This window comes from Gadus morhua, chromosome 9, assembly GCF_902167405.1.
Source record: "Gadus morhua chromosome 9, gadMor3.0, whole genome shotgun sequence".
In the NCBI taxonomy this organism is placed as follows: Eukaryota; Metazoa; Chordata; class Actinopteri; order Gadiformes; family Gadidae; genus Gadus; species Gadus morhua.
The window spans coordinates 18663390-18734872 of NC_044056.1; the positions used below are offsets into that span (position 1 = coordinate 18663390).

Below are 71483 nucleotides of genomic sequence, written 5' to 3' on the forward strand. Positions count from 1 at the left end.
GAACCGGCTGGGAAAATGCCCCTATGGGATTTTTAATGACAACAGAATGTCATTATAGAGTAAAAAATGTTTGCGATAAAGTTTTATAACAAAACATTGAAACTGATGAGCTTGACGACGTTGCATTCTCCAGTTTTCGGGCTGCAATGCCGATCGCATGAAGAAGGTTTATGGAAAGTTCTGCAGCCGCCACAACGAAGCGGTCAACCTCTACAAAGAACTCCACGCCAAAGACAAACGCTTTCAGGCCTTGATCAAGGTATGCACTCACTTGTAACACTGTGGCTGTTATTTAGCCATTGACTAGAACCATTTCACATCGCTGATCCATCCGGAGTTCACAGAGTCTAGTACATAAAATGAAGCCATGCTATTTTCACTAATTTGATCACGGTCACAAAGAAATGATCATTTTGAATACATGTACAGCCTGGAGCTCAATGGGCCTGTGTGTTTCTGACAGAGGCTGATGAGCAGCAGTATCGTGCGGAGGCTCAGCATCCCAGAGTGCGTTCTGCTGGTGACACAGAGGATAACCAAGTACCCCGTTCTGATCCAGAGGATACTGCAGCACACCAAAGGCAAGCTTGGCGGGAAACACTCACACTGACACAGTGATGGATCGATGAATTACTAAATATTTGTCATTGCAATTATGGGATATTTTCTTTTATGCTAAACAATATTGCGACCTCACAGAGGTCTCAATTAATGCACTGGGAAAAAAGGACATGAATGATCAAAACTTTAGTCTCACAAATCCGTCTGAAGACTTGAAATTTAAAGTCAAATGTCTCGAGCTCAAATCTCAGTGAATGGGGGATTTCACTCTTTTGCTCCTTATTTGGTTTGACCTATCGCCCTGCTACGCGCTAGTTTGTTATCTTCGGTTGAATGCTTAACCCACTCGGAAAAAAAACGTAACTTCGCCCCTTGAGGTTCTGGTTTTGCAGCCCACGCTTTCCGTCTCCCCCTAGAAGTTCTGCTTTATCATATCAGACATAATTCAATCAGATTATGCAAGATTAATATCACATAGCATCTCATCTCATCTCATCTCATCTTCGTCCGCTTATCCGGGGTCGGGTCGCGGGGGGAGCAGCTCAAGCAGGGGGCCCCAGACATCCCTTTCCCGGGCCACATTGACCAGCTCTGACGGGGGGATCCCGAGGCGTTCCCAGGCCAGTGTTGAGCTGTAATCTCTCCACCTAGTCCTGGGTCTTCCCCGAGGTCTCCTCCCCACAAATCAAATACCAAACGTCGACAAATCAGCTATTGCTTTACACAAAGTAGGCGCCATTGAACGTGAATTATGAACCATGAATCATGCGTGGCACAATAAATACATCTCATGACCTTGAAGCTCCCTTTCCACCCAATGTTTGAGGCATCTGGGCATTGGGAGCGCTGGGTCGACAAGCAGGCGTGAGGCTAATGCGACTGGGCGGCCCGTAACCTCCTCCACTCCCTCCCTCCCCACAGACACGGACGAGGACCACGCCTGCGTGTCCGAGGCGCTGCGCTGCGTGAAGGAGCTCATCGCCGCCGTGGACAGCAAGGTGAACGAGCAGGAGAAGAAGACGAGGCTGCGGGAGGTCTATAGGTGAGTGGCTGTGCACACGCAGGGGCTTCAGCAACCGCTGAAGCCAGATGCATCTGTGGCTCTTGTTTCACCTTTGGCACAGCAGTTCCCCTGGTTGCACAGGAACTGAAACTAGGGGTGTGAAAGTATTTCAGCATAGAAGAGGGAAGTAACAGTTTCAGTTTATAAATGTGGCTGTAGTTAAAAGCAAAATTAAACCATAACATACTGTTCAAGTTAGCTGTGCTTTGCTCGGAAAAGCAGTGCTTTGTGCTTGGAAGTCGATGAAGTGATGTTGGGTAAAATATATCTCAACGAGTGACAGCCGCGGCTATCGATGCATCAATGTTTTAATAATGTTTCCCCTCCTTGTGTGTGTGTTTACAGTCGCACCGACAGTAAATCCATTATGCGGATGAAAAGCGGTCAGATGTTTGCTAAGGAGGACCTCATCAGGGGGCGCCGACTGCTGCACGACGGCACTTTACAGCTGAAGAACGCTGCAGGGCGTCTCAAAGGTTGGCACTCCCTCTCCCTCAGCCTCACATTGTGGCTTTGTGTGGTTTGTTGGTTGCTTCCCTTTTCTTTATTTTATCAATTTCTATTTCTTCCTTGAATTTCTCTTTACTTTGATTCTCTTTTCTCCTTTTCTTCTTTCTTTCTCTACTGTGTGTGTGTGTGTGTGTGTGTGTGTGTGTGTGTGTGTGTGTGTGTGTGTGTGTGTGTGTGTGTGTGCGCGCGCGCATATGCCCTAGTTTGACTCTGTTCCCTGTGTGCAGATGTCCATGCCATGCTGCTATCAGACGTGCTGGTGTTCCTGCAGGAGAAGGACCAGAAGTATGTCTTCGCCTCCCTGGTGAGTTGGGAGGCAAACGGGCCCCCGCTCTCTGTTGATGACGCTACGTCAAGCCATCATACAGGGAATCTCTTAAGAGGAGGCTGGCCCACAGATTCAAACATGCATCCAGAAAGCGATGCTGTTTGATTTTTCACGTCAATGTGTTGGTTATTGTTCATTCTGTCATGCCTTGTGTCTCTCAGGACCAGCGTTCCACTGTCATCTCCATTCAGAAGCTTATCGTAAGGGAGGTGGCCAATGAAGAGAGAGGTCTGTACACACTGAATCTTTTGCTAGAACATCTTATAAATAAACCTAAATCTCTGATTAAATGATCACAGAATTTTTGTTTTTTTTGTAAATCTGTAGTGCGTGTAGCCTGAAATCCTTTCACATCTGCAACATATGTGGACCAGAGAGATGTGAATTCCTCCCAGATCTCTTGTGCGGGTGTACTGCCAGGAAACCCAACAGTGAGTGTCTCTTACAAAGCCGTGTCTGTGCCTCCCTCCAGGTCTGTTCCTGATCACGGCCGGCACCAATAACCCAGAGATGGTGAATGTGTTGGCCAGCAGCAAAGACGAACGCAACACCTGGATGAGCATCATACAGGACGCTATGCACTGCATGTAAGACGATACGACTGCTTGTAGTTTGTTTCTGTTGTTATTTTAGTTTTTTGCCGTTGGCTTCTAACTTTGTACATACTCACAATTCCTAACATTTGATAATGTGTCGATGTCAAGTGTCGATGATCATGAAAATGCTGCTTTGTCATGATCATCGCCCTATAAAAAAAAATCACCTATATTAAAAAATGTAAACATCACTAAAATACAACTACCGTATTTTCCGCACTATAAGGCGCACCGGAGTATAAGCCGCAGCAGCTAAATTGAATGATGTGTATATATATATAATCCGCGCTGGAGCCCGCCGCTTAAAGGTCGGGGGGCGCGGACCGGTCATAGAGCCCATAGAGTTAAAGTTGGTGGACGACAACCTGTAAAATCCATAGATTTAGGAGGTCCCCTAGTGGCCGTTAGCTGTAAAGATCCATCGATTAGCCGCACCGTTATACAAGCCACAGAATCGAAAAATGGGAAAAAAGGCGCGGCTTATAGTCCGAAAATTGCCCTGCATCACAAAAGCTATGAAGCCACCAAAACACCCACTGTGAAAAGTAGATCCATGCTATGCATTGTATGCATAGTTTAGTTCTAAAACTTCTCTCCCATCGTGTGTGTGTGTGTGTGTGTGTGTGTGTGTGTGTGTGTGTGTGTGTGCGTGTGCGTGTGTGTGTACGTTCTTGTTCTTGACCCTGTAAAACATTCAATGCATTGGTTCGTTGCAACCTAGTCCGCCTCAAGCTTCCATCAAAAGTTCAAAGTTCTACTGCTTCGGTCTAAGCCCAAACTCACTCCAAAGGCTGAGAACACCTCACTCACAACGTGAACCATGCCTCTGTTGACTGTGGCTTCATTTCCCCATCCCGACAAACAATTCACGTTTTTGACATTCGGACTCGCTCCTGCTCCAGGCCCTCCTCCAGTATTGGTAGTGCCTGTTCTGTCTCTTTTACCGCTTTGCTGGTGGCTTGGCTGATGCCTCGCTGTACTTCTGGGGCCATATCTGTTAAACCGCTGTACTCGACTGCTTGATCGTTTTGTATTTGTGTTCTTCTGCCCGCTTCAGAGCATTGTCCACTGTTTGCTATTTCTTATGCTTTCTCTCTTCTATTACCGTCATTGGAGGCTTCAAACAGTTGCATCGTACTTGGACGACGCTTTAAGATGATGGCCAGTGCCATCACTTCTTCTTTGTCTTCTTCGAGGCTGTCATCATCTTTAAGACTTTTATTTTTCCATTTGGGAAGGGGTGAAACTAGTATTGTCGGTTCTGAGGGATACGGGAATCCTTTTTCCATGCTTGCGCGTCCTCTCTGGAGTGGGTCAGGGCCGTCTGTACTGTTGAGGTGCGGGTGGGCCGGTTGTTTGGTAAGTCGTTCTTGGTGTAGTCCTGGATGTTCCTCTACCTCCATTTGGGGTCTGTGGTTTTTCATAGCATCCAGGCGTGGGTGCCTGGCAGCGGCTTTGCAGGGATGTGTTTTGGTAGATGGGTGGTGGTCACGTGTTGGGTCGATTCGTCTGCTTTGCTTGCTTTTGTCTCAACCTTTTTCCTACTCGTGCTTTCCCATTGTGGCACGCATCGGCGATGTGCAGCTGGTCCAAACTTGAATATTTTTTAAATATTCAATCTACCCTCAGGTGGAGGATAATTAAGGATACAAAACGCAAGATAGAAAACAACTGCGCTGAAACTTAACACCCATAGGACATAGGGTATAAATACAACTATGTAATAACCTCGGAAATGAAGGTTCTGATTAAATAATTAGTTTCTTTTTTTTTTAACAATATTATACCAACCAGGCTTATTTAAAACTCAGTTCGCTCTTCTGGCCAGACACAGGTTATGTGTCTGGCCAGAACACAAGTCATCTGGCTGTGTGGTCCGGCTTGCCAAATGATGAAGTTAAACTCTCTTGATGTAGCTCTCTTCATTAATCCTGAATTGCTTGCCAAATGAAGAGGATAGTTCAAAGAAGGGTTCAGTTCCATGGCTTTTGTTCCAAATAGACCATAGAGCCAAGATGTAATGATCAATACTTTATTCGCGGCCTCCTGCAGGATACCTACACAACCAATGCCATCCTGCTTCATGGTGGACTCTCTTCTTGTCACTCTCGTACTGTGTTGTCTCCCATTATGTGCTACTCTCTCATTATTTGTCATCTCCTTTTATCACGTCCTCTCCCATCGTTATTTTTAATTAATCACAAAACATAGTTTGTCAAAACACATGGGACAAGGGCTATTGCGTAGCCTCCAATCAGTACCTTTTTTCCAAGTTAAAGGTGTAAGCCTCTGATTCCTATTGGGTTACCATTATACAGAAAAGGCCAATCACAAACCCGCCTGGGTAAGATTGGCACCCTGAACTGTGGGTCTGTGGGGGATCTGTCGATGGACAGTTGCATGAATTCCTCGCTTCTTCTTCAGGTTGTTCATGTGTGCATGTTTGGGTGACGCAATCCTAACTCCCCCTGTTTGGTTGACTTGTGTCGGACAGAGAGAAGGAGGAGGACGAAGGGGTACCTAGCGAGACGGAGGAGGACCGCAGACAGCAGGAGACCAGAGCCAAGGAGAGCAGAGGTACACAATCCTCACATGGAGGAGGAATCTGTTTAATAACACCAATAATATTCTACTCGACGACTACGACGAGCAAAATAAAGAAACCGTGCAAAACAAACCCCTAACAAACACAGAGACTTAACTGTGTGTGTGTGTGTGTGTGTGTGTGCGCGTGTGCGTGTGTGTTCTTTCTAGAACTCCTGAGGCTCAAGGACCAACAGATCGTGCTACTGCTGAAGGAGAAGGTGAACATCTTCAAGGACCTGTGTGACCTCAGCCCCGCCCTCGACGAGGGCAGCCAGCCAATCGGGGAGCGCATGCTGTTCAGGGCCACGCCCGATGAGGTCACCAAGGGAGAGCCGATCATTAAGGACGCCCTGAAGGAAGGTGTGTGTGGGTGGAAAGAGCGGTTAAGATGTGTTAATTTAACTGAACACTGTGCCACTCAGCCACACATCTCCAGCGACATCTCCCAACAGTCCAAACTGTTAGAGCACTTTCATGGTCTTGAATCCAATTGAGCCAAAAATCTACTCCAATCTTGTGAGGTACTATCTGATTCAAAGCCAATTTAATCAATTATCTCTGTCCGCCGCTCTTGCCCTTTTCCTAACAATAGTGGAGTCTCTGCATACCTTGGTGAACAGCAGTGTGGGAGGAGCGGGAGGCAGTACCACCATCTGCCTAACAGGGGGCACTGTGGGACCGGTCTGCCTTCCCAGAAGGGCTGAGACATTCGGCGGCTTCGACAGTCATCAGATGAACAGCAGCAAGAGTAAGACCTTTTGGTGTACAGACACACAGACAGACAGACATTTAATACACTTAAGACCCTGGCACACGCAGGCACATAGAACAGCAACTAAAAGATAATCAGGCCTATATGTCGAGACCAGGTGAACCCTGATTCAAGTAACATTAGAGACACATTTGTGGCAATAGATTATCCTCTAAACATATATCTACATAATATTTTTGGGATATGTTACCATTAGCAATTTCCCATAGAAGTACATTTTAAATAAGAATACTTCTCTCGAAGAGAATATAGTATCCAGCAATTGGGTGAAAAGCAGTTGTGTAAAGCATACTTTACACAAAGTATGTCAGTAGCCTTAGTGAATCTAGATGGCTGCTCCAGTATCAAGGCCTTGTGTTAGTCTCTTGCAGGAAGACTGCAACAGGTGCATACTTGCTAACAGCTGGAGCCGCCACTAGCAGCTTTGATGGGGAATGACGCATTCTCTCTCTCTCTCTCTCTCTCTCTCTCTCTCTCTCTCTCTCTCTCTCTCTCTCTCTCTCTCTCTCTCTCTCTCTCTCTCTCTCTCTCTCTCTCTCTCTCTCTCTCTCTCTCTCTCTCTCTCTCCTTTCGCACCCAGGCGGAGAGAAAGAAGAAGGAGATGACGCACTTGACCTTCGCAGGACTGAGTCAGACAGCGTGCTGAAGAAGGTGTGTGTGTTTGTGTGTAATAATTGATACCACCGCCCGCCTGGTTGTAAAGTGGTCTTTAAAACGATGCAGCATCTTCTGTGTGTCGACCAGGATCTGAGATTGTTACAGTGCGGTGCCGGGTGTGTTGGTCATTAGCAGGCGCTACAGCTTGTTGATGTGTGTGTTTGCTTTGCTCCACAGGGAGCGAACACCAGCCTTCAGATGTTACTCAAGAGAAACAATGAGGTTAGTGTTTTGCGCCACGGCTAAGCTCTACTCCCATGGCTCCGGCTTAAGTCCACAGTGTTCAGATGCCATTGGAGTCCGTCTTTAGTGTTCATCTTCATTTAGGATGGGTATTAGTGGGACGGCTTCCCCCAGAGATAAACAAATAGATGATCAAGCCAGCAGCCTTACGGACAGCTTCGGTGAACCATTCTTTCTCGTTGTTATGAAAATGTGAGCTAACGCCATTTAATACCAGCAGGTCCAGCACAGTGTGGGGAACCTCTACAATCTGCTGACATCGCTGCAGGTAGGCACGGACACACACACACACACACACACACACACACAGACACACACACACACACACACACACTTTTTCCTCTTGGGTTATTCTCAGAGAGATAACTCAACTTTTATCACCTGTCTCTCCGTGCTTTTTCCCATGTTCAGCTTTGCATAAAAAAAACATGACCTGCCTCTTTTCCCATAAACGCCTATCTCCAACAGGCCTACACGATAAATTGCTATCTCCAACACAATACCCAGAATTCCTCGTCTCGCCTTTCTTTTTTTATCATGACTTCACTTAACCCCGCCCCTTCCCTCCTGGCCCCTCCCCCCTCAGGCTGTGGTGGTGCAGCAGGACAGCTTTGTGGAGGACCAGAGGCTGGCCCTCAGCGAGCGCCTGGCCGCCCAGCCTCCCTCCAGGAACTCCTCCTCCTCCTCCTCCTCCCTGTCCCAGACCTCGGGCTACTCCTCCTCGTCGCGGCCCTCCTCGCTGATCGAGCAGGAGAAGCAGAGGAGCCTGGAGAGGCAGAGGCAGGAGGCGGCCAGCCTGCAGGTACGCCGAGTCCCCCCGTCTGGCCTGGCCCCCCGCCCTTTATCTCGAGGGGGGGTCTCCTTTCGACCGGCCAGCGGTCTGTGATGTAGGCCCGTCCACCGTGTGCATGATTCAGAGCCCCGGTTTGAAAGGCTTCGAATGGGTTGTCCTAGACTCCTATCTAGCTAACTTCGGAGTGGGTTTTTAGGGTGGCCGGTAGCTGAATAGTCTTGAGTTAAAGAAAAAACGTATTATGATGATACTAATAATAATATGTACACCCAAACAACAGATCAATATTATATGCTGAAACTATTTGATTGCCTACCTGTCCGTCTGTTTTCCCATCTGGCCTGCTACGCGTAGGCCTGTCATGATGATTACATTATCGACCCATATGAATTGATCAATCACCTCGATAGCAGTCTGCACTGCAAGCCAATGTTTACTTGCACTGGGGGGCGTGAACATAGGTTGCTTTTAATAACATGACGTGGGCAGTTGTATCGCAACCGTTTGGTTTTGGATACCAACTTTATCCAATATGGTGATATGGTGGGGAACAACATCCAAAACATGGATTTATTAAGGACTGCACGCCCACTTATCATAATCCCCCTCGTCCACCAACTGCCACTTGATCAACAGCTTGTTTGCACTAGGCTGTGAGAGGTTTAGCTTTGACTCACTCAGATGAGAAATATCTTATAAAAATGTAAATTCCAATTATAATGAATATTTTTAAGAAATAAAAAAGCTAAATGCAATTTGAAAGGTTGTAATTGCATTATTATGCCATTGTCATTATATCAGTCGCTTAAAATGGTCTTAAAATTACAATAATATAATTTATCACAATTATTTCTGGGACAATATATCAGTTATCGTGAACTACCCACCTGTGGTCACTTTGCATTCATTGCTCATGACCGAGTCTTCCATGGGGCCAGGCAGACCTACGGCTAAAGCTAGCGAGCTAGTCGCGTGTTCTGGGGGCGTGGCCTGGGAGGGCGCTCTAAACGATGGGATTTTATGCTTTCAAAATGTAGCTCACTCTACCCCAACTTAAAAAGAAAAAGAAAAACAGTACCACAGTCAGCCAGGTAATCAGACTGGGTACCCCCAGCCCGCTCTGCCGGTGATTTGAATTCGCCCCGCAGCAGGGGCTAGAGAGCAGCATTGCTTTCCTTCCTGTTTCCGAGCCACTTTTACCGGAGCCAATCACCAAGCTGGCTTTTACCCCCCCCCTGGCGCGCTATTGGCTGGTTTAACACAATGACGAAAAAGGAAAGCGACGGCAAATCGCCAATTGCGTACGGAGTCATTTGAACCACGCCTGTTGAGCACGCCTCTTGTGCTGAAGAAAACGACAGCGGCCTGTCTATTTCCTGCTGTCATTTAAGCTCAATCGTAGATTGAGCTTAAATGACAGCAGGAAATAGACAGGCCGCTGTCGTTTTCTTCAGCACAAGAGGCGTGATCATTTGAAGCTCAATCTACGACTGAGCTTGCTGTGGCCCTAGCCAGGCTACCAGGCTAACACCAGCACCAGAGCACCCCCCCCCCGGTGGCTGACCCCAACCTCCGTCCCCTCCCGCCCCTCAGAAGCAGCAGGCGGCGCACCAGGAGGAGCGGCGGCGGCGGGAGCGGGAGTGGGAGGCGCGGGAGCAGGTGCTGGGCGAGCGGGAGGCCGGGCTGCGGGCCGAGGAGGAGGCCGCGGCGCGGGACCACGCCGCCCTGGGGGCGGAGCGGGAGGAGCTGCAGCGGCGGAAGGAGGACTACCAGCGGGACCTGGAGAGGCTGCGGGAGGCCCAGCGGCGGCTGGAGCGGGAGAGGGAGGCGCTGCGGCGGGAGACGGAGAGGCTGGAGGCCCTGAGGAGCGAGGAGGTGAGCGGGGGGTCGGGAGGAGGAGAGAGGAGGAGGCAGGAGGAGGAGGGAGGAGGAGGGAGGAGGAGGGACGCCGTGGGGGTTGTTGTCCGTTTCTTTTTTTATCAAACGTGGGATACATTGATAATGACTTCATGACAATGAGCTATCTAATAAATAACCCAAAGACACTCAAATGAATCAATAAAAACAGAGCCTTGGCTACGGCTCATTTACGTTACGTCTACATTGAGGGCATTTAGCAGACGCTTTTATCAAAAGCGACCTACAATAAGTACATTTGGCAGAAGAACAATCGCTAGGTTTACCAATTCCCTGTATGCAACAAAGGTAGCTAGGACAAGAGGCTACACAACACAATACGACATACAATGAGTCTATACATTAAGTGCCAGGACGTACAACGTACAATAAGTAGGAGGGCTGTGCAGTCTAGGCGAGCTCTGAACAGGTGAGTGTTGAGTCTTTAGTGGAAGCTGGTGAGCGTCTCTGAAGTCCTTTACATTGGCAGGGAGCAAAAGACTTAGGCACGATCCCATTTCTTCCCCTTACCCCTCTCCCTTGTTTTGAAGGGGTTAGGGGTAGAAATGGGATTGGGCCTTAGTTCTTACTCCGGCAGCACACATATGGTAGCCTGACGGAGAAGGAGAGCCAGCGAGGTTGATGCATTGAAAGAGACAGAAACTGGCCCCTCGGTAGATATCGTCACTGGTGCGCTGAGCACATAAGCGATACGTCTTGTGGTGCCCCGAGGTTTGATTCCCACCTGTGATCCTTTGCGACATTTCATTCCTCCCTCTTGTTTAATCTACTTTTCTGTCTCGCTTCACTGTCAGGTCTGTAAAGGCACAGAAAAGCCCAGGCAACTTTATATAGAAAAAAGAGAGGCTGCTGAAGCCTGACATTTCTTTTGGCCGTTTTCAACCATGGCCACCGGACAAAATGTTCCCAAAAGTGCCGGAGGCTAAGTGTTGAATAATTGTGTCCCAGAGCCACCATCCTTCCCCCTCCGGCCTCTACTTTAAAAAGCCCTTTCACTGCCCCCTCCCCCCCCCCTCCCCCTCCCCTCTCTACAGTCCGGTGGGCTACAGAAGTTCCAGCGCACGTCCTCCTCCACTTCGGAGGAATCCCTACGCTTCCACAGCTCCAGCTCCCTGGACCAGGAGTCCAGAGAGGCCCCAGAAGCTGCCAAAGAGGTACACCCCGGCAGCCCACTGCCCAGCTCGGCCTCACGCCGGGGAAGTCGGCCACAAAGCAGTTGTTTGCAGCCTTCCCGATATAGACCGGGAAATAAATTGATGTCTCCGGAAGCTTATGTCTCGGAATGCCGCTAAGGAATGGGGAGTTTGAGTTCATGGTGTCACGCAGTCTACCAGGATTTAGTGATTTTAATTTCCCTTTCCTTTGTTTAATGTATGAACACATTCCATGTTGCCACGGGAGGAAAAGGGAGTGTTCTGTGTGTCTCTTGTCTGGCTTTCAAAACGCAACGATGCCCCTTTTTTATAGGTGGAGCTCTCCTCCTCAGCACCGACCAAAGAGCCCTTCCTGCGCATAGGATCCAAGCGCATGGGCAAAAACTTCAACCCTTTCTCCTCCTCCTCCTCCTCCACCTCCTCGTCATCCAAGCCCCAGGGAGGGGACAAGGATGCCCAGCTCCCCAACCGACTGCTCCAGCTGGCCAAGACCAAGCCCAAGAAGGAGAAGAAGAAGAAGGGGAAAGGAGGAGAGCGGGAAGAGACAGGTACCACTTAAAACGTAAACAGAAAAACTCTTCCATTCAATCTGCCCTCCTTGTTTTAGTTCTGCTTGGTTTGGCCTCACGAGCCAGACCTTAGAGGAATCAGCTCAAATCTCCTGTGAACGAGGCCTCTCATTTTTTTTATGTCTCATGCTCGTTTAAACCAATCATGCTGCTGAATCTGTAAGCGGGAAATTGGCTATTAACGGGGAACCCATCCGTGGCCAGCACTGGTTAACTATTCAAAAAACGATTAAGGTTTAACATGTACAGTGGGTAGACTGGCCACTATAAAAATACACTCATTAAAACCCCTTCTCAAAGCTTTATCCTCGTGATGAGCTTCCCCTCTGTGGAATATAACAGGAACCGAGCCGTGTCTATGACCCTTTGAGCTTTTGGTTCCCCCCCCCCCCTTACTGCTGGTGCAACACACTAGGCCTGATGGATCCCAGATTACACTTAGAAACATCAGCCCTCAGGAGCTATCCCGGATCCCATGCAGCCTTTAGCAGGAGCGAGTGCGACGGTCAGATCCACCACACACGTCGTGACTGTAAACGCTCTTCTCTTGGTTCCTCCGTCTCTTGGAAGGCCAGGCCCTGGTGATGTCTGAACCCCACGACGACGGAGAGGTCATTTTCTGCTGATGGAGGGCCGGTGCGGCACGGACAGCCCAACCCCCCCCCCCCGCCCCCCTCTAGCATTGGAGACGTCAGTCCGTGGAGAGCCCCTTCCACTCTGCCCTCTCCGGGGAGGGGGTGCCAGGGAAGTCTGTTGAGCGAGGCACTTCTACTCTACAGCTCGTCCTCCTTCTCGACGGACCGTCGTAGCAACAGGTAGCACAAGGCCACACGCACTTTCTAGCCCCCCCCCCCCACACAGAGCGTCTCTTCTGGACCGCCCCTCCCCGGACCACTCTGCCCGTGTTGAAACGATGAGACCTTATGGAAGTTTAGTGTGTGTGTGTGTGTGTGTGTGTGTGTGTGCGTGTGTCTCAGGTCCCCAGACTTTTAAACAAAGTAAAACGAGTGGCTGGTCACAGGACCACAGACCTTTACAGTTCTGCAACTGGGATGAGGATGATGATGACTGGGAGAGTTGGAACGAGACCGTAAAAACATGCAGCATGTGCAACATGAAGTACAACAAGCAGATTTGATCCTTTTCTTGAACGGTGCTGATCCTCGAGTCTTCCAAAGGATTGAAAGAAAATGAACACAGCAACTGTCCAGCTTTAGGAAGAAGCAATAATAACCTAACCACCACTTTTCTTGTCTCTGTTGTTAATGCCAAACGTGAGGTTTCCCCTCTGCATTACCACAATAAGTACTAGCATGTTTTCTTTTGTATATTCTGATTGGTTGCCAGGGTTGCAATAGTTAGGAGAGAGCTCGCCGTGAGATATGGATTCTATGTTCAAAAGTCTTCTTTCTTTTTAGAAAGACTGAAGTGTTCTTTTTTTTTTCACCCACTTTGTAGTTAAATGGTGTGTGCGTGTGTGTGTGTGTGTGTGTGGTCAGAGGTTGAAAGGTCAGAGAAGGTTAGCTAAAATATAAGTGATGGGGGACAGAGAAATGACTTCAATCAATGACCTCGGGATAAAGGGATGTGTTCAATGAGGGATCATATCTTTGACTGGCATTGAAGAAGAGAGCCAGAGATGGACATCTGGCCAAAGACTCTTCTGGACCCTGATCCATTTACCCATGTTCCTTTTTTCCCCCTTCTACATTTTCCTCTGGAAGAGCTTTTATCCACATTAAAACTCACTTTCCCATGATGCTCTATTCTGGATGATCGCCTTATCTAGTTCCCAAGCAGTGGCCATGCATTAATTAAACAGCTACCAAGCGTGTGATGGACCGTGTTAGAGGGAAAGCATTAGGAGAACTCAATGAACCACTCAAACCTAACTGCCTTCAGCCACTGCTTGGCTGCTAGTCCCAAGTATACACCAGCAAGTGTTAATTACAATACATGTCCCATCTTGTCAAGTCAGTCCCCAAATGAATGAACTCTCGGCACCTCAATCTAGCATGCCAGGGAAGGAATTTGCCGCCTTCTGTTGGTCTCCCTGTCTCCCATGGAAGGATCTTTTTATAACGACGGAGCTATTGACCACGTCTTCTCTCTCTCTCTCTCTCTCTCTCTCTCTCTCTCTCTCTCTCTCTCTCTCTCTCTCTCTCTCTCTCTCTCTCTCTCTCTCTCTCCCTCTCCCTCTCCCTCTCCCTCCCTCCCCCCCCACACTGATGATCACAGTCTGAGCAAATAGATCTACCAGCCGGTATAGGACTCAGAAATCAATGTTGGCATTGTGTTTAATACAAAGTGGTACATCTGGTGCCATTAGATTTAAAAACAAAGTGGTGGCGGCCTGGGTTGCTGCTCTGGCCTCACCGACATCACCACGTGTGAAAATGTGCAATGCAGCAGGATACTCTCTTCCCTCTCTGTCTCCCACCCCCCAGCTTTTGTTTTGTCACTGCATGCAATACGATCAAGATGAGGGCTACCAAAAAAGGTCTATTTTAAGCACTTTAGATTGAAGTACACTTACATTTTCCAATGTTGCATCAAAGCCCCAGTGTGTTCTCGGTGCCTTAATGCAAGACAATCGATTAGTTTACTCTTTTTTTTTTAATGTACGTATTCAGATAGACTTCTTTGAATCTGGAGGGGGAAAAATGTTGATGGTGTTGGGTTTGTGTACTGCAATACTCAATTTTATTGTTTTTTATAAATGTTTGGACCCGCCTGCTCATGTTATAGTTTTTATCTTTGTTCTTTGGTCCTAATCCGGTTTATTTAAATTAAACAATGTGTCAAGTCAAGACAGTTAAGAGTGCATTGTCAAAGGAAACACTGATGGAAGTTACTTCTAAACAACCTTGAGTCAAATGGATTTTACGGAGCTAGCAAAGCCAAAAGCAAAATCCTCCCCCCTCACCCTCCAACCCCACCCAGGAACCCTCCACAGCCTGTTCTTGTGATGTTTCTGCAAGTGCACAACACACACACACACACACACACACACACACACACACACACACACACACACACACACACACACACACACACACTAGGGAGTTGGGCTGGTCTCTGCTAAAGTCTGTGGGAGACTGCAACCGGGAGCTGTATATTTGCACCGCATTGATCTCTCTCCTCTTCATGTATCCGTGGCAGGGTGAGTGATGTTGGACATTTTAGCCCCTGCAGTCTAAAGATACGAATATGTTCCCTAGCCACCTCTCATCCAAAGATATCTCTGCTGAAAGGAGCAGATTTTTGTAAAACTAAGAGCCTAGCACACAGCCTTTATCCTAGGCCCTTGTGTGATACATACAAATTGAACCACAAAATGGAAACACTGGCTCTGGTGGGGATGATGTCAGGGATTTTAAATGACAACAAGGGTTATTAGACCAGTGTTGAGATCCTGAAAATAAGCCTGCGTTTTATTTTCATACATTCAAGTTACATTACTAAACACATTTATTGTGTTAGATGTGTTAATTTGGGGGTGTTTTCATTCTGCTGATGAAATGTCTTTGGTGATCGACTTCAGAGACAATGTATCACTGTGAATGAGAGACTGCCAGAGTTCTGAGCAGTGAACCTGTCTTCTCAATCTGACCGACAGATGGCACTATAGAGGAGAACATAGCCTTCTGAGCGGTTGTGTAACTAATATTGAGCTCGGAGAATATCGTCGGGCCCCTAAAAATGTCAAACAGCTATCTTAATTTGTATTAATGGCCTGAAATGCAAGCTCCTGTGTGAGTCGAATTTCTTATTTATTTGAAAGTGTGTTTGAAATATGGATCAAGTAATCTTTCTTCCATACATTTTTAATTGGCATCTTATCTTTCTTTTCTGTGGCCAGTCATTACCCATCTGATAATCAATACACAACCATCTCACAATGCTTTGGAAAATCCAGACAGTCCACCTTTGTTTTTACTCTTTCATACGTTTTTCAAGAGCAGGTCGGAGGGTTACTTGTTACAGTTTTGTAAAGATGAGTGTAAATAATTCTAATGCCGATTTGGGCAAAAAAAATATTAAAAAGCAGTTTTTATGTGTGGGATTTCGAGGAGGCATGGGTGCTAATCGCTGTGACACAAGGGACTTCAAGATTGTATAAACCATCATGCAAACCTGCACAACTCACAGTTTTCTCCCACAGTCAAAGTGTAGCAGCAGTTTAGAGCTCAATTCAGAACTGCACTTTCCGTTATCTGTATCAATACATGTATATGCGCACGCAAGGCCTTGCAAAGCAACCGATGAACTCCCTTATAACCGGAGAGAGGATTCAAACCAAACGACTATAATTAAATCTCAATTTGTCAACAATAATGTTCCCAATGAAAATGCACTAGAATGTCAAGAAATGGTTTCAAATCTCATTAGACCTTACAGTTTTGCACTGTATGCCAAAGCTTTTTAACAATGTTGTTTGTACTAAATACAAGAAGGTACAATAATAGTTTCCTTTTGATTTCATCTGTAAAGCAAAAAAAGGCAGAACAAAAAAAATTGTAAATATGTTTTATGTACAAATTTGAACTTTTGAAGTATTGACTGTGGATTTTTTCTTTTGTTAGATGATTTTTTTTAATAAATATTAAGGCTTTATTTATCTGTACTCGTAATGTTTGGAGGCATAAACATATAAAAAATGTACAGTAATTTTCCCCTTTTCAATAAATCACGTTTGTCAATTGTGCTTGAGTCTGCTTATATTACCCCCCCCCAAAAAAAGATAGTGCTGTCTTTTCTCCCAGAGATAAACAGGGAAGTGGGAGACAGAAGGTCCAGCATGCCACTGGAACCAATAGCATCACAGGTCCTTCATGGCATAATAGGATGACTCAATACCGGACCCTATCTCTAGCCCTTCGCTAGATCCTCACCACTGTAACGAAGTGATTGCCCATGTGATGAAGTGAATGCCCAAATCCAATTCACTGCATGCTGATCATATGCGTCATTCATTTCATAATTTCATTGAGCTGACCTCATTTTAGCAGCCATCTCCTGCCGGTAGTTAATCCACTGGGGGAACTAAATGTACATTCCAGAGCTATGTGGCGTGTGTTAGTATTGGCTGGCATAAGAAAGTGTTCTTCTAATTGATCCGTTTTAGGTCATCAACACTGACGGTGTATGGATGTATAATAATACCCATACAGTATCTTCCTTTGGAATGTTCTCCAAGCATTCTGTCGGTCGGTCATCAGAGATGGGCTAGTGCTGGGACTGCAGAAGGGCGTGTTGAATCTAATATGTTGTGTGAGTCAGGAGGCCGGTGTAGCATGACTCATGATGGCAGCCATGCCTTTCCTCCATCAGCTGGGCAGAGTCCAGTGCAATCCCTCGATGACGCCAGCCAATACCAGCTCTGGTTTCTAGCATCCAGTATAAATACTTTTTTTTTTATGCAGTCTTTATACAGTTTTATTTGACATCTCTTTTAATCAATTTGTTCTATAAAATGGTCCAATAGAGCCACACTCTACACGCATTTGGTTTGAAGAGTGAAGCCTGGGGAGGAGACAGCGATGATGATGGTAAAGTATAGCATGAATCATATCTGTTTACACACTAGACACTGGCAAAAATCTGTGTGCGTGTGTGTGTGACGAAGTCCGACAGGCTCTGTATTAAACACACTGCTGCAGCTATCATGTGTCCTGGTGACTCCTTGATTTCAACATCGTTACCTCACACTGGAATCAAGCCACCATGCTCATGAATGCATATTGCGTTGTGTGGGTAATGGCTCTTACATAGGCTCAGGAAAATGTGTGATATGACCTAGTTTCTGCTGACTCCGCCTCTTTCTCACCTGCTTTTAGCTTGTGTGTCTGTCTGTGGAATCAAAAAAACGCTGAATGAGAAGGTGTTGCCCCTGTTTAACCACAGTGTTCCATAATACACATACACAAAGTAACACACTTTCTCTGTCTTTCTGTCTCGCGCTGTCGCCGCCACAACCACCAACACCTCAATCTGGCCTGCCTGTGTCACACTCCACCCTGACCACTGCCTGCAGACCGACCCACAGAGTGTGCATAACTGTGATGCACTCTTGGGGACACAAAACAGATCGACGCATTTCTGCAGCAATCAAACTAAGTCTTATGAAGGCCGTTAATCTATATTGTATTAGGATTTCCCACATCAGCCCAATAATTCACATGCACTCTCTCCCCCCTCTATATCTCTCTCTATATTGTAATTGATTTTGAGGAGTGCTGATTAGGCTGCCTTTCACAGTGGTGCACATTAGAGGTTGAATTATGACTGTAGGCATAATGAAGGTGCACTTACCTTCTGACATAGAGCACATTACCCTGGGTGATGTTTGTCTGAGGACATCTGGCCCTGGGCTTGCTGGTTGATCTTCAGGTCCGCAGCGTTTCTTCATGTCATATTGTCTGTGTAACAATTGTAAGATTGTGATTCATTGAAATGGAGTGTATTGTATTTTAACCCATTTGACCCACATTCCTGGCTTTCATACTGATCGAAAAGGCTTGTATGCTAAAACTTCAAGTTCAAAGGAAACCACTTTGAGAGCGTCAGGGAGGGAGCGAGGGAGGAAAGGAGGGCTTGTATTTCAAAACAGTGCTTCAAAACATCAAGGACCAGTGAGGTTAAGAGAAGTCATGATACGGGCTGTCTTTTATCAACTTGTTTTCCTACAGGGCGAAGCTTAATCAATTTAAATACATCCTGACTATCCCTCTCGCTCCGTCCTCCCCTTCCTCTTACCCTATTTTCCAACTCTCTCTCTCTCAGTATGGAAATTGTTCTTCTTTATGTGCAGTGCGCTTGCAGACCATGACGGCATCACAAGGGTGAGTCCCCGCTGAGCTGGCATCGTGTCCTGTGTGTTCTGCCAGAGGAGTGCAGATCACACAGCCTACGACATGGCTTATAGCATAACTCTCATTGTTCAGTGATACAGCCTCAGAATCAGGGGCCTTCTCACAAAGCTGGATATATCAATAAACAACTTTATATGGTTATCTGCAAAACGATCGTATCATCTACGTCACCCTACCCTGTTTCATGTTTCCTATTATACCATAACAAAATTGACCTAATGTTCGACTTGTCTGAATGTAAGTTATATGCGATTTCTTTGTACACCCTCGCCAAAGGTGAGTTAATAAAGGTGTGTCATAATGGCTGGTCCCTTTGTCGGACACTGCACCCTGGGCCGGGTGCCCGGGTCGTGTCCCTCTTCATATGGGTTTGGCTCTTGTTTTCAAAAGTCAAACCAGTGCAGGACGGACGCTCTTCTAAAATCAGCCTCTTCTAAAATGTATGTGAAGAAGTGAGGGAAGGCTGTCATCAAGGGGTGAACGATCTGGGAATTGTACGCTGTAGAATGGTGTATTGGAAAGAAAAGAACGCTACCTTCGGATGAGGTATTTGCTCTATTTGTATATATCCAAATAAAATACCAAAACGTGTGTATTAGTTGTATTCCCCCCCCCCACTGGATCTTGATCCCTCCGGTGCCACCTCAATAAAAAAAAGAAAAATCCTGGTTGCCCCTGCTGTCACCAGAGGGCTTTGTTCCCTGTCGATCACACTGCGCCAGCCTGGGTCAAGTGCAGGTTAACCTGTCACCGTCTTTGCTGCCTGCTACGCTGCACCCAAGGCGGAGAATCGTGAGGCACCACAAAGGCACGAGCTGTGCACATTTAAGGAGAATATGATGCAAACTACCAGAAAGGAAATGAAATGCAGCTACAACAAAGACTGGGAAACTACTCAGGACTGGGTGAGGAAATGTGGGAGTGTCGTGTGCATTTTGTATACCACCCCTCAACATTGGAACCATGTCCCACATTGTCCCACACAGATGGACTCATTGTCCTACTTTCAGTTTGGATCTGGTCACTCTACCGTTGGATCGCATTTTCAACAGATGATGTGAATGTGACTGTGAGCTGCTGGACCCAAGAGCAGAACACAGAGACAGGACAGGAGTTGGAGTGAAGGTGAACAGGTTCATTTTGTGTAACCAGGAGTCAGGCAGGGGGCAGGTTGGAGAGTGGGGCACATCAGGCTGGAGGTGTAGCTCCACAAAACTATAGGCAAAAGAGAACAAAGGTGAGGCACGGGATTTCAGCAGGAGAAACGACCAGAAAGTGTATATACTGGAGCCAGGTACGAGTAACTACCACGGTATCTCGAAGTACGATCTGGCGATGACTGCAGGGGAAACCAGGTGTATTTGAAGGGGAGTTGATGAGCTGGGGCAGGCCAGGTGTGAGCAGTTGAGAGCGGCAGGCAAAGCACAGAGACAGACAGGGGGTGTGGCCGACGCAGGGGGAGAACACACAGCACCACAACTGTGGCCGTGACAGTGACGGTCGATAGATGGAGGTGCTGTTCATGTTCAACCTTGACACTGAGTGTGAACCCGTTCCTCGAGATTTAAATCGGCTGTTGTGAAACCTAACATCTCAACACTCCGGGGAAACGCTCGCTGGAGTCTGAGTTCTGGTTTAAGCTTAAACATATCCTACCCTGACACTTAAAATAGTACCCGGGGTTCCTGATTCGTTATTGTTAGTGTATTTGTTATTGTACCAGCAGCTATGCCAGAGTCTTCTGGGCTTTATAATGTCTAATTATAATGCTAGATACAGTACAATGCTACTATCTAGGCCATGGCCTTCTTTCACTTTGTCTTCATGGAGAAAGAAAAACATTGATGTCAAGTTTGACAGTTGGGGAGTGTGGTCTATCTCAAACAAAAAACAAAAAAAAATCTTCTGTGCCACTCCAGTTTCCTATTAAACCTATGTTTTCTAATGTCTACCTCATGTGTTTTGAAGATGTCCAGAGGCAACTGTAAACATGTGACTTGAATGTGTTTATGAATGCAACAATGAGAGGTCAGACTAAAACAAGGAAGACTCATGAACAGACTGTATATACTTTGCCTCTTAATATTTTCCCTCTGACAGGATACTGTCATAAAACATTGGAAGTATAGCCTGAAAAGGATTTTATGGCCACAGTGCAACATTGTGTGTGACAGCAAACATAAACTCTGCCTGCTGTAACCTATAAACTGTATCTATAATAGGCTGTCTGTGTATGGAAGATTTCCTATACACTACAGAATTTCATTGAGTTTAATTATGTTGCCTAAATGAAAAAGAACACAAACATTTGATTATGGATTCAGGCCAGCCAAAGATGACTCCAACCTTTATACATCGACTACTACTAAGTGCATTTACTGTATCTCCTTTATCTTGAAGTTTGGTGGGCATGGCAACCTTGGAACTATTCCTCTCCTGGTAATGTAGATTGTCATGGAGACTGATGCAGTGTCTGATTCAAGGAGATGTCTGTCCAATAATGATCCAAATAAACATCTGCCTTCTCCGTAAGGGGTTCTCTCTCTCTCTCTCTCTCTCTCTCTCTCTCTCTCTCTCTCTCTCTCTCTCTCTCTCTCTCTCTCTCTTTCTCACACACACACACACACACACACACACACACACACACACACACACACACACACACACACACACACACACACACACACACACACACACACACACACAGTTTCAACAACAAATGATCCAACTTATACTGCTGTCCGTCATGTGCCGTTTTGCAGTGTCGATTGTGTGTGTGTGTGTGTGTGTGTGGTATTGGATAGTGTAGTGATTGAACATGGGTTGCCAGAAATGAGTCCTGTTTCATCACACTGATAGACACAGAGTGAAACTTCTGGACTTCTGGTATCCTACAGGAGAATGAGGCTACATTATCATACTGCATCCTGGCTCATCCACAATCATGCACTGACAGGAGCAACGTTGAATAATGCAAAAACTGTGTGCGTGTGTGCAAAACATGCCAAATGATATCACTCAGAACTAATTTGAGCCGATTAGAAGCATCAATGACATTAAGTTCAGTCAAGGGAGTCTGAGTAGAGAGATTTTCTACACAGTGCCCTTGCCTCTTCCCCTGTGCTGTGAGGTGTATAATGTTCAAGGTTATTCTCTCACACACCATGAGCAAGCTTATGGCACACAACATGCCCTGTGGTGATAGGACATACCCTGGTTTTATAATGCTTGACAGCAAACCCAACAAACACACAAACACTCATGCCTTTGACCTTCTCTGGCCACAGCAAATAAACTGCATTTCACCAAAGAGAGCTGTAGAACGGTCTTCTTGGCAAGTAAATTAAAACAGGAGGAGGATTGAGATGAATCAGTGGAAAATGATGATTATGCAGTGCTGCACATTAATTAAGAACCCACGTCTTGCAGCTGCACATCCCCTGGCAGATGTGACTGAGCAAGGTCACCCAAGGACTTGGGGGGGGGGGGGGGGGGGGGGGGGGGGGGGGAACTCCTGGAGTGACTTGATGCTCAGGCCAGCTGGGAGGACATCTGAACAGGGTCAGAAAGGGGTTGAGGCATTAGTGGCTATGGAGGAGTAACTAATGGTCTGACCTGGCCAGGTCGATGCTGCAGAATAATAGCGCCTGCTATAGCTTTGTTGCGGTAGACGGTGAAAGTGTGCTCCTTACTGACAACAGCGGTCAGTGAGGAGAACAGGGCTTTGATTCGGACAGCAGACCATAAAGACAGAGACCACACGCTGGGCTCACAGCCCTGCTGGATATAGACATGCAGGTTCTATAGCTTAATTTATGACTATATCTGCGTGTGTACTCTGTACTACGAGAGACTGAATATAAATAGATTATGGATAGGTGATGAGTGACTTCATCATTCAAAGACATTTCATGGTAAATAATTGGAGCACTTTGAATTTCAAGGGCAATAAATCCCAAAATGATAATGTATTTAATGATAAACAATATTTCATGATACAGTTATAATTAAATCGTAATTGTTTCTATGGTAAGCGGGTGCTATGCAGGCCGCCAATGTGTCCAGATAATACGCCAGGTCAGTGGATTTCAACCACAGGGTCAACGATGTTTCCAGAAGATTCCAGGAAATGGTATGACCACACACACACACACACACACACACACACACACACACACACACACACACACACACACACACACACACACACACACACACACACACACACACACACACACACACACACACACACACGCCATGCTTTGTTTAGCTTTATGGAAGCAGGTATTTTTAACACGTTAACTTCAAGTCCTCTCATCCATATGCCTCCTATATGACTCCCTTATACTGTATGTGCCGCTCCAGTCAGCTAGGACTGCCTATTGTGTTTAGTTTGGGTGGCAAATCGTGTTAAGGTTCTCACTGAAACCTGTACCAGGTTCTTGTTTCTGCTCTTGTCTGCTCGTGTGTGTGTGTGTCTGTGTGTCTGTGTGTGTGTGCGTGCGTGTGTGTGTGTTGTTGCAGAATAAGGGGGAATGACGGGCAGAATTAACAAGGCAGATTGGAAAAATACCTGTATGCAGAAGTGAGCAGTGTGTTTCAACATGTCCTCCTCGTTCTCCTCTCCTTGTCTCCTCTTCTGCAGTCTCTCTCTCTCTCTCGGCTCTCTCATCTCCACTGCTCCACTCTCTCCTCTTCTCTCCTTTCCACTGCTTTCTCCCCTCTCCCGGGACTCCTAACGGGTTTAAACCTCTCTTTGGCCTTTAAAAATGAATGAGAGTTAGTGCGCGTACGCGTGCACCAACACATTTGCGTTAGTGTAATTGTGAGTGAGTCCCACTGCCAGGAATAGGAGGAGTGCAGCAATAATTACCCACCTGCCCCTATCCCTTCACACACACACACACACACACACACACACACACACACACACACACACACACACACACACACACACACACACACACACACACACACACACACACACACACACACACACGTACACACTAAGCCCTAAGCATACACCACTAAGCATACACTAACCATTAGGCAAACACACACACACACACCTACATATACACACACTTATCCCTGAAAACACACCACTAAGCAAACAGACACACACGCACACTAAGCACAAAGTAAAGCACTAAGAAAATACTAAGCAAAAACACACAAGCACACGCACACACGTGCATAAACTAAGCACAACATACACACTTGGCACTCAGCAAACACTTTGCACTAAAAAGTAGCCACACACTTAGCACTAGGCGCACGCTAAGCACAGAGCACTACTCATTAAACATGGCTCTGTACACACACACACACACAGACACACACACATTCTTAAGGCTATCCTGCCCAGCAAGCTTAACTTACATAACTGCCGCCCTAACCATGTCAACCTCCATAAATGAAACGCACGCACGCACGCACGCACGCACGCACGCACGCACGCACGCACACACACCCTAAGCACTCAACACTAAACCCTACACATTATTCAATAAACATGGCTTTGTGCACATATAAAAGCACAGAGGCACACCCTAAGCGCATTGCATATTTGCACACACACACACACACACACACACACACACACACACACACACACACACACACACACACACACACACACACACACACACACACACACACACACACACTCTATCCTGCCCAGTAACCTTAAGGTACATTACTAAAACCATGTGAACATCTGTAAATTGCCACACGCACTTCGACCAATAGGACTACATTCATGTAAACAGGACTACTGTCAATGATTAACTTAGTCACAAATTAGGTGACTGCAGTAATTGAATAACAATGGCATAACAAAAATGACATAGATATTTAACATTTCACTGTTTGAGTGGGACAGGGAAACTTCAATTATTATTCAATGAATATTCTTCATTGCTTATAGCTTGCTCATACCTCAAACCGAGGCTCTGGATTTATGATGACCATATCATGCCTGACAAAACTAGATTGCCATGGCAATACCTCCTGTTTGATTGCTGCTGTCCCTTGTCATGCATCCATTCATTTTTTAATGCTCAACTTTGTCAATTTAAATGCATACTTCAACATACGTCACACAGCATCCATCTTCTGGAATGCCAGGCATGAATTCGCGTGCCAACAGTTGAATCATGTCGGTACGCTGGGACAGTAGACCTGTCCCAGCTTGTAGAAATGACCTCATGGTGAAGGCTGCACTTCATTTCTCTGTGTTTTCTCCTTTTCCTCCTGTCACGTGATAGCAACCAACAACATTCTTGTGTCTTCGCGCAGGAATTCAAGGGATGTTATGTGGAGCGTTTATAGACTGCTGACGTTTTGCGGTTGTGCCCTTAACAGTGTGTGGTGAATGGATTTTACAGAACTGTCCCTCAAATACGGTGACATGTTAATGGGGCTAACAATCAACTGGTCTCCCTGTTTATTGTAAGAGTCGCTGACAGACAATTACAATGAAAAAATGCAGTATGAACATAAACAGTTTGAATTGGTATGTTCTGAGATGATCGACTACGATGCTAGAACTACAGAAAACATGGATCCTTAGAAAAGGAGGTTGGATGTGGATGTAGGCAGAACCTTCAGCGTCTATAATCTTCAGGATGGGATTTTGCCTAATATAGCCTAACTGTATGTCCCTCAGTGATTGACCCACCTATTTATTTATATTTGACCGACATATGAGGGAAACTGTGCGCAACATAGGCATACAACAGGCCCAGTAGAGACATGGATGTCCTTCCTGCATCAACCCAAGAGTATTACATCAACCACAGAAATCCAGTTTTGGCCGAACTATTAAGTCTATTTTTATCTATGTAACAACATTTTGCCTGCATAAGGTGTAGCTTTCCTGAACCCAGTTCCCCTTTCATGTATACAGCGATGGTGCACTGATGTGCTGCAGGAATACTTGCTACAAATAAAGCTGTTGGATATTATTTTATTTGAACTAGAAGTCTTGAGCATCAGATTCGGCTGCTAGTGACCTTAGAATCCACACCCTTGGGAAGTTGGAAATAAAAAGGTATGGATTAAAGATAAAAAAATATAGGCATACTAAAGCCTGTTATATTATTCTGACATACCAGCTCCTTGCAGTCAACTAGTCAACATTGCTTCGCTGATCATAGATTTGTTTGGAGTGCAGTGGCGTGTGTATACTTTTGCATTACCTAGGGTCGACGAGCTGACAGACATGACCCTGGCCTGCATCACCATGTGACCCTCCCACATCCACCTGACTGTTTTCAAATGTCTCCGATTATAGGTTAAGTGTGAAGAAGGAAAGTAAGACCAATCACAACGATAAGGTATTGGAAGGTACTTTACACAATTTGTCAACGACTTGTTTGTTATACATAAATCTACAAGCCCACTGAGTTCAAGGGCATCATGTGAAACCCTGTATTGGCGTTAGGCCTACTTCTGGTCAGGTCCTTTGGTACAGCCCTTTGTCAAGTGGTATCTGTGCGAACAGTGCTAAACAATTAAAAAATGGTGACATCCCCAAAGTTAAGGCCACCTTGATCCATCCGTTCCTTACCACACTAGACCTATGGAAGTCTTTCAGAGATGAAAGACTGACTAGAAGAGTCAACGGGCATGTAGGGGTTGGCTCTGTGTTTTACTGGTTGGTTTAGGCATGTTAGAATGTTGGCACGCTAGAATCTGATTATTCTTTTGTGATGGAGTAGATGCTGTTCTTGAACACACTACTAGCAACACTCCCATTTCATATGTACTTCCAATACATACAAAGCAGCTGTTTACTGCTGCTTGAGGTTGACTACGGTCAATGCTTTCCAGCGCTTTCGTTGGGTGCAATGCGTTTTCATTCTGTGCTTTAAGAGATTAGCCTCTGGCAGCGTCCTTTGTACAGGTTACCATAAACTAACAGTGTTGTCTGCTTTGTGGGACTTTTCTTGTTAGACTAGTTTGTTCCCCTGCAAGGATTTTCTTTCAGTTTTGTAGACGGTTTGTTCCAATGATTGACTGACAACACATGCTTGTGTTTTCAGAATAAAGATTGGCATCCCTTATCTTCATTGGCAAATTCAGCTGCTTCAGTGTGACCAAATTCTGACTAATTACTAAATTGCTATGTTAATAATTTGCATTTTTTTTTTTTTTTAAAAAGGACAAGTAAAGTTGACCAAGTTGAATTGTAACTGCTTGTATATTGATCATGTTCTAAAGTGTATTGTGTTTTTTCCTCAGGGGCAGTTCAATTCAGACTCAGGTTGTACCTCCCCCAAAGTTCATAGGTGAGTATTTCAGTTTGTTTAATTTGTTTATTAAATCAATGATTAATGTTCTTCCAGTAAAGAATAAAGTGCTGCCATTATGAGGCTTTATTTTCCCCACATTTGTTCTTCCATTTTATAGTCATGAAAGAAAAAAATAAATATTTAAAGAGCAGGTGTGTGAATGCTAAAACTTTGCAAAACGGCAGTGGAGTTTGTGTGAGACTCTGTTGGACTCCCGGATGTACCTGCAGTGTCCTGCCCTGCGTGTGTCCTTGGCTTGTCTTTGGCCGGGATCCCTGGGGAGTCCTTGGCTCTTGGCCAGGAGGAGCAGAGTCAGAGGGAATGACAATGGAAAACCGTGAGGTGGAGGGGCTGTGGGGATGGAGGGGTGAAAGGGGACAGTGGGCAGTGACCCCTATCTCCCATCTCCCCTCTTGTCTTTCTGAGCGCAGAACCATCAACCACCGCAGCATTGGTGCAGATTTTCGTTGGTGAGGTGAATTGGCAGATCTTTCTGTACGCATATGGTTCGTGGTGTTGCGTAACACACCTCAAGTACACGGTAACATTACCAAAGTCAAAATGAATACTGGAAGTAATTGCCACACTATCTAAATTCCATTTTGACGTGACATGTATTCATGTTCAAAGTCCTTCTTCTAATGGCTCTGTGGCAGATGGATATGAGAAGTGTTTACAGAACATGTCTCGCCATCAGATGCCCTTGGGAACTGAAGTTCCACTTCAAATGGTACAACTCATAAATAACAATTGACTTTGTTCTAACATTTCCAGGTTTCTACGTGGCTGATGGATACACCCCATACCATGTGACTCACACCAGGACTAGAAATGACTCCCCTTCAACCATCACAGGTTAGTAGGCTGGTTTGAACATGTTGTCTGCTATACACATACGCAAACGCATATATAGAAAAAAAGATTTGTGTGATCATTTTATTTATTTATTCCATCAGTAAAAACATCCAAATCTCATCTCTTGCAAAAAGAAGTCCTTCACATATTCAACTCCCACCATAATCAGATTTAATTTAAAAAATCCTCATTGTCCAGTAAAAAGTTTGTTCAAAAATGCAGAAAAAACGATCTCCTCTTCTCCCTTCATTTTCCAATTCATACAAAAGTTGTGTGCCATTGCTTTCTGACATGTAACTGTCAGAGTTGAAGAAAATCCATGGGTAATGATAGTGGATGCTTTTCTCCCCCTCATTTAAGTGTCATTTTTGTCAGACAGAAATTGCACATCACTACATGGGTGATACTGCATCAAGTATCCAAATCTGCAATGTGTGAAAACCTTGTTTCTCCGACTTGACTGGAATATGCCCTTAATGAGCCATTAAAATATCCAAAAATGGTATGATTTTTTTTCTTAAAGAAACAAAGAGCACATTCATTCCTTAGTTTCATTGGTTGGTTGTCATTGCCATGTTATTCCTTTTCAAGACTCATCAAGATTGTGGATCAGCCCATTTGCAGTAGAATGGCAGAAAAAGGCTTAATATTCAAACAATGTTTGGTTTGAACTGAATATCCTTGCCCTGTTAGCATGGGTTTGGACAAGCTGAACTAGAATACACATGAGCCAACAGATGTTTAGTTATTTTATAGTATACATAAACCAAAATAGTAGCAATGACAGAAGCTAGAATTTTGACTGACTGCTACATAGGGCTGAGCGATAATTCCATTATCTTTCAGTAGCATGTTCTTAATCATAATTCATTATAATGTGTAGTGTTGTAGTCTCTTGATTTTGTCATAAGACTTCCATCTAGCAACAAAACAAGGTTTGATAGCGCTTTGAGTGCGAGAAAAGCGCTATATAAATTGAATTTATTATTATTATTATAATATATTAAATTGAATTGCACTTATATAGTGTCAGTACTCATGTGTAACATGAGTAACATGTGCCGTGCTCATTGTACATACCGTTATACCTGCAATTAATGGCTGTCCACAGAATAACGCTGTTTGGATGCAAAACTGCGTAACATTGTACTTGTAATTACAATACATTTCATCCAAAAATGTATGAATATTGATCTGATATACCTGAAATTACAACATATTTTCAATGGCAACGTTTGTAATGCAAATTAAAAACAATTGCACATATCTTTTGAATATTTTGTTAAGTCTTAAAAGTCCTAGTGTTAATACCGCCCAGCCGTAGATCTAGAGCACTTCATAAGGCATGGCTGAAAGACAACAGGGGGAAAAGTTGGCTGTGTCAGATGCCAAAAATTCACTTAGTAAAGTGGCCCCAAATGATAAGCTAATACATCTGTAAGAACCAATACATCTGTAAGTAACTGAACACTGAAACAGCTTTAAGTACTTCATCCGAATAGGAGGGAATCCTTTTCAGACCAGGATTCACAAGAACGATGCCACTTGCATCAGTGAGATCCTGCAGTGCTTTAAAACCATATGCTATAACAAGATGCCCGGGAAGGGAGTTTATGTAACTGTAGCGAGATACTGGACTTTTTAACTATTCATGACATAGCTACAGAAATATCTGCCTGTCCATCCCTTAGTTTGGAAAAACAATGGGAATGAAGAGTAAGACGTGCAAAGCATGCTATGTACTTGAGACTGTTCAATTCTGTTTGATTGCTACTGGTTGGCAACATTGTGGCAGAAACCAACATAGTACAACAAGATAAGATATATCAAGATATATCATCTTGAATCATTTACCGTGTTTAAGAGCCTTAGCTTTTGGTTTCAAATGAGGAATGCTTGTGTACTCTTATCACAAATGCTAAACACAAACTTCTGAAGACATCCAGCAAAGAAACTATGAGAATTAAATAACAGAAATTACCCCATCAGTGGTTGTGCAACCAACCATGAGTTGGTTTGTCAGTTGGGTTCATCTTGTTGCAGTTCCTCTGTTGATTTTTAAAAGACTATGAGTTCTAACAAACTATCACATCGTTCAGGAAGCCTTGCATGCCGGCGAACATCTCCTCTCCTTCTAGTTTGAGCTTTTGGAGACCGGCTTGTCCGCGATTGGTCCCTCCACGTGGAGTCCGTATTTTCTGAGGTGATGATTTGCTGTGAGCCATCTTCTTTTTTACACGCTTGTAGATGGTGCAGCAGCCCGGGGCGGGACGGCGGGGAGGTAACGGCGTTGCCAGCCAGCGGTGTAGGCCCCTATGGTGGGTCCTCTCCTTGAGAATGGACAGCACAGCAACACCTAGAGGTGTGAAGGGAGGAACAGTAGAGGAGTTCAACAGACCATAAGACAGCCTGTTAATGTTAGAGATATATGATGAACGACAGAAATGGGATATATATTATGTGCCAAAGTGTAAGTGAACCCCCTGCTTCAGCTCGAATACAAACACTGAGACTGTCAAAAGTGTGTTTTGGGTAAGGGCTCTAGCAAGGAGAGTTAGCGTGTAATCCCCCTGTGGTTTCGAACTTGGACAACTTTTTAGTACCGTCCTTGTGCAGGAGCTTTATAATGCGCAAGGTCGGATATGAAACACCGCACACACCAAGTGTCGGAGAAGCTTACCCATCTCTCGAAATGAACGGCTGCCTAGACAGAACTCCACACGTACACACACGCATCTACAGACCACCGCCGGTGCTCGGAGTAGAGTAGGGCGTTCACAAACTGGTGACTAGAGACTCATTCTTTCTCTAAACTCATATTTTCCCTGAATCACAGTCTTATTTTAGTAGCATTGACCAATTGGCATAGATGAGTGTGTTGACAATCATAAGAAATAAATGACCACATCTACGTAAACAAAATTGTTTTGGTTTCACTTGCGCTTTAATGTTTCATGTGTTTTCACACATGCACCAAAAGTCGTACAATCTCCGGGGTAATACCCGGCCCGGCTCCCATTGTAGAGTCTCGGAGAGCCGGAGGATTCACAACGAGCGAGTGGGCGTGTTGCTGAAGAGCTGATGTATTTTGTGTTTCCAACTTATTTTTGCTTTCCACTCTTTTGCTTTCCATTGCGGATATGTTTAATTAAATGCGGTATCGATATTAAAGAGGGTGATCACAAGGAATCCGCATTACGGAGTTGGTAGCCTCACCCGCCATCTTAGATAGTTTTTATTTTGCGAAGCGCCCCCTCCTACTCGCTCTACCCAGGCGCCACCCCTTGCTTTAAGTATCCAGAGTATCTCCAGTATGTGTGAACACGTCTGATGTGTGTCGCATGTGTGAAAGGGCGACTCCGGATCATGTCCAGGCCTGATTCTCCAGAGATGATCTGGAGTGCATGTTGTTTTTGTTGTGACTAAATGAAAGGGGTAAAAAAAAAAATGTTTGTGTGTGTGCACTTCAACACATGGAATATAACGCCCCACGATGGCAGCAAATGGAGAACTGTCATTTACACATCCGCTCTAGTTTTTTGTCTTTTGGGGAAAGAAAAACAACAACATTTCCTGCTCTTGTAGATTCCGCGCACACACACACTCACACACACCAGGACCCATCGGCACCAATGTGTGGAGCTTCTAGAATGCAAATGAGGATACAGCTCAAGTAACCTAAATGTGTTGGAAAAAAACCCACTCTCGAAGCTAATGGGCAAACAATGGAAAACCAACTACAACTACTTGGTTTAATAGATGGGAGAAATTACGTAAGTTGAATACAGGACATTCATTGAAGCAATTTGAGGTCTGCTGTATGAATAAGTGAAGGATGTCTTCCTGCTAGTAAATATGTAGTAATGTTATCAGCCAACATTTTGGATGGCTCATAATTGACAATAGAGTTCACCGGCGTCTAACCCTGGGCAGTACTGGCTGGAAAATGTTTGGCTAGGACGGAGTGACAGGCGGTTCAGGCTTTAACCATGGGTGGTGTGCAGCCAGGTAAATGTTACTCCCATCTTGGCCAATTTTGTTTGCACAGTTGCTAGGCGACAGTGGCGCTGCTGAGGAACCGTCTGCTTGTGTGTCTCCCCTCACCTGTCCTGCTGTCTACCCTCTTCTCTCTAGGTTTGCTCCCGGTTGTCCTCGACAGTCTCCCCCTCTCTACTCCATTACCCTGTTACCCATCTGTTACACCCCCGCCTCCCTCTCTTTCTGTTTTCATCCTCTTAATTGTCAAACAACTAATCCTCTTTACCATCTTCCCTTTTGAATTCATCGTCCGTCACCACACTCACTTTCCCTTCCGCCATGTGTGTTGCGGTGCCTGATCAATATTTCCCCTGTGCCCCTACGGTGATATCGGGTGTCCCGACTAGTCTAAGGAGGGCTGCTGGCTTGCTGGTAACATGTAGGGGTCGTGTCGGCTCCAGCAACACAAGCAGATGGGCTAGTGTGGCGGCACTGGCAGGGATCTCCACCTGCTCCCAGACTCCCGGCTGCTCCCTCCCAGCACTACCTCTCCTTATGCTCCCGCCGCCCCCTTCACTCCCCCCCCCCCCCCCCCCTCCCTCTCAGCCCTTCTTTCACCTAACTGCAGTGCTCCATTTACAGGTCCCCTCTTCCCCTCCCTTACTTATCAGCTTTTCCACAGCCCCTAACCCTCTTCAATAGCCAGCTCTACAACTCTGGATCCGCACGCACAAGCCAGAAAATGAACGCGCGCATGCATGCGGCATTGAGGCACACACAAATACCCCCAGCCTTTGATCATCCAGACACATCTAATCTGGTGCCCTGCTGAAAACGGGCGGCAAAGATGATTGTGTCATTTAGAGACTCAAATCTGAAGCAAAGCTGGCAAACTAGCACTTTATATATACACACACACACACACACACACACACACACACACACACACACACACACACACACACACACACACACACACACACACACACACACACACACACACACACACACACACACACACACACACACACACACAGCCCCGCTCGGGGGGCTAAGTGGCTGTCAGATATTGACATAAGCTCGTATGTCTCTAAGAACATTATAAAATGGGTTCAGTTGTGTCAAACATTGCGCTGCCGAGCTAGAAAAGCCGCCTTGGGAGATGAAGCCGTGAAGGTTATGTTGTGAAAGGCGGGGAAGAGGAAACTCTAGATTCCCGCTGTATGTGTGTTGCTGTGAAGATCAAAGAGAATTTCAAAAGAAGATCATGTTCACACATTTTACTTTGTGTGAGTTGGAAGACACAAAGTGTTTGAAATTAGCAATGAGCTTCTTATCCCTAGGGGGCTTTTAGTTTGAATGTGGAGAATATATCGATTTTTTATTTATATATTTTGAAGTCACCTTAAGAGATTGGTGAGGCCACCTGCTTGTATTATGGTTTTGCTTTGTATTGCATGGCAATACAACGATAAAGTATTTGATCAATAAAGGGTTTGATTAATTACCCACTCAACCCCTAGTTTCTAATTTGTTTCTCTTTAGTGCCACCAAATGAAGCAGAATATTAGATCATCTAGCTGCAGGATCCACATCACTCATCCCTCCTAAGCCCTCTCCCATACAGAAACAGGATCTGAATTAACTTTTCACTCTTTGGTGTCCTAAAAAGATCGCCTCCCACCACCGTAGAACTCCTTTAAGCATCATAACAAGGCTTTGTACAGCGGCATCAAGCCCATTCTCCATGGCTCGCAGTCTTAGGCCGGTGATCAGATTTGGTGGACCCTCCACTGTCTGATGCAGAGATGCCACCTGTCTGACCCCGCCTCACACAGCTACTTTGATTAATGGCATGTGCTGCTTAAAGATTCCAACGACGATGCCAGGATTCAGCTTTCTTATCGAGTTATTTGTGAAACATAGCTTGTAGTGCTGATTATAATCACTCTTCTATTTTTTGTCCCAATCACAATTATGTTAATTTGAGTTTTAGGTTATTGGAAAGAGAATAAATAGAAGTGTGTTTGTCTTGTTATTGGAGCGGCAGCCTGACTGCAGCCCAAGCAGGACGTTAGCCTTATCTAACTGCCATTGGCTCTATTGGCACTATTAGTCCTGGGAATATTAGCAGGACCACATGATGGGTCAGACGGGTCTGTGCAGAGGTTGCAGTACTGGACTAGTGCGTGGGGCACTGGAATGCAGCTGGCTTTGGAAGTTTTGCGTGTGCTTAGCACTGGAATACAGCTGGCTTTGAGGGTTTTGTGTGTCATTGGCACCGAGTCCAGCTGCTTTGGTAGTGTAGTGTGAGGATGGCCCAGGATTCCATTTAGTCCAGTCGGTAGATTAGCTACCGCCCAAGCTGTTGATTCTGTGCTCCCTCTGGGCTAAGACTAGCTGGGTGTGAATGTGCTAAGCTTAGTATAGGTACAACCTTTCTCTGAGAGAGATAGAATATTTATATTATTTTTAAAGCAATTGTTTGAGGTGTGTGTGTGTGTGTGTGTGTGTGTGTGTGTGTGTGTGTGTGTGTGTGTGTGTGTGTGTGTGTGTTTACAAGAGTGACTAACTAAGGTTCCAAATACAATATTTATGAGGTTCATGTATACATGTATTTCGGTTTCATTATCAATTACTATCCACCCTTTTTTTTAACTCCATTTTGTCTCCTATTACATTGTTGCAGCAAACGCTATTGGGGGATTTTGTAAACATGCACTGCAAGCTTTTCATTCCTCATACACATCATGCATAAAAGATGACTGTCTAGCATCCACCAACGGACTGAGCTCAGCAGCTGGCTTGTGTTCTGATTGTTTGGGAAAATGGCTGACTCTACCTATAGTGTGATATTTAATATGTGTTGTGGAGAGTGTGATGGAAGTGGTGAGCCTCAATCATCGCGCGTGTGTGTGTGTGTGTGTGTGTGTGTGTGTGTGTGTGTGTGTGTGTGTGTGTGTGTGTGTGTGTGTGTGTGTGTGTGTGTGTGTGTGTGTGTGTGTGTGTGTGTGTGTGTGCGTGTGTGTGTGTGCGCTTTCTCCTTTGCACATCTTCCCTCCACATGCTCGCCGAGCATTTTACAAGCAACTGCAATAATCCAACCACATCCGGGTGCTATGAAAACTAAAAGCATGTTTTTGAATAAGTGACTTTTTGTGTGCACACATAAATAATATGAAAGCCTGAATGTGTTTCAATAGCTCTTCATTTTGGCATTAGATTCTGTTTTGAAGATGAATAAAATATGACTGCCATAAAAATGTGGTCCTATATAGGTCCCGTCCTGTTATGAGCCGTTGTTTGAGTGAATTAGTGTTCATATCGGGCCTAATGGGGTAATGCTAGTTGTTAAAATAGCACTTTGTGCTTTTAACTCAGTAAGGATTCATTTTATGTAACAAAACAGGCAATTACACTCCAGCATGATTTGCTTGTGCTGTCTAGCAAGAGTCTCATACCTGTTGGCTATTAAATTAACTTCCTGTAGCCTGATGGTTTCCATCCAGACACACATCCTTTCTCCAGTGCAAAAGCAACATTGTTAACCATCAGGCAGAACATTAACCGTGGATCAATACTCATTAGGCCTTATACTCATGCTCTGCTCCAGATCAATTCAATGAATGAATACAACTGGTAATATGTACGGTTCTACTGACAATCCTTTTCTTTTGAGAACTATTTTTGCTTACTTTGAATGTGAAGGTGAACTTGGCTGCGGCCTGAGGAATAATATTTCAGAAAGACTTTAAAGTTCAAAAGCATCCGGCCTGACATATTTTCTGCCACCTTGGTCCTTACTTCAAAGGGAAGCACACACGCACATCTGCTTAGCACCGCTGGCTTAGCAAGGTGCCGCCAGAGCCCTTCCTATTCAACAGCCAGTGAGACGTCTTCTTGAAATATTAAAAAGGGAGAGGCAGGGTAATGGTCATGGTTGCCGTGTCTAAGTTTAACTTATTTCAGTAAGGAAGAGATAAAAGCTCCTCTTGCAGGGATTGCAAATGAGAAACCGTTGCGTATGCATTCACATCCTTTTTTCTCGTGAGTTTGCATATTTTATTCAGAATTCAGACCTCTTCAGGGAATTGAAAAAGGTGCCGTGTAAAAAAAAAAAACCCGATCCCATGAATTAAACATCTAATTAGACTAGACCTAAGGTACGGATGCCTTTCTGGTCGAAGATCCTTCAACACATCCCTGGTGTTGCCGTCCGTTCCCTGGTTGTTCAGAACACGCAGTGACAACGTACTTCACTTCTGTGGAGGACTGCTCTATTTATCCCCCTGCAGGGAATAGGACATTTACACACTGGGCCTGGGACGCAAGAAGGACGGCTTGAGATCTTCCTCTTCCTCTGTCGGACTGGGACAGATGTGAACGGCTCGGTGTGTGATAACAATTCATATGAACCACCAAATACATCTTTGTACAGAATGTGCTGAATCAAGCTGTTCAGGGGATCCCTATACATCGTCTTTCTACCATGGAACCTGAACGCACAAGCCTTCATTCCATCTTGTTAGAGTCTGGAGAGCATCCAGCTGTTTGGACAGTGTTGACGTGCCAGGGACGCATCACTATAAATACACGTCCAACCCTCAGCCAGGACTCAGACCTATGGGGATGCAAACACACACTCGGAAAGTGGACCGAAATAAGTCTGTGTGTGGAAGCGGGCCAATCGAGGAGCGAGAGAACTCACACGCCAGTGTGAGTGACAGTAGAGATGGTGCCAGTAAAATTAGGTGCAAGCGACAGGAGTAGGAAGAAGTAGAAAAATTATAGAAACCGATTTATGATGAACAGGGCAGAGTCTAAACTGTCTCTCAGCACTGTTTCATCATGATCAAATGTTGATCATTAATTATTATGGTTTCTTTACTCATGAAAATCATGCATTGCTCAGCAATCACTAGTAATTCAATTCCTAGTGACTTTATTGACCCAACAGGAGGCTTTAGGAGGCCATTGAGCAAAATACATTTACATTTTTATTAGCGGTCTGAAAGTGGGATTGGAAAACTCCCAAGGGCCTTGGGACACCATACGAATCCATCCCCCTCATAGCATCAAATAATATTATACTACTGTAGTAGAGGCCCATTAATAGTTGGTGCTGACACATGCATCTTCCCTACACCTCAGCTGTGGAGAAGAGCAGTTAAAGAACCATGAACAGGTTCTGGACCGCCTTGGGCAAAAATGAGGCTGGTCTAGGATAGGATGTGCACTTGGCTTCGCTGTTCAACCTGTAAGAATATTCTTGACTAATTTGGCACTATATTCCTCCTCCAGCTCCATCAGACCTCCTCTATTCCAGTGTTTTTTTATTGAATGGTTAAGTAATTCTTAGCAGATAGCTAGTGGTTCTTCACCCTTTTTACTTGCCATGCATAAAACAAATGCAGCAATTATTAGCTACTGTATTGTCCAGTTTCCCCAAATCTCCCGCCTTGCTTTGTCTCAGAAAGCACTCAACACCGAGCAGTGGCAGATGATTGTGAATGATCGTTTTATGTGTGTCTTAAATTGTTCGTACGTCTGCTCCAGCTGCCTCTGTCTCCCTCCCTGTAAAACCATTAACATGTCTCGAGCATTACTTAAGTAGCATACTGCTATAATTATATCGAAGCGCTGTTAAACTGCAGCTTTTATCACTGCAGGTTCCCCTCTCTTCGTCTCATTCCCAGAAACCCCTCGACCAACTCCCTGTTTCTCTGTCTTCACCTACCCTTACATGCTTCCATCTGATCAATAGGCGAGTGGCTTTATTGCTGCTCAGGCCTCTGGACAAGTGTGTTGCTAATGATACAACTGGGTGTTCACTCACAGGCCTTTCCTTTGGCCCAAACAGGTAGCCTCCGCCCGCATGCATACACGCCCAAACACACAGTGTGTGCTACTGGGTCGTAGCACACACTGGAGTGATTGAAAACAAAATGAGGCAAGCTTGTCATTGGATCTCCAAGTCATCATGACATTCATTAATCCATCTTCACAATCGCCCTAGAAGGACTCCCATCGGCTCAAAGGCGGAGACTCAGAGAGTCATCTAACCATTCCCTTCCACAGTTGAGCCATTCCACAGCTAGCTAACAGTCAATATATCCATCCCCATTCATTCATCAAACAAGGCAGCAAGGCTCCGGTTGTCTGATTATCCCCCCCACCATTCTTGACCAGCGCTTAATCAATTTAGAGTGATCCGCCCTCCAATAAATCGGCCCTATGCATTTGTCCACCCAGTCAGTAACACTCATTTAGCGATCGTGTCAGTGTATCACCTCCCCAGCCCAGGTACCTACCGGTGTCAGCTCTTCCATGTCCCGCCTTCCCCACTGGAAGAGGTGGGTCAGGGGTAGCAGTTAGGCGGGCAGGTGCTTCCAGGTGCTGACGAAGGCGGTGGGGATGAGGGAGTAAGGCACGGTGGTGATGGAGCTCCAGCTGTCCCCCGTGGGGTCGTAGCAGTCCAGGGTCTTGCAGCGCTGCGTGCCGAAGTAGCCGCCCACCACGTACAGCTTGTTGCCCGACGCCACGGCGTGGCAGCTCATGCGCTTGGAGGTCATGTCCCCCACGCGCGACCACTGGTTGGTGTCACAGTCGAAGCGGTAGGCCGAGGCGGCGGTGAACTCCGTGTCGCCGCCCATGATGAAGATCTGGCTGCCCAGCACGGCCGCCGCTGTGTAGCGCCACGGCTGCGGGCATTCCGCCGCGATGCTCCAGCGGTTGCCAACGGGGTCGTAGCACTGGACCTGCGGGCGGGTTGGGAAGGGGTGATTATGACCGAGACACAGTTCGCCCTTTGGCTTCGCTCCCTTCGTATTAGGCGATTTAGTTGAGATAAAGAATATAAGTTACAATATTAGGAATGAGGTTAGCTTTAGAGTGCTTATGGTTAGGGTCAGTACTAACATCCCACAGAGGGGGCAGTGTTGAGGTGCTCATTAGGTAAGTAGCAACAGCTGAGGCGGCAGGTGAGTCTCAGGAAGTGAGACTGGGTAGAGGGTGAAGGCTGCAGCCTTGCTAGAACACTTCCTTGCTAGTCACGTCCTATGGAGATGAGGAATTCTCAAAAATAAAGGACGTGAGAAGGGCGCGAATTTCCGAGTGTTCTCCATATTGGAAAAGTGCTTGTCATCGTTAAAAGGACTCCCATCGTTGAGCTACTTCTTTCACTTTGGGTTATAGCTAGTCTTTGGAGGTGGCTCTCTGCAGGTGAGACTCCGAGTTTGTTGGATTAAAACAGAGGACGCACGGTTTTGTTGTAGACAATAACTGGACGACGGGAATCATAGCGGGGGTTGGTCACCTGGAGACAAGGTGCAGTCGTGTCACAGAGAGAGCTGTTCTCCTACGGTGGCTGTGGACCTGTGGTGAGTACCTCGCACCTAACCCCATAGATGGGTAAGATTGCACTCACCCGGGGAAAGTTTAGCGACATACAAGTTCAATGCACCACGTGGGGACTGACAATAGGTTACAGGCCGTCTACCCAGATAAATCACGAGTGCGGTGCAGTGGGGAGGAACAATTTCAAGCCTTGTTGGAGATAACTGCGATTGAGGCGACGTTTACCTTTTGCAAAATGATCTTTTTGAGTGTTTTAAGAGGACGAGGCTCACCTTAGAGGCCTTGTCTCGGTGGATAGTGGTGCCTCCAAACACAAACAGTTTGAGCTTGGCGCTGACCACAGCTGCGTTGCTGACTCCGTCCCTGAGGGGAGCCATCATGGTCCACTTGTTGGTGAGGGGATCGTACCGCTCCACCTGCAGACATTGGTGTACCAGCCTTTTTTAAATTCTTTGCTATTGTCCATTATTTTAATAGCATTCACGTATCACAATTTCACACCCACACTAGAATATCAGCAACACCAAGAGGGAAAACATCAGCAACACCAAGTTTCTACTTCAGTGTATGATGCTAGGTATAACGTATTCTTAGGCCCGATCCCATTCCTACCCCTTACCCCTTCCCCCTCCCCCTTGTTTTGAAGGGGTAAGGGGAAGGGGTAAGGGGAAGGGGTTAGGGGTAGAAATGGGATTGGGCCTTAATACCTGCTTTAGGGAGACGGAGGGCGAGGCAGGGAACACCCCCGCTATAGCCGTGTGTCCTCCTACAACATATAAACTGTTTTCCAGCTCTGCGGAGCCATGGCCGAACCTGTACAGTCAAGAGATGCAAACAGGCCCTGTTAAACAGGAGCATAAACAGAAACCGATGCAGCTACTCGTGCACACAGACGTTCCTACACACAGCACAAGCATTTCTGTCTGCAAAATTTGACGCGTTTAACAATGTTTTTTTGCTGACATTTCTGAAGGCATTCAGCAAACTATAGGGTATTTAAAACGTGTAGACGTTCTATTGTATAGTGTCAGACATGAAAATCAAGCAAAATAATAAGTAATGAAGTGAGAGCATACAGTAAGAGCAGAATTGTGTCACCTGGCTATGAGCATGGGCGCCCCCTTGGACCACTCCTCGTGGACGGTGTCGTAGATCCACACGTCTTTGGACACGCCGTTCTCAGAGCCCCGCCCCCCCGTGACGTACACCTTGCAGCCGATGGCGCAGGCGCTGAACTCCTTCCTGGGGCTGGGCAGGTCGGCCTTGGGGATGATCTCCTTTGCTTTGTGGTCCACCTGAAAGCGTTCCCTCAGGTTAGCATACCTGTCCAAAACCTGCATTGCATCTGATTTACGGTGGCTGTGGCTATTCATTGTGTTTGTGTATGTACAGAATCCTTTGTTATGTTTCGGACTAGCTCTAGGCTGTGCAGTTCGGACATGTAATCATGCACATGAATGTAACTTGTAACATGTAACTTAAGACCCCTAGAAGAGGATACAATCGGCACAGTTGTGGAATTTTATGCAATATTTTTCCGACCTGCTCAAATAATATATAAACAATAACGTGAACATTCCCAGGAGGCTTCTTTTCAGTGTGCCTCCGTGTTTAAAGTGCCAGAGACGCTCTTCTCGGGTGACGGCGTGTTTGCCGCCTGACCTTGTCGGCTAAATGACTTGGGCGTATCTGCCTCATTAGGTTGGAATTGAGGAGAAAATTCACAGCAGGGGAACAGAAGGAACGAGAGCAAGACGGTGTCTTCAAGGTTAGAAGCCAGCTTTGAATATATAACTATGCAAATAAACCCTATTCATTGGTCTCCACGCCAACCCCTCCCATGTTTTTCCTCTTGACGGTGTTTTCATTTAGCAGACAGTTTTATCTCAAGGGACTTAGGCAGTGCTGAGGCATCCTGTTCAAGGATGACTAGGGTTTATTGAGGATACTGGGGATCAAACCCAGTGCCTTTCATCTCTCTGTGCGTGCGTGCGTGTACCTGGTATATCTTGTCACACATGAAGGTCTGGCCCCCCAATATGAGCAGCGTGTGTCCCGCCTTGCGTGGTCTGGCACACGGGCTGGTCACCATGCCATCGTTCTGCAGGATCCTCTTCTTGCACTGCATTGCCTCCTCCACTATCAACCTGCCCCCCAAGAGGATATGAGTGTGAGCGAGAGACGGAGAGACGGGTTAATTAATTATCACACTTTCTGTTCTTTGGCGAGTATACCCGCAACTGAGACAACAAATCTGAATAGACAATCAGTCTGTGTATATCTGCAAGGAGGACAGCATAATGTATGTGTTCTCAAGAACTTGTTTTGATCCATCTGGCTGTCTACCCTTAATTAAATGAATGCCAATCCATAGAACACATGCCTGTCAGCTGACCTACCTCTGTATAAAACAGCCACTCCTTGATTTACATGTCCCACCTCCTCTCTCTTCAAGGCTGCTTCAATAACTCAAAATGACCATTAAAAAATATTTGTCACAATGACACCCACACCACATCATGTTGATGCTTTTATACATGATGAGGTGTCCAAAGTTTTGCCTGGCGGCCTGCTGTTGCTTAGCAATATGTCGTTTCCAGACGTGTGAGCCGTGCCAATTTTTCAGAAAAATTGTCTGGCAATTTGTTTGATCACACATCTTTTCATTAAACTGACCCATTAATCATCACCTAGTGATAATGCACTCATTCAATACCAATCACTAACAAAATAAAACATTGACTGAGGAAGAGGTAAGAGTTTATACAAGAGGTGCGCACGCACACGCACACACACGTCACCTGCTCCTCTTGTCCGCCATGACCAGCTCCTCACAGGCCACGGCCTCCAGCAGGCACTCAGAGGGCAGCAGGGCCAGCCGGACGCCCCTTAGCAGCTCAGGCAGGTGGTGCCGTCGGCCTTCCAGGTCAAAGCGCACCCACCGCAACGCTGAGTTAAACACCACCTGTGTGCACCACAGGGACACGATCAAAAAGATCCAGTGTGATTACCAAAGGCAAAACCTGACACGTATCATTGAGGTGGTGATTCTGACCCTCTTATGATCTCTTCTGAATTACTTCTTGAATTGTTTAACAAAATAGGTTTTGTTCAAGCCTTGCAAAAAGTCCAATCTGGGTCTGTTAGTCCCACTCTCAGCCGTCTCAAGGAGATAAAGACTTGGACACACCACTAAAGACAAGTAACCAGACAACAGGTTACCGTCCAATCCCATACCTAGAATCCACATTGACACATTAAACATCCACATCGCGCGCTTCCTGTTTAATTCAACAAACCGCTAGGCACAACCAGCTCATTCAAAACCAAAAAAACCTGCTTGGGAGTAGTTATCATCTCAGAATTCTTATCTTCCCACTGTGGTCTCCCTCCTAAATTTCCCAGCATCTTTAATCTAGTTCATTACAAACAACACACAACGAAAAGGCTTTGCTTTCCTTTTGCAACACTGGCTCATAAACTCAGTGTCGGCTACAAAATCCCCCTGATCATTCATGGACATGTTCTCCTCTATTTTGAGACATTAATCCCCCATCAAGCCCCAGTCATCTGCAACACCTGATCCAATGAACGTCTGCTCGCCCCCTGCTGAAGCGCTCTGCACAGTAGGTGGTCTGCTCAGTTGCAGAGCCACTGTGGAGAAATATCCCAGACATGCCTGACTCTAAGTTTCTTTAGCGCTTTGTTATTGAATGCCTCCAAGTCGTTGACAGGGTAGCATTGTCGCTGAATTAATGAGCAATTTCAAGCTAGCTGATTACTTTGGAGAAAACCAGATGGTTTAATTACAGCAAAAACAGACTACCCAGAGATAACAGTATATTTCAAGAAGGAAAGGAAGTGATAGGTTTGAATAAGACAGAAGCAGAAAGAAAAGGAAAAAATAAAGGTTACTTGGTGACCTCTTCGTCTTCAATCTCGAGTTCATCGCTTAGGATCAGCTCCAGTAGTTTTTCTTTAGACAGGCTGTAGAATTCCTCGGATTCCAGGACCTGAAAGGAAAATGTACTTGTCAAAGATATAGCTTGTTAATGCTATGCTGCAGCTATGCCTTCAACCCATTAGGCTCATGATATAGTATTTGTAGGATCTATGTACCTTATTGCCAGTGCAACAATCGTAGGGCTGAACATGAGCATGAACATGAGCCGCACTAAACTGAGCAACAATGTCTTATAATTGTAAAGCTGTATGTACTAAATACTTAAACTGGCAAATTGTATAACACTCTTCATGTGCCTCTGCTTGTGTGGATTAATATATAAAGAACTATGCAACAGATGCAATACATTTAAAACAATTTAATTTTGTTGGCAGGCAGGAAAAAGCAAAGCTAAGCAGCAGCATCAATCCAATCACCCTTATTAATATAAAGTTGGAACGGTCGATGGGGATTTGGAAACGGAACAGTAAATTCTCCCTCATAATATTTCATTCCCTGATTAAGTTCTGCAGCTTTTTCGATTGGCACCAACAACAGCGTATTCTCTACATTAGAAAAAACAAGCAAAAATCCCCAGAGCCAATCCAGCCACGTCTCAAAACAAGGAGCGTTTTCAAAGAACAGGGCAAGGCTATTACATTTTCGAGATTTGACAGACGGGAAGTCGCTTTGAGGCCCTGCCAGCGTGACGTGTCTCCATTACCGTTTCGTAGTGCACCAGACACATCCGCCACGACAGCTCGTACAGCCTCTTGCACTGGTGTGCGTCCGACAGCAGCATCATGCCCAGGCAGTTGGACGAGTGCAGGTTCTTCTCCAGGAACTCTGCGGCTGCGTCGCGGATGTCGTGGAACTGCAGCATGTCCCCGGCCTCCAGCAGGGACTCTGCGTTCTCCTCGTTGATGATGATCCTCGAGGAATACGCAAAGTCCAGCAGAAGCTCCAGCACCTGAGCCGGGAGAGGGAGGGGTGGGCGGGGGGGACGACGACAGTTGGATGAGCCCTCCCATTTAGCAGCAGTAGTCCAAAATATCCAAAGCGCAAAGGGGGACAGGGGTGTGAGCTCTCAGCAGATGGTGATTACACTTTGCAAGTTTCGTGCAAAGTAGTTCACACACCGCTTCACAGGATCACAACAGACAGCGGTGGTGTTGATGTTGATCATAGTACCTCTGGATGTACGCTGTTCCGGAAGTTGACGTCACTGTCCAGACTCTCTCGCAATCCACCACTGAACATGGCCTCAAAGTAGCGGCTGCAAGCGGCCAGGACGGCCCTACGTAGAAACCAACCAGGAGAGTTCATTACGAGGAGTGCTGCATTGCTTATGATAAAATTGTCATAGGTCAGCATTGGCTGGACACTGCGTCAGTGTCCAAACCATGACATACTACTACAGTTAAATGCGAATTTTTGAATAATCAAATCCCTTGGCAGCATGTCAATGCACCACTTTCCCGTTTTGATGCCCTTTTGGCCAGCCTTGAACAATACACAGACATTGTGATGGACATCGTAGGAAGATAAAAGCATCACTGGATCCGCACCAGCCTGGAATAACTAGGAGACGCCTCGCCTCACCTGTGGCAGGGAAACGAGCGGTCCCCAGCCCACAGCGTCACGTCTGTGAACATGCACTGTTTCCTCAGCGTGTTGAGGTGGGTCAGCACGCTGTCTGGGTGCGACGGCTTGTGGAACAGCGAGATGTTCATGGAGCCCGTGCTGGAGCGGGACTTCCTGTTCTCGTGCACGTTCACCGACATGGCGGCCTCGCTAGGCACCTCCAGGGAATCGCTTGGAACAATCTCTCCCACTAAACACGGTGAACGAGAAACACAAATCCAAACCAGAAAATATTACATAAAAAGAAAAAAGGACAGGGATCAGGTTGGGCCGAAAGTAGGACAACTATTTCAGGATTCCAGATGATTCCTCAAGCTTCAAAATAAAATATCACAAAATGACTTATCATGCATTTAAACAAGGAAGAGGTAATTAGTAGCAAGTAAAGTAGTAAGTACTGCAGTACACAGAATGTACTCCCTTCTACTCACTTGGGCTAAAGTCTCTCACTGGAAGACTTCCTGGTGAGAAAAGTAAAATGACAACATTTTTAAAAAAAAAAAGTATAATTCAAACATTAGACATGAAGACAAACAGTTAACACTGCAAATGTAAGTTTAAAATGTTCAGTGAGTCACTTTAGCCCAAATATTGTGTAACCTGGCCCCCAGGGCTAATATCAGATTAGAAAGACGATCAAAGAGAATACATCTGTTCAAACCAATAAACAGATCCAAATACTTGTTTATTTTCTGATAGACTGCACAGTAACATTAAATTCATTTTTTGTTTTATCCTACAGAAATAAAGAACCGAATTAAATGGCAATGCGTCCTTAACTTTATCCTACATTAACTACCAAAAACAAAATAATGCCTCAAAATAGTTCAACATTGGTTGTAAAAGTGCTTGATAACATCCAGGCCAGTAAATAGTCAACGCGTCTTAAATTAAACATAGAAAATCAAAACTATACATTATACATAATTCAATGTTTTGCTTTCTTCTGAAAGTAATTATGTCGGAAAGATACAATAGATGGCGGCATGATTCAGGAAAAACATGTTCTCTACTGTTCCACTTACTGGGACACAACTGTGCTGCCATGAAACAAACACTTTTCATCACAACGCCACAGGGCAGAGGGGGAATCAAAGGCTTTGTTCAAACTGCAAGCCTTAGTGCCCCATTCAGATTTATTGCTCAGATCCCATCATTAATCTTTTTTTTTTTTTTTCTTTTAATGTGGCCAGTATCAGATTTCAGGGACGGAAGTAAACAGAGAGGACACAGAAGTGAACGTTTACCTTTTCATTTCTAAGTTGATAAGCCAAAGAATTTGTGAGTGGATGATTACAATGGCTTATTGTGGCGCAATGGCTGTAACTTCTTTACGGAAAACCGAGCGACTCACACTTTGTATCAAATGTCGATCTAGAGTGACATAAAAGTTGCATGATTTCTGATATGACTGTTGAGACTGAAATGTATTGCAAAAATCGGACCCGTGTATGATTAAGGACCACATATGAAGGTGGCCCGAATCAGAATTGAAAAGATCAGATTCCTTGTGATTCGTGCCGTTAACATTTATGACTAAAATGAGGATCTGAGTCACATATGAGCGAAAACAAAATCAGATTTTGGCCACTTTTGCATGCAGCGTGAACATGGCCAAATAGGAAGGCCAAGACACTAACACCTCTGTCCTTCTATTTCTGTCTTGTGCTTCTTCGGAGCTCTCTCATATCTTTCTCTCCCTCAGTCTCTCTTACCCTTTCTCATTGCCATATCTCCGTTGCCGTTATCTCCTGCTGTTTTTTTCTTATTTTCTACATTGTAGCTAGGTCAACATCCTTTGAACAGTATGGCATTGCGTTCATTCCCACAGTGCTCCTCTAGCCTCTCCTGTGCATGTATCTCTCGCTCTCCGGGGTTTGGGAATGCTGCTGCCGGGACACAAGATCAACTCTACAAAAACCATGAATTATTAAAAAGGCAGAATGTTGGAAAACAGCAGCAGGCCTGAAGCAGCGCTGGAGTCCCACATGTGTTGATGTTGCCGACAGCCACATCAAGAACCCCCCGCCCCATACCGAAATATCGCAGCTTGAAGATACCAGATACCTAAATATTGGGACAAAACATAAAAGAGGATGCTGTATTTAAGGCGAGACACGGCAGGTGAATAGGATTTGACATGAATGCATAATTAGGATATTTTCTTTATGCTTGATGAAAGATTAAATTTCCAGGGAGTGAACTCGCTCAAAATCTCAAATTTTAACCGGGCCCCAAAAAAATCGATGTTTTTGCCTGCCGTGTCTCGCCTTAATGTGTATTGCCTCTAATGTATTATCTGGACCAGTCGCGGTCTGGCATCAGAGCTCTTCAAATTCCTTTAAGTCATTTTGTTCAGTGGAGAGGCATACTTGTAATTTTTCGGAGGGGTGGGTGTGGTATGGTTCACATTGTCCTAGGGCAACACAGCACACTGTTTTGATTCCTGGGGTATTCAACTGATTGCTGTGGCCAACAGGAATATCCTTATCATAGCCTTGCATCCCGCAGGCCATTATAGAGCTCTTTGTCCTATTCATTAGGACACATCATTTGATTAGGCGAGTTGTGTGGGACAGCAGTGTGGTCACTCAACACACATTGCACAGCAAGGAACAGACCAATGAGACACAAACACTCACTTAGCTTTTAAATTGTTTTGTCTTGAGCATTGAGGCTTGTTCCTCATCCTTTTCACAAACTGAACATATAGCTGGAGATTAGGATTTAGTTTCATTTCCGACTAAATGGGATACATTATTGAAGCAATAGTACGATAGGGATGTTTTGTCATATACATTTTCCCAAAGAGTAAGAAATAAAGAGTTTGGTATTCAATATATTGTGTGTCTTAAAGAGTGTTATACGAAATTGAGTCACATGGAGTTTCTGTGTTTTTTTGTACACATTTTGTTCCCTGTATACTGCAGCCTGATGATGACAGGTGCTTTAGCATGAGCCAAAGTCAGATTTGTTCCCATGTCTTTGGTGTATCCATTTCCAGATTGCTGGAGTTCCAGACTGGTTGTTATAATGAGTCAAGTTAATCATTGTTAAACACAATAAGCTAAATAAATCAACAGTGTGTATACAAAAATCCAATATCAGCAAATCTGAACCGTAAAGTCACGTGAACCCATAGCCCAAAAAATATGAATCCAAGCCTTACGAATTCGGTTGAAGTAACAAAGCGAGTAAAGACATGCTCTTCCAGCCGTAGACGTGAATGAAACCCATATACAAATATATACAATCCATGATGACATTGCAGTACATAATAAAGGTTTGGAAGCCCCTGACACGGGCCTATTGTTATTGTTGTTATGCCCCTGAAAAGAGGAAGACTTCTTTGGCTGTGAGACAGCTGGACATAAACAAACCATGCTACAAAGAGATTAAGGAAGAAAAAAAACACAACAAAAGAGCAGCTTCAGCAAATGCTAGTTTGTTTGTCTGCCAGCCTTTGCTATTGTGTCTGTGCTGGTAGTGTGTGTTCATTTGCTGACATGCTGCTTTTTCAGGCCAGGGGACTGTGTGTGTGTGTGTGTGTGTGTGTGTGTGTGTGTGTGTGTGTGTGTGTGTGTGTGTGTGTGTGTGTGTGTGTGTGTGTGTGTGTGTGTGTGTGTGTGTGTGTGTGTGTGTGTGTGTGTGTGTGTGTGTGTGTGTGTGTGTGTGGTTTCAGAATTGGCAAAAAAACTAACTACAGTGAAAATAATACTGTATATGACTCACATGCTAGCAACCATGCAGGGTGATTGACATGCACCGACAGTTAAGATAAGTATTTGCCTTTACAAATAGACATGTCAACTTTATTGGGACACAAGGGACTGATCATCCTTTAGTTGAAAATACCATGTAAAAACAATAAGCCATTCGGACTGTGTGTTTGAAAGATTTCAAACACACAGGGCCAGCGATGAAGCCATAGTGTGAACACTACACTAATCACCATGTCCGATGTCAATGAGCATTTAAACAGCCACAAGTCTGACAGCTTTACCCATACCAAAGCTGTCCGATCAACTGTCTCCCGCCTATCTGCCATGGAGATAGGATCGGATAAACCTCAATCAAAGACTGATTCAAAGTGAGATTCTGCTTCCCATCTTTCACAATGGTCTGCGCCGCGGCCATACATTTTAAACGACTGGATGTATTCACCTCATGTTTCTTCCTCCAATTATTCAGATCCAGGCTTGCCCAGAAACTTAAAGCTGAAAAGAGCTAGATTGTTGCATCCAACAACAGATATTTAAGTATTGAAAGCACCTATGTAAAAGGCACTCGCTGCAGACATCTCACCTTATCCTAACAGAGTTCTCAATCACTTCCTGAAGGAGGGAACACTGGCTTATGGATCGGTGTGCTTGTAAACGCACAGACGGAAGATGTCAAGGGGAAGCGGCGGGGTTGGAGGTGTGGGTGGGTTGTCAATCAGAGGACCAAGCAAGGCAGGTCCAGGGGGGTCGGACAGCAGGTGTCAAGGTAAACAACAGAGTTTGGTGAGGTGTGGCGAGATACAACGAGGGGTCGCCGTGGATCACAATGCGGGGTTGGGGATGGAGGGTCAGGCCCTAGATGATTCAGACATCTGAATGAACCAACATCCACAAGGATGATGGGGAGAGGGTGGGGGGAAATACATAAAAAAAAGAATGTGGGTCGGGTGTGGGGTTTAGACATAAGGTAGGGTTTAGGCATAGGGACGGGGTATTGGTTCATACCTAGGGTGAGACATAAGGTAAGGTGTGGGTTTATATACAAGGGTGGGTTGTGGGTTTAGACCTAGGGGTGGGGTGTGGGTGAGGGCTTCATTCCGGGCTTCAGGCAGACTTACGGTGACAAAGACTGCTGACCCAGGCACAGGCACTGACAGTCAGGAGGTGGGGGGAGTTCTGCATCCCCGCACAGCTACAGGGGGCTAATAGACAACACAAGATATTCAGGGCAATATACATTGTCAACAAATAGTGGTACACAAGCAAGTAAGGGAAAGAAGAAAATAGAAAGCCTCCGCACATTCAATATCTGCACTGCGATACAAGAGATGCTCGGAGAGGGCTGGGATAGGTTATACCCTGGATGTTCCACATAGTCAAAGCCAAATGTATTCCAAGCCAAAGTGTTGTCAAATGTTGCTGGTACCACCAGTGCTGCCAAGTTGGTCTCATCACACAGGCCATATTGATTCTAAAAGGGGATATGCATTTTGAATCCATGACAGTTTATATAATAAAGATGGAAAAATAGTATTCACTTTGAAAGGGTCACTACTCCTTTACTTTATCCGAAAACTATCACACACACACAGGTCTCTATAAAATGTCTGTGTGTGTTTCCGCCAAAGAGAAGCTGAAAGGCTCCCTGCCTTGCAAAGAGGCTTCTAGTCAGTTAGCCTAGGTTGTTTATCCGCTGCTAGCATAGCGGCACCACTGGACTGGTTGCCTGGTGACCCCTGAAAGTGCCCTAAGATTGAGTAAGAGAGCAAGTGAGCATGCTCACACCAGAGTTCTTCCTGTATATTGTCAGGGAGGTGTGTGTGTGTGTGTGTGTGTGTGTGTGTGTGTGTGTGTGTGTGTGTGTGTGTGTGTGTGTGTGTGTGTGTGTGTGTGTGTGTGTGTGTGTGTGTGTATACAGTAGAGGGTCCCCTTTTGTGAAGTAGGCTATGTTGTCAGCAGCTTTGTACTATGTGAGTAGTATACCAAGGTCACATTTAAAGTTGTGAGCTGTGTGTCAGCATTGTACTCTTATCTCAAATTGTGAGCGGTGTAGAGGAGCCAGCATACTCCAAAATGATGAATCAACAACCAAAATAATTTCCATGAAATCCATCAAACATGAATTGTATGAGGTACAATTATACAAAAAACAACCCGAAAGTGTTGCAACCAACAGTTAATCAAAGGCAGACCCAGAGAGACCGCCCCTTTCATCACGATTAAAGGGGACTAACTGTCAGTCTGCCATGTCAATCACCGGTTGGCCAGGTCACTACAGGCTGAACCACTGTGTGTGAAAATTCCCCCTGTTCTCGTCCAAGCATATGGCTGTCAAATTTGTCAAGGGCAGAAGTTGATTCATGAGGTATTAGATTTCTCGTATTTTTTTTTAAATAACTGGCAAGGATACCTCTGCATGATGAGCCCTTACATGATGATGATCATGTAAGGATTATATAAATGATCAGCCCTTACAGGTTGTAAAGCTTTGGCTATTGATTTGTTTGTTAAGAGCATTCATCTGATCAATGATTCTTCGGAGCATTGGAACCATCCGTAAAACGTAAATAGAGAAAAATAAATCGCACATTTAAGGAATGCACCTTGGTAAGAAGTACCATTGGTTGTATTCAGGCATGCTTACTGTTGGCATGCATCAAGTTGCCTATATATTTCGTTTTGTAAAGGAGAATTAAAATGTAATCCATCTCAGAGACTCGTGGCTGAATTTACCCTACAGGGTATCAAAGTGTATATGGAAGCCAGCCAAATGCTTTCAACCGTTGGGCAATAGTTTGTCTGCTTCTGTTCAGACAGTAAACATAACTCATTGCTGTACGTTGGGCATACACTTAGTTGGGTAACTTAATGTACTGTTAGATGTATTTAGAGAATGACTTCTCTTTTTGGGTGTGAGCAGGTATAGGTTTATGTTGGTTTTGATCACAATCTGTAGAACACTTAAAGTAGAGGACAACTTAACTTACGTTATGCATGTAAAACAATATAATCGCGGTAGAATAGACACTAAACAGCAAGTGCAAAATACTTCTGATTGTGGCTCATTAACCCGTTCCCATATCGTTACCCATTTAAGACGGGGAGTTGTGTCAAAACACTAGACTCTGGTTAGCATTCCCTAGCACGCAAGCTAAAGACAAGTTCCGATTGTTTCGCATAACATCAACAATAACATCCCAACGCTCGCGACGTCCGTGGAAATTATGGTAAAAGTAACCTAGGTCCATTGCAGGTAGGAGGAGGCGAAGATGAAATTCCACAAATACAGAGCAACTTTAGTTGAGAGCCAGAGTCATTGTAATGCTCAACTTTAATGACAATGAGCACTGAGTCGAGTCTATCTGAAACCTAAATAAGAGCAGAAAACACCTAATAACAAGGGGGGAGTTGTAGATATCAAGGTAGATTTATAAAGTTGTGTGACGTTAATGGATAATGCCTACATTGTTTAATGTGTGAAAATGCATTAAGATGTGGTTAACGTCAACTGTTAACGGTGAACTCTTGACAACAGTTAATCTTTAGTCCTAAAATGAAATACACTGCACATTTATCTGTGTATAAAGGACATAAGTAATGAAGATATACTCACATTAATTACGTTTTTCGTAAAATTAAATCCAATGAATGTAAGACATCTGGCTATCAGTTAAAAAAGGTATCCCAGATAACTAAAAGAACGTCTATCTGCCAGTGCCCGTCGGACTGGTTTTGGGAGAACTCTGGAAATTGCTCAACAAGGACCAACCAGTGGATTTCGGTTTAGCTCTGAGTGACGGCTCTCTGGCCAGTACTAAATGTCGATTTCAGACTAATCTAGTCACAAGCCAATAGAATATGGTTTTCTAAAAATAAGGTGGGCTTTTGCTGATTCATGTCGTGTGACGGACGTTTGGTTGACCAATCACTTGGACCTATTTTATGCAAATAAAATTATTAACATATTGCTTTTTATAGTAGGCGTAATTTTAACACATCTTTAAACCAATTGAGTACACAGGAAATTAGTGTTTATTGCGGTAGCAAAACAATACCACGTTGACTAAGGAAAGTAACGTAGTAAGATCTGACAAATCGTTTAAACATGGCAAATAATTTCTACAGCGTAATAGCTAACGATAACACAAAAAATCTCTCCTTGAAAACGGCTGTCATTACGAACGATCAATGGTGCCCACTGGATAGAATCTTCAATTTTTTAAAAAAAACACGCTAAAAGGGGCGATTAATGAGACCCGATTGATTTATAAATGTAAATCTGGTTAAATGTATTGAAAAAATGTAAGTCACTGTAAATCTATTATGGCTAATATATACTATCCAATATCGCCCCCTTGTGTGCAGGCTCCCCCATCCCCCAAACACACAAAACTGAAAACACATGGATACAAACATAAGCTTGCAGTGTGTTTATTGATGATGACACAGACAATGCACATTGATGTCAACCCATATGGTGTATGGACGTCTTTCGTGCATATGTGAAACATAGCTCGTCAACATATGTCAAGTCGTCTATAGTTGAATAAACAAATCCAGCCGATGAGTTGATGGACATGTCCTGCAACGACGACGGTCGCTGCTGCTACATCAGGAACGTCGGAGACGACTGCAACTGGATCATTTTTGCGCCGCCCAATATTCCGCCACCTACTCCGACAAGACCGTCACCCGCTATCCCAAATGTGTGGCCATCCCTCTGACTTCGTCCATGTTGATGCTCTCTGCGGTAATTTAAATCTCCTCTCGAAAAGCCAGAGGCCGTTCCTTCTTGAGACAGACAATTTGACAGCGTGACAGTCAGACAGGAAGGACTGTAATTTAATGAGTAGGCCTATGTCTTTGTTCCAAGGGTTTTAAGTTCCCAAGTTCCTAGTTCCCGAATTGCATTATGATTTTCACACACATAACCCTCGAATTTGTTCGGGATACATTTGACCCGTTTAAAGTTAAAATATTTCATAAATATTATTCTTTTTTTTCTATTAGAAGATACTTTATATAATTTGTATGTTTTTATTTTTTATTTTTAAGGTGAACGCCTTCTTTGGAACCGTTCTTGGGTACTGGAACATAGTAAGGAAATGCAGCCAATGCAAGTTTTTTTTTGTATATCTAATTTCTGTACATTGGCCTAATCATTTATATTTCTACATTTTAATTACAAGGCCATAAAAAGCCCTTTGCATTTTATCTATAGGAACGTCTATAGGCCTATTATTAGTCACATAATTAAGAATATAGTCTTTTAATTTGAAATAAACCAATTCCAAATTGTTTTATAAGTAGGCCTAGGCGGTAACAATCACGGGAGTCAGATGCGGCAGTAGATTGGAGCTGTTAACTTCTGCCAGAGGGTGGCAGTCGATCGCGACGGCACCCCTTCTACTCCATTAGTCTAGTCTCATCTCCTGTTATATAGTGTCCTTACACAACACTAGTCCATAACTCACGTTCAGATATCAGCATAGCTAAACGTATTAGGATACACAAAAAATCTTGCAGATTGACATCACCCCTTTCAAGAGAAATGTTACACGCTCATATATGCTGACAAAGTAAATGCAAATCCCCAACAGTCTGTTAACACCTGTGCATTACTTATAGAAAACAGTCCTTGCACTTTATGACCCAAATCTCCACGGTTTCCAGAAACACAATGTGTGAATATAAATGGCCAGTCAGACCAGCAAATAATACATTAGAGAAAGTACATTTATGGAAAATGGTCTGCCTAAAGGCTGCACCCTCTGCTCAACTTGAGCCATGTACATAGCAGAACCAGGACCGGCCAGCAGGGTTAGACTTCAACAGCTTTCAACTTGGCTGTTTGAATGAGCTGTTTTTCCTTCTTACAATTATTCAAGCTTATACTTAATATTTTGCAATGATCCAAATAACCAAATACAACATTGCCTCTAAATATTTTGGGTCAACATACAATCAGGAATGCTCAACAGCCAGCCTCAACACAAGCTATAGAAAACAGCAATCCAATTACAATTACAATTAGGGCATTTAGCAGACGCTTTTATCCAAAGCGACTCTCATCGGTTAACACACACATTGACACACCAACGGCGGAGTAAACCATGCAGCAAAAAACAAAAATAACAAAAAACAGCAATAAAACCAAACATTTGATGCAGCAGTTTAATTATTAAACATTTCTTAAATTGAAAAACACATTTATATAGATTGAAGTGGGAAAAAGTTGTGTTTTATTAATCTCAAAGCTTTGAATACTCTTCCTGTTTGTATTGAAAAGCAATGTTGGAAATATCTCTAAAAAGATCCTTTTCAAAACAATCTTTCAACTCTGATGTGAATTCATAAACAACTCTAAAGATTGTATGTGATGTGTATGCTAAATCACATGTCAAGCAGACTTTCTACAAGATAAAGTAGCGTGTGATACTGCCTCCACGCATATCTCGCAGGCGACGGCAGTGCCGCAGCATACTCAGGATGCCCTGGAACCTCTTGTCCATCTTTATCTGGCTGAACTCAAGGAGGTCTTCCTGTACCACGAAAAACCGACCTGCCGTTGGCACAACGCAACACGCATGAGGTACAGAGCAACACACATTTCAGTTGTCTTTTGAAGAGATTATCCCATACAATGCACAAATTAAATACAAAATGTAAAAAACAACTGTATATTAACTAAAGAACAACTTCAGCAGTCCTCATGATTATCTATCAAAAAGTACTATATAATAACACTCATTTGAAAAGACACACTGTTGTTCAGCCCATTAAGAGCTAACAAGGCCATTGTGCCAAGTGTACCTTTTGTGTCTTTGGTTTCTTCATCCTTGAAGCGCTGGTAGAGTTTGCGTGTGTTGTTGTTGAGGCTCTTGGTCGACTGCCGCGTGATCTTGTACTTCCCACTCACCGCCTCGTTGACTTTACGCACCGCCGTGTTGAGCTGCTCGTACGTCAACCGCCCCTTCATGTACCTGTGGAGCATAATTTAGTCCGTGCATCCACCTTTTATCACCCCGGTGTTGGCTTAGATGATCACTTCGCAACTAAGAGAATTAGGACTGAAATAGGCTGACATTTTGGATTATTATCATGTTCATCAATATTGTGTTGTACAAATTGTGAAAATGTCAAACGAAAAAAATAATAATTTATGTCTGCGTTTAGTCAAACTGGACTCATGATTACTCTTAGTCTTTGCCTCATGGTTGAAAATCCCTTTCCCATCAACAGCTACTCTGGTAGGGGGATTTCTTTTTTGAGCGGAAGGTATAGGATTTTATACGATGACCTCTGGCATTTACTTAGATCCAGTTCAGACATGTGGATTTCACTGATATTCTGTTTATCATACAAACAAACACTGCCACCAACAATTAAAGAATGTCCTGTATTTAAGGTTATTGGGAAAGGCTGCTAGCCTGGGAACGATATGCATGTGCAAGCCGTTTTATTTTCTCTGCCATCTGCATCTGGCCTACCTCCCATTCAGAGCGATTGCCAGCAGACCTGGCACGGTTCGTGCAAATCCCAACAGTTGATCTATTATGGCCGATATAATAGACGATGACTAAATGGGAGCGCCCTATGGGACACCCTTGTGGTCTTTTTCATACTACCACGGTGGCTTCAGCTAACGTGTCGTTACGTTTTGCTGCTCTGAGAGGTTGTAGGTCTATCCAATTGTGTCCAGAGGCTTTTTGGTCTGTAGCCTTTGATAAACTTTCCTTGGAAATTGAAAATGAACTGAGAGATTCCAGACTAATGTGCATTTGCAAATTGGTCTGGCGAGGTCAGGCTAAAAGGCTGCAGTTGGTGCATATCAAATTTAATGTCAGATTAAACTGTTGAGGCCACTTACTGAGGGATGTTTTCAAACTCCAGCATTGTAACAAACTCCATTTGTTTGACTTGGATCTTTTTGCAGGGATTTCCTTGCTGGCCGGGTTGGGTCTCGGCTGGAATGTTCTGATTTGGAGAAGGTTCATTTTCCCTGAGAAATCACCAATGAACAAATAACATCAGCCAAAGGTTAGGATACATATCTATATTATACACAAGGAAATGGAAGTTGTGCTACCTGCATTCCATACTATAAATAAAGCATACCTGTTGGGCATGTGCATAGGAACATTGTCCTTAAGGTGTTGCAATGATTCGCAATCATGTTGGAAGGACCCCACAAATTCCTAAAACATATAGACATTAGTTCATCAAGTCAATTGTTATAGGGAGGGATTCATAAACTGGCGATATACATGTAAAATATGATAAAACCGTACTTGAAGACATTTCAGTTGCTCATTCTGGCGATCCACACTTTTCTCAAACTCATGGTAAAGGCCTTCTATGGTTAATACTTCTTGAATCAACTTCTTAATATTACTTTGGGGTAGTTGAGGCACTAGTGAGACGGAGTGGAAAACACACGTGATCAAAAAAATATTTTCCAGGTATGAACAGTGATGGTGGTAAGAAAATGATATTACGTCAGCTGTAGCAATGTTAATGTTAACTACCAACAACTGAAAGATCCAACGTGCGCCATAGAGATGAAATTCTGTCATTCATGTGACGGCCGATATCTTCCAGGTCGCTCATGTTCCTGTGAATGGGCGAAAGAGACATTTGTAGACAAATAACCGCAAATATGTATATCGACAGTCGGCTTAAATAAACGAGCGATTTTTTGAAATACGGACATAAACATGTTAGAACGTTCATAAACGACGTTATGTTACAAAGCAGCGATCTGGTAACGTTTCTAACGTTTCCTATCCAAATCATATATACTGCGCATTACAATAAAACGTGAGACATTCATAGACGATTTACTTGTTTTTCTCCTTTGCTGTGATGATTTCGTGAGCTCTGAACCTGAATTATGTTTCGAATTTCCCGCCCTGTTTCCGCCCCCGAGGTTTCTGCTCATCGAGCCACTTCATCTTGCGTTACATTTTTGCAGCATGTGCAACCTTCTGCTTCTTGGCATTCCACTTACATATAACGCAACTACTTAAAATACAGTTTATTGCGTTTACCGTTGAGATTTACTTGGATTATAAAGGTGTTATAATGATCGGTCTATGTTTTTCAATCTGTTACTTTCCAGGGCTACACCGAAACTGATGATGCCTTTTTATATAATTTACCTTGATCATGAGCTGTTAGAATTATTGGTTTGTATTTTTCCATCGGTTGCTTTCCAGGGCTACACCGAAACTGATGATGCCTGTGTGTAGAAAACATATGAAAACGATAGGGCATCTAATCCTTCCTTACTAATTTAGAATCCAATATTAATAATAATATGAATAACTTTATAACTTAAAAAAATTATATAGTGCAATTCCAGTGACCAAAGGACGCTTAGCATCCTTCATACAGGAACAGAAAACCATGAGGGCAAGGATTGCAGAGGATTGCAAAAATGAACAAAAAATTTAATTGGTCTTGCTGAAAAGCTACATTTTAAAATATTGTTGTGGGGGGACGTGCGACGTCTGGCCTGCAGGGGGAGTATGGGCAAGTTGGGAGCGCACCGGATTGGCTGGGGGGATTGGACCTGAGTGCGAGCAGGTGTCAGCACTCAGGCCAATCAAGGAGTGTTTGTACTTATGTGCCTGCTTTGTGTTGTAGTAGGGGAAGGAATCCAGGAGAGAACGGACCAGAGAGATCCACAACGGGTGGAGATCACACAAGGAGATGACTCTGGAAGCACCTTGGTTATAGTTTCAGTATTTGTGTTCAGTTTCAAAAGTCAATAAACGATCTCCCGCTGAGGGACGACAACTCTGCCTGCGCTTACTTTTTCCAACCCGTTACAATTGTCAAAAGGTTTCCAAAGACGCAGCATTGGGGATCTTAACCGGTTGAGGGTTCCAGGGGGTGGGCCACCGTGGGGGCTGCCACACTGAAGGTTCTGTCCCCATGTAGTCATCAGGTTTTTGAGGGGGGCAGTGAGCAGGCCTGTGTCTGAGGACGCCAGATCCCGGGACGGGGTTGAAGCAGATCTGATAGCTACTGGGAGGCAACAGCATGGAGGGCTTTTTGTGATTGAGGGGGAGGATTTTGCAGGAGATGCAGGACTTGACCGAGAGCCAGTTGAGATGGATGAGGTTGGGGTTGATGTGGTGCCAGGGTATGGCTGAGGACCCTGGCCGCTGAGTTCTGCACACCCTGGAGCATGTCCAGGGCTTTGCTGGGTAACCCGACCGGACTCTGTTGCAGTAATCCAGACGGGAGGCGATGATGGCGTGGATAAGGGTCTTTGCCACGCAGTCTTGAGGGATTGCCAGAGTCGGGAGATGTCTTCGTGAAGAAGCCTCTGCAGTACGATTGCTTAATATAACTATAACTACATAATTCTACACGTTACTTAAAACAAATAATACTATAAGCATTGTTGTGTCCTGTCTTCAAGATACAATCTTGTCATGATACAACAGACATAAGATCATATCATTACCTTCACATAGCCGATTGGACTTCCCATCTTAACAACAAGGATCCTTACCCACTGTGCTACCCTCTCATCCTCAACTCTTCCCTCTCTTCCTCCTTCCTTCTTTGATCTTTTCCCACCGATGGATCCCAAAAAAATTACCCTGACGCGGGTGGAAAATAACATCTTTCATAGGAGGCTAAACTTTTCAATAAATGTGACACCCCACTGCTATGGAACACCAGAAATGAACAGACCATACACCACTATGACAGTTGCACTAATTATAAAGGTAGGGGAGACTGAATAAAAATGGCACACAGCAAAAATAATCCTATTGGAATCCTTTCTGTGCATATACACGCCCTTCCAGGTACATCTCAAGCATTCCGGCATTCCGACAAGAGAATGACAGATAAAATGTTGCAATCTAATGTGAGAATCATGCAATTTACTGAAGTGTATTATCATGAAATGTAATTTATTAGACTTTTATTTTTTTAAATGTCAAATAAATCAGTTGACTTGCACCTGCTTTTTGCACCGCCCAGGGGTTGAGTGACACATGACAAATGTAATGACATCTGGTTGCGTCTAGGGAGAAAAGTACTTGTAATACACATTTTACATTCAATATTCTGACACACTGAACAGACTTTCAGACAGACAGAAGAAGATGGATATGACATAAGAACATGGATGCTTCATAATTCAAGCAGTAAGGATAATGAATATAAGAATATATTCACTATACTTGGGTCTCATGAGTTGTATTTATTTTATATTCAAGATTGCGGGAACCGCAAGCAATTTATTTTTACATGATCCTTTTCTTTTCATGAGTATATGTTTTACTTTCATTTTGTTTTTATGGGTTTATTTTTTATTAACATCCCAAATGTAAATGTCCAAAACTGTCCAACTAGTACTTTATAACTAGATCTCATCTCTATCAATTGTGTTGTGTAGCTGCCCGAGTATATTGATCTTTTTGCCATGCCTTGAAATTCAACCGATATACTGACAAAGGGCTCTCTACCATTAAGTTAGCGCGTTCACTGAGGGTGAAAATATTTTTTTCTTGTGCCAAACTGGGCCCACCTAGTCCTTATGGCGTACCATCCCGTTGCACCTAAATCCCCCCCTGCCACTCAGCAAAAAAAGATGAATCGCTGTGAAATTGTATCAAATTAAAATTGCCTTTGAAGGGAATGACCAGCTAGGGTGAGGATGGTGTAAGCCGTACCGTGACCTCAGACCTCATATGAACCACACTCTGTTGGTTTTTTGCTGTTGCTTGTGGCAAAGCTCTTTTACAAACTGTTAAAGGTTGTATAGGTGATTTGCTTTTTTGGCCATTTTTGCAAAATTACTTGAAATCCTTATCATAACCCGCTTACAGCCACTGAGTTAGAAGTACTGACATGAAAATTAAACAAGTCAATCATCTGTGGAACGGGCAGGGCTCGAAAAACTCCAGCCAATCATTTCCATTGCCACCGAGTTGCATTGGACAGTAAGTACGTCAATCAAACGGTCGTACTGCACTCCCCCTCCCCCGCGCCCCGCGCGCGACCCCTTCGTGCAGTACTCGTGACCCAGAGCTCGTGACCCAGAGCAAGCTCCTGTTTGTTGTTATCCTGCGGTAGCTACTGGAACTAGTTAATCCACATTTGGACCTAGCAGTAGAAGACAATTTCCATGGCAGACAAGACGCCACCATCCCCACCACCACCACCACCACCAGCAAAGAGAAGGAAAACTCTTTTTCAGAGAGTAATTGATAATAAAAACGCTGAAAGAGAAAAACTGAAATCAAGAATAATCCTAGGCGCTGCTTTCGAACGTTGGCGGCAACTGAAGGACGAGAAGGGTCTAAAAACCGATGCTTGTGTGGCGGTTGACCTAGTTTCAAAGTTTATACCGTTTATACTCGGTAATACCGGTGTGGAGACGAGTGTATTACTCGGTGTGAAAATGTCCACACCGCGGCAACCCTAGTGAAAACCAGGACTTCCAATACAATTATATGAAACAAACATACATTTTCTAAAAATAGTAATGATTTATGTGACCGTTTAATGTTTATAACATCTGGTCCAACCATTGCAGCGAGAACGTATTCTCAGCAGGGGGTGCTGGGAAAAAAAAAAACTCAGCCTGCACTAGACTCGCAACTCGTTACATTGATAAAAAAAAGATGTATAGCAGCGCAGCTCAATTACACCAGTGCATGCGCGGACAGTTGAAAATCGATCGTTCACATCCAGCTGCTCACAGAACAAGTTTAGCGCACAACCGCTACCCTCACACTTTTTCATATAACCTTTTTTCAGCACTAGGTCATATGAGCATTAAATAAATGCTGCGTCTCAAAATGCCTTGGACAGCAGCGAGGATGACTCGCTTTGCCACGGGCCGAAACAGTTCGGAGCGACCACAGCCAGAGCGAACACAGCGGGGCAGAGGAGTGTCAGGAATAGTCTTTGGTGTACACATCAGTACGGCCTATTTGCACTACTGTTTAGTGGCAATGCAGTGTTTTATTCGATGCCTTTTTATTTTCGTATATTATTTCAATGAATACAATTTATTTATTCATAAAAAACGGATCTGGTCTTCAAATCTTTTTTCCAAATATAGGTCGTCTTACAATGGGGTTTGTGTTTATATTCGGACCAATACGGTACAGCGGGCGCTCACATGACGTTAAGCATTTCCTGGTGCATAATGTGACGCTTCAGAACCTTAAAATCCCGTTTCTCCCCGTTGACACGACAACACATAACCGGCGTTTTCAGAAATCTCCACTTTGGCCGGAGTTTTTAGAAATGATCGTTTTCTGTGATAAGACAGGGCCTCGGACAGGGGGTGTTGCAGCCCCCCCAGCACTCCTACTTCCCGCGGTACTGGGTGCAACTTACAGCTGAATGTAGTGCCATGTTGTTAAACGAAAACCTACGCTAGCCTGGCTCGCTCTCGCGCATCTCTGTTCGCGCTCGTGCATGATTGCGCGTCCAGGTACTTGGAATGGGTGGAGTCAGAGTCAGCGTTGAAGGAGAGGGGGTAGGACCATTTGAGTTGTGTATTTTCAAAATCTGCTGGCGTTTCGCAAATCACCTACCCAACCTTTAATGTCAGAATGAAACCAATGATGAAATCAACAAGTTGCTTAGAAATCCAAACATTTCAATTGAGTGTTGTCAAACCCCAACTCACCAAGAAATGGAAATTTGTGACAAAATTGTGACATTTTTCTTACAACTAATCTACATATAATCTTTATTTTATGCCCCTTTGGCCAAATGTCCAAATTGTGGAAAGCAACCTACTTTTAATCAATTCAATAATTAGTATGGTTATGATTTCCTTCCCTGTCATCTGACGCTGCACCTAGCATGGCTGTCAAACGTTTTATTTTGGCAAAATCCAATCAAATCTTGGAAGAACAAAACGTTTCCTTCCCTGTTTGGTTCTGCAGTCCCGTTTTCCTTTGAAAACCCGTCATATATGATGGCCTCTAAACTCCATTTGATGTTTTCTTCTAAGTAACAAATAAAGTTGGCTCATAATTATTTATATTTAATTTTTTTTTTACGATCATGACTCTTATGGTTCCTAATTCGGCTTCTTATTCTTCTTATATTTTTTGTGTGCTTTATTGTGCATGCAAATTTTTTCTAATTGCTTTATCTAAATAAACAAAATACGCAGTTTATTATAGCTATTAACTGCTGTGCTGCTTATCCCCAAGTATCCCAAAACATCTAAAGACAGACCCTATATATATATATATATATATATAGGGTCTGTCTTTATATGGGGATAGGATAGGTTAATTCACTTAGGGATGGTAAACAGTCTGGTTGTGTTTCTAAACTGTTTATTCTCTTGCCAGAAGGACCAGGCTACTTTATTTTGAGATGTCCCTGGAATCCCCGTGTTTCTTTCTAAATAACTAACTACCATTAGTGACTAGAATCATTTCATCACTTCTAGACTGAATTGAATTAATGCATTCCATAGTTACCAGTAAATATACCAATACATATTTGAATCTTTTTTTTCTTTCCTTTTTTACCCCAAAATTATATTCGGGGCTAATTAAATAGTATCCGAGGCTTTAGCCCTGAATAAAACAGCCTGGTGACGCCACTGTTCTTAGCTTCGAGAAGAATGCAATTTGAATCATCACCATGGTTTGGACCAGACACAGGACAGAGAAGAAGACTTAGGAGAGAGGGCAGGAACAATGTCACTGTCTATTCATACACTTGGTGACTGATGGATTAAACACATCAGCGCTTGATTTAGTTGCGGTGGATTACAAGAAAGGTTACATTGTCCATCTGAAATAACACACGCGCGCTGGTGCTCACACACGTACAGTTTTGCACACACACTCACAAAACTCAGATAATGCAGACACATGAATTGCTCAATAAGACGGTTAGAAAATGTCCAGGCAAACCCCAAAATGAATACTGACTCATGGCAGATTACATGACATTATGACCGTGACGGTTACCAATGACTAAAGTCATCAGGCAATATTCAGCTCCTAATTCAGATAAGCAATCCTATTAAATATCAATGCAAACCCCATGTTTAGCAAGCTTTCTAATATTGGTCATACTTGTATGCATATAAAATGCATATAACGATATGATGATATTTTGCCCTTAACAACTAACAGAGGCCAGGAACTCTATAAAGTAGATCGTCAAAATTAAGTAACTGATGATTATTGGAAAAATACTAGTGAATTAGCGCAACCAAAAAACCTGGGTTTATGACATGGTCCTGTTTCGGTCGGTCCTAGAACCTGTGTCATTGTTGGTGTTGTCCACTTGATGTCACTCCAAATTCTCGGAGCCTCCATGTTACTTTCATTTGTGTCACCTGTCCTAATTAGTTCGGTCCTAGAACCTGTGTAATTGTTGGTGTTGTCCACTTGATGTCACTCCAAATTCTCGGAGCCTCCTTGTTACTTTCAATTGTGTCACCTGTCCTAATTAGTTCATTGCGTGGGCCGGTTCACTGGTTATTTAAGAGAGCCGTTTTGAGTTCTTTGCTTAGTTTTACGTTTGTCAAACCTTAGCCATTCGGCTGTTCTTTAGCAGCTGAAGGACGATTGCATGGGTAGGCCTATAGCCTATTGTGTCAACCGAATAGAAACTAGGTGTGGAAAGTGCAGTACTGTATCATTTTGGAGAAGGATTTATTTTGAACGTCAAAAAACAACAACTATTGCATGTATGAGAACACTGTCTTTAAAGGGTTGCACCACATCGAAGTGTTCTGTCCTTGTGAGCATAAAAACAGCACAGGTTTTTAACAGAGAAAGTGCTCTGCTGCGCTACCTTCGAAATCAACCTTGGAGCAAGGTGACAACTCAAGGGTGTTATTCACTCCCTTGGAGCTTGAGGGGCGAGTTAACATTTGGCAGCACTGAATAATCAGAGCGCACAACAAAAACATTAGACTACACTTGGTTTTTCTCATGCAGTGGCATGGGACACACACTAAACGGCTAATTATTATGCTCATTATTCTTCTAATTATGCACATAATGGTGCCACATAATAATCAAGGGGATGTACCGACTGTCTCAATAGAGATGGCGCTTTATCTTCCAGTGCACTGTAACACAGATTAAGGGATCCGGTATTGAGTTGATTATTACTTTTACTATATCAATGATTATGCTGCACTTTGTTGAATGTATAGGCCTACTTGGGCAGTGCAAGGATAATAATTTCATATTTTCTATTTCTATGTACATTTTAATTATGCATTCTACTAAATTAAAATTTCGAACAAAATATTTTTTAAATCTCTAACCATCCTTCCGGAGAAGCACAGGAGCCTGCTGGGATTATCCCTTTACCATATGTGAAGCAGACATCCACCGTTTAGCATGTTCTTTTTGTGATAATAGCCATAAACAAACAATAATGTGTACTTATTCATGGCATACAATGAGTTGTCATTAAGGCTATAATTTCTGATAATCCAGTCATCTAATCCAGTGTTATTAATCACATACACAGATACAAACGTTAGAGAAAGTTCCATGAGCACTTTTTACCTTGCATACATAATTGATGGAGCAGCTGTGATAGCTGTCACTTCGGAAAGTATTCTGATTCGTAATAATGCCTGTGACTGGTAAGAAACATCCGTACAACCCTAACAATTTCTCCATAACAAAACTGTCATATATTAAATCTAGATGACATAGAAGGGATCTGCTTGATAGTAAGTAATAGCTTGTTTATCTTGTGTGTTATTATGCATAGATCAATGAGATTAGTCATTTGGGCTTCTGTCTCCTTGCTCTCATTGTCTCATGTCTGTGAGTGTGATCTGTGATGTATGGAACAGATCTCTCTGCTTTTAACATTTAAAAAAGTTACTCTGCATGTACAGTATGTGTGTGTTTGGGTGTGTGTGTATATTAATGCATGTGTGTTTGTTTGTGTGTGTTTGGATGTATGTGTATATTAGTGCATGTGTGTTTGTGTGCGGGTGTTTGGGTGTATGTGTATATTAGTGCATGTGTGTTTGTGTGTGTGTTTGGGTGCATGTGTATATTAGTGCATGTGTGTGTGTGCGGGTGTCTGTGTGTTTGTGTGTGTTACGTGTGTATAGCAGCACGTATGTGTATAGCAGTGTGTGTGTGTGTGTGTGTGTGTGTGTGTGTGTGTGTGTGTGTGTGTGTGTGTGTGTGTGTGTGTGTGTGTGTGTGTGTGTGTGTGTGTGTGTGTGTGTGTGTGTGTGTTTGTCCGTGTGTTTGTCCATGTGCATGCACGTAAAGTCTGAGACGGGCAGTGTGCCTGGAGAGCTGCTTGGGTTTCAGGCATTTTGGAAAATGCTATTTCAGCCATGCACAGGCAGCATGCCAGGCTCAGGGGGTACCAGCTCCGGGTCACTTTACATACTCCCACTGATTGATGGCCATGTACGTCAAACACAACCACCCCCCACCCTCCCCACCCACGAAGCTCCTTCACTTTGCCTCTTTATTAAGCATCTCCCGGTCCCACCTGCACTCTTCAATTATCTCTCCCGTTCCATGTCACTGGCCACCTATCATCTATCTGTCATTTGCATTTTTGTTTTATTATTATTTTTGAGAAGTAACAGTTGCAAGGGTAGTTTTCATGTTTTGAATTTTTGTCACTGGTGCCATCAGTCCACTGGTGTGGACCGATGGCTTATCATATTGGTGCTTTGCAAAACATGCACAAGGGCTCCAGTGTGCAAAGCTTTGGAAACGCTAGCCATTTGAATCTTTCTTCTTCAAATCTGAACCGCTTTCCCTTTTATGCACAGAATAATTTGGTCACACTTCTGTCACAACCCAGAGAAACGTATAACGTGACCTGGAGTGTTGGAATGTTATTCTGACCTTGTGCTTTTGACCCCTCACCTGTCCACACATAAAGCCACCATTCACACCACTGTACACACCTACAAGTGCTCCCAAGCATATCCTTCTTTATTACATCATTAAGATCAATACAGAATACATATACACAACAAACAAGAACTTTTGATAATTCAAATTTAGGCAATGAAAGCTCAGAAGGCTAATTAGGTCCAGAGAGTCTTTGTTAGCCAAGTGATGTTTAAAGGGTCATACCAGTATACCAGGTCTTAGTTAGCTTTAGCTCTTGCTGCTCACTGCCATTAATGGGTGTATGAGGTTTACTCTCATTATGATCTCTGGAACGGTGTTTGTATTAGACCATTCCGGTATTGAAGGTCTTACATTCGTCTCTCTGACTCTCTCTCCGGCTCACTCTCTGGCTCCTACCCTATAGCTCTCTGGCTCTCTGGCTCTCTGGCTCTCTGGCTCTCTGGCTCTCTGGCTCTCTCTCTGGCTCTCTCTCTCTCTCTCTCTCTCTCTCTCTCTCTCTCTCTCTCTCTCTCTCTCTCTCTCTCTCTCTCTCTCTCTCTCTCTCTCTCTCTCTCTCTCGCCCCAGGATATTCATGGATCCTGGATCATAAAAAGATCCTTCTTGAGTTCTGGATTTCCTTCGGGGAACGATTCGGGCGCAGGTGCAAAGAGTTCAAATTCTGACAACACCATTAGGTCAAAGCACCCGCCCTCCTGCTAAAGGCTACTAGTGCCCTCGGTTGGCTTGGCTCAAGATGCCCCAACTAGATACCACGAAGGCTGGAACATCCGATACGCCATTGGAAAGGCGTCCAATACAAGTGATGAGGCCGGGGTATTTCCACTAAGGATTGAGTCTCCATCAAGAGGGGGACGCAGCATTGTTGCTTCTGTTTATATATGTGTATATACTATATATATGTATGTATGTGTGTATGTATGTAAAGTTATATATATATATATGTGTGTGCGCTTATATAATTTGCCCCAAGTGAATGTTCAGTGCAATTATGTTCGGAGCAAAAATATTCTGGTTAAACAGCAGATACATTTCATGTATTCTGCTGCCTCTGGCTCTAATGTGCTCAATTTAATATCTATATTTATATTTATATAAATCCATCATCTAATTCTATATTTATTTCATACCAATCATTGATTCAACATACCCCCCCTCACCAACACACACACTCACTCTGTCACTCACTCACTCACTCTCACATACAGACACACACAGACGCAATTGTCGAGTGGACCAGTGTGTATGCGGGTAAGGCGATCCAGGGCCACGGCATGATTTCCATACCGGGATGATGTCCTGTTAAGCCTTGGAGATGACAAGTATGTCCTCTTCTTTCTGTTACCTTTTCCACTTCCTCAGCCTGTCCATCGCAACCCTTTGGGCTGGCTGCCCGATCCAACGAGCACTGCGGGCAGACACCTGGCAGGGGTCAAGGTCAGAGGCCGACACCGATGGGCTCCACGGGCCCATCGGACCTGTGGATCATTGTGGATCATTTCCACAAGAAAGAAAACCCCAGCTGATAGAAGATTCTGGAACAGACTGCCCCCCCCCCCCGCTAGGTTATGTTAGGGGCAGCAAGCCATAACGGGGTCTAGTATCTGTGTGTGTGTGTGTGTGTGTCCTGTCCTGTTCAATCTTAAGGATGATGAATCAACTCAAAGGGACCGTCTTAGGTCTATCTTTAACACACTCAGCGAGTACAAACGTCAAGGGCGAGACACGCTGATCAAAGCGCCAACAGCGCAATCGAATCCTCCATTAGATCTATCGGGAGTTACACACGAGAAGAGTGAGAGAAACTGGTTATGGATGACTTTGACAGTCCCACTTGAGTTGCTGTTAGAATCTGTTTATAGTTGTGCCCTTGATGCACGGCGTCTCTACTCAGCTCTCTATTACGGACCGGGGGTCATATCAGAATGATGCACTTTATTTGGAGATCAAAATGTACATAGTGGTTCAACATGCATCAAAAAGTGGATGGAGATAGAGGAGGGAGAGCAGAAATCCTGAAATTGCAATCAATAAATGCAAACATATATTTAAGAACCTGTACTGTATATGTACTGTACTGTATATTTCGACGACCAGCTAAATTATGGTGAGAAAAACTAAATAGCAGTGTTCTGTTAACTCTAACTGACGTGAATTAGCGTAGCTGGGCTGTCTGAGTGGCATGCCTGGGAGGGTTAGCAAGATGCTTGTAAAAAAAAAAAATAATAATTAGTTATTTGTAGAATATATCCGGTTAAGGATGTGATTTTATTAATGACATAGCAATCAATATCCATCAGCATTGACTACAGATATGTCCAAGTAATGTTAGGTCCGAGCTGGTTGAAATGTTACACATTGCAACTTTAATAGACAACAACACATAGCAACTAGTCTAATAGAGTGGGTTTGGAAGGACTTAAAGGATGTTCCCGCTATTCTTATCCTAGGTGCAAAAGAAACATCAAATTTAATTTTTGTATTATTCTTATTTTTTCATTTAGTTCTGTCACACTGCAGCCAAATACATGTGTATCAAAGCCTCATTATATCGGATGAGAATCCATTAGGGAAATTACTGTGGGAGTGGTATGAATAGCAAAGGGTTAGGTTGCAACTGAAATATGTACTGCACCAAGACGGCAGACACATGCTGACACACACACAAACATCCAGGCACGCACGCACACACACACACACATACACACACACACACACACACACACACACACACACGCACGCACGCACACGCATTAGGGCACGCACGCACGCACGCACACGCATTAAGGCACGCACGCACGCACACACACACACACACACACACACACACACACACAAAGACGCAGTGGACTGAATAAAAATGCTGACAATTATTAAATGATCAACCTTTGATTCAAAGAGCAAGATACATTGTGACAGAGTATGGACGAAGCAGGATCTAGTAGCTACCGTTTGGCTATCTGTGTTTGGTTGGAGCTGTGGCTTACCTGTTGTTCAAAAATATGTGGGATTTTTTTTCATGGATTTCGAGCTCTGTTTACTGTCTATACTATAATCTAAGCTGCTGTCTGCTCCAGCAATCAATTGACTTCCATGCATTTGAACACTGGCGTGTAATGCTGTGTGTGTGTGTGTGTGTGTGTGAGTGTGTGCGTGTAAGTGTGTGTGTGTGTGTGCGTATGTGTGCTTATGTGTGTGTGTTTGTGCTTGTGTCATGGCAAATGTCAAATCTTATGGAGATAATAGCACACGATATGGATTGTATGTCAAGGCGCACACCTTAAGCTGCAGTATACCAGCTGCATGTGTAAGTGTGATTGGATAGATATTTGCACAAAGCTAAATCCCAATGCTTATGTGTGTGGTTGTGTGTACACGCAGCCCCATTGATGTGGTTGGTTGTTTCGCGTGTCCAGGTCTGTTAGACAGAACGAGACAAAGAGGTACAATACCTCGCTGCCTGCTTAGACACAAAGGCAGCTCAAGGACACATTCCCTTCATTTATGATGAATGCTTTTGAGTACATTCGTCCAGTGCCACGAATGCTGCCACGATATCACAGAGCTAGGTGTAGAGATATCCTGCTGTCACCTCCCCCCCCTTTCCCCTTGCTGACTGACATGTAAGCTAATAAAACCAAATAGGAAATGGAGGAAAAAAAGTTGGTTGTTGAATCATCAAACCGTTATGCTGCAGTCACATGACGTGTTTCTGAGGACTGAACAGGAGAGTTGCTTTGCTTCTTCCTTTGTTTCTTTGTGGAGCTCCTTTGCTCTTTCTTGAATAAATGATAGCACAATAAAATGAATAAATAATAAATGGCTAAATCTCCTGTTCAATATCCCATCTGGGATGCCATTTGACAACCCCCTCCTCCCTCCCCCTCCCTCCCTCCCTCCCTCCCTCCCTCCCTCCCTCCCTCTTCCCCCTCCTCCCAGAGGAGAGCAGTAATGCGTCATTATGGATCAAAATTTGAAGTTCAGGCAGAGACACTCGATTCAAAAGGACAGAGACTATTTGCGACACATGTTTGTACGGTTATATTTAGCGTCTGAAGCCCCGCTTATTGCGATGGCTTCCCTAATGAATCTCCCAGCATGTGGGGGGATTCTGCTGAGCCCACTGACGCAGACATAAACTGACATAAACAAACGACAAGCAGGTTCTCTAGCTCACTCGTCATATCACAGCTGTCGCTGGCTCATACCGACTATGAAATAACTTGCTAATTAGTCGGTCGGTGCTTCGGTAATTGAAATGCGACTCCCAAAAAGTTATATTTTTTCCATGTGCATTAAATAACTGAGTTGATGAACTTTTGATGCATTGGTTGCATCAATTTGATTTAATATTTCTTTTGTGATTTTTCTAAAGTGACGTATTGACATCGCTGCGTAGTCTTCCTGTGGAAAGGGCAGAGAGAAGGTCAAACCTCAAGTTCAAAAGAGAGCAAAAAAAGATGCATGCTAAGATTCTATGCAGGCTACGAAACACAAAGATGTGGAATACGTCTTTACGTATCTATTCTGTTCTATTTCCTCTATTCTATTCCACCAGGGTCTACCACAGGGCCCTGCATATCAGCTGGCAGCCCTGGTACACTGGCACACTTCAGCTCCCTTCCTCCCAACCTCTGCCTAAAATGTGGAGCAGTAATTAATTGACAAGCACAGTAAGCATAACCGCATTGAGTGTTGTCAGTGACGAGGGCTGACAGATGGGTATTTTCCAGTTCTACAAGAGCCAAAACCGACTTCAAAGGGGTTATTTGTATGTGTGGTTGGGAAGGGGTGAGTCAGTGGGGGAGAACGGTGGGTCTTGTGCGTCTTTTGCACTCTATTTATGTCCATTTCAATTTCCCAAACTATTTATGTCACACTGGTGGGGTTGGGCAAAGTGCGTGGTTGGAAAGGGGGTGGTGGTTAATGCTGCAATCCTAGAACCTTGGAATCCCCTCAAAGATAAATGAACACCCATGGATGCATACTTCTCTCGCTCTATTGAACCGGCGTCCTTTTCCATCTCACCCACCCTCTGTGTTTGCCTCCTTGACTCTCCCTCTCCTTTTTCCTCGCTCTCTGTCTCCGGCTCTCTTCGCGGCCCATTCCTTTGATTCCTTCTTAGTGGATGCTCTTTCCTACCACAGGCAGCCCCCCCCCACCCTAAACACAAACACACACACACCG

The 71483-nt window shown here is 44.3% G+C and overlaps 3 protein-coding genes across 13 annotated transcripts in view; 1 reads left to right on the forward strand and 2 right to left on the reverse strand.

Moving 5' to 3' along the window:
- The window catches only part of akap13 (A-kinase anchoring protein 13), an 80935-nt gene extending 64478 nt beyond the window's left edge, over nt 1–16457 (forward strand). For 4 of the 8 annotated variants that reach the window (XM_030366101.1, XM_030366102.1, XM_030366108.1 and 1 more), the window contains 18 exons: nt 134–259; nt 464–581; nt 1483–1603; nt 1970–2100; nt 2362–2438; nt 2624–2690; nt 2935–3049; nt 5553–5635; nt 5813–6004; nt 6237–6392; nt 6997–7067; nt 7251–7295; nt 7534–7584; nt 7903–8118; nt 9703–9984; nt 11061–11180; nt 11494–11728; nt 12320–16457. In XM_030366101.1, coding sequence (XP_030221961.1) covers nt 134–259; nt 464–581; nt 1483–1603; nt 1970–2100; nt 2362–2438; nt 2624–2690; nt 2935–3049; nt 5553–5635; nt 5813–6004; nt 6237–6392; nt 6997–7067; nt 7251–7295; nt 7534–7584; nt 7903–8118; nt 9703–9984; nt 11061–11180; nt 11494–11728; nt 12320–12375 — 2262 coding nt within the window. In that variant the 3' untranslated portion in view covers nt 12376–16457. Of the gene's footprint in view, nt 1–133; nt 260–463; nt 582–1482; nt 1604–1969; nt 2101–2361; nt 2439–2623; nt 2691–2934; nt 3050–5552; nt 5636–5812; nt 6005–6236; nt 6393–6996; nt 7068–7250; nt 7296–7533; nt 7585–7902; nt 8119–9702; nt 9985–11060; nt 11181–11493; nt 11743–12319 lie in introns of all 8 variants that reach the window. The other 4 variants (XM_030366105.1, XM_030366107.1, XM_030366104.1 and 1 more) reach the window with 4 other exon arrangements.
- Nucleotides 16458–27838: 11381 nt separating this feature from the next.
- enc2 (ectodermal-neural cortex 2) lies at nt 27839–52173 on the reverse strand. Of its 4 annotated transcripts, XM_030366110.1 has the most exons (14): nt 52033–52169; nt 49538–49621; nt 45129–45158; nt 44656–44887; nt 44245–44350; nt 43778–44023; nt 43034–43123; nt 41912–42075; nt 41110–41257; nt 40209–40405; nt 39818–39923; nt 39383–39526; nt 38066–38512; nt 27839–30132 (listed from the first exon to the last, which is right to left on the reverse strand). In XM_030366110.1, the coding sequence occupies exons 2-13, from the start codon at nt 49599–49601 to the stop codon at nt 38126–38128; spliced, it is 1914 nt and encodes a 637-aa protein (XP_030221970.1). In that variant the 5' UTR covers nt 49602–49621; nt 52033–52169; the 3' UTR covers nt 27839–30132; nt 38066–38125. The 4 variants fall into 4 exon arrangements, with proteins under 4 accessions (XP_030221970.1, XP_030221972.1, XP_030221971.1 ...); XM_030366112.1 differs by lacking the exon at nt 49538–49621 and having other exon boundaries at nt 45129–45154; XM_030366111.1 differs by lacking the exon at nt 49538–49621.
- A 2402-nt stretch (nt 52174–54575) lies between these two features.
- Nucleotides 54576–57301, reverse strand: ska1 (spindle and kinetochore associated complex subunit 1). The gene is made up of 7 exons (XM_030366696.1): nt 57264–57301; nt 56948–57033; nt 56711–56832; nt 56538–56617; nt 56290–56421; nt 55233–55402; nt 54576–54981 (listed from the first exon to the last, which is right to left on the reverse strand). Exons 2-7 carry the CDS (start codon nt 57027–57029, stop codon nt 54833–54835), a joined length of 735 nt encoding a protein of 244 aa, XP_030222556.1. The 5' UTR covers nt 57030–57033; nt 57264–57301; the 3' UTR covers nt 54576–54832.
- Nucleotides 57302–71483: the final 14182 nt, after the last annotated feature.

Bases quoted from the DNA above. Each gene is read 5' to 3' on its own strand.
- enc2 (XM_030366110.1), bottom strand. From the start codon at position 49,601: ATGCAGAACTCCCCCCACCTCCTGACTGTCAGTGCCTGTGCCTGGGTC. The intron at 45,159-49,537 runs GTAAGTCTGCCT...TTTTCTCACCAG, and splicing joins GGTCAGCAGTCTTTGTCACC to GAAGTCTTCCAGTGAGAGAC. The intron at 38,513-39,382 runs GTGAGCCTCGTC...ACCCGCCCGCAG, and splicing joins ACCGAGACAAGGCCTCTAAG to GTCCAGTGCTACGACCCCGT.
- ska1 (XM_030366696.1), bottom strand. From the start codon at position 57,029: ATGAGCGACCTGGAAGATATCGGCCGTCACATGAATGACAGAATTTCA. The intron at 56,618-56,710 runs GTACGGTTTTAT...TATATGTTTTAG, and splicing joins AGCAACTGAAATGTCTTCAA to GAATTTGTGGGGTCCTTCCA. The intron at 55,403-56,289 runs GTAAGTGGCCTC...TATGCTCCACAG, and splicing joins GAGTTTGAAAACATCCCTCA to GTACATGAAGGGGCGGTTGA.